Consider the following 72,089-nt stretch of genomic DNA (forward strand, 5'->3'; position numbering starts at 1 on the left):
AACTATAGTATATGCTATGCTCCGTGTTATATCTATAGTATATGCTACGCTCCGTGTTATAACTATAGTATATGCTGCGCTCCATTTTGTAACTATAATATAGGCATATACATGTTATAACTATAATATATGCTATGCTCCGTGTTATAACTATGATATATGTTACGCTCCGTGTTATAACTATGATATATGTTACGCTCCGTGTTATAACTATGCTATATGCATATACATGCTATAACTATAGTATATGCTGCGCTCTGTGTTATAACTATAATATATGCATATACATGCTATAACTATAGTATATGCTACGCTTCGTGTTATAACTATAATAGATGCTACGCTTCGTGTTATAACTATAATATATGCTACGCTCCGTGTTATAACTATAATATATGCATATACATGTTATAACTATAGTACATGCTACGCTCCGTGTTATAACTATTGTATATGCTACGCTCCATGTTCTAACTATAATATATGCTATGCTCCGTGTTATAACTATATTATATACATACACATGTTACAACTTTAATATAAGCTAGGCTCCGTGTTATAACTATAATATATGCTACACTCCATGTTATAACTATAATATATGCTACGCTCCATGTTATAATTATAGTATATGCTACGCTCTGTGTTATAACTATAATATATGCATATACATGTTATAACTATAATATATGCATATACATGTTATAACTATAAAATATGCATATATATGTTATAACTATAGTATATGCTGCGCTCCGTGTTATATCTATAGTATATGCTACGCTCCATGTTCTAACTATAATATATCCTACGCTCCGTGTTATAACTATATTATATACATATACATGTTACAACTTTAATATAAGCTAGGCTCCGTGTTATAACTATAATATATGCTACGCTGCGTGTTATAACTATAATATATGCTACGCTCCATGTTATAACTACAATATATGCTACACTCCATGTTATAACTATAGTATATGCTACGCTCTGTGTTATAACTATAATATATGCATATACATGTCATAACTATAGTATATGCTACGCTCCGTGTTATAATTATAATATATGCATATACACGTTATAAGTATTATATATGCATATACATGTTATAACTATAGTATATGCGATGCTCCGTGTTATATCTATAGTATATGCTACGCTCTATGTTATAACTATAATATATGCTGCGCTCCATTTTGTAACTATAATATATGCATATACATGTTGTAACTATAATATATGCTATGCTTCGTGTTATAACTATAATATATGTTACGCTCCGTGTTATAACTATGATATATGCATATACATGTTATAACTATAGTATATGCTGCGCTCTGTGTTATAACTATAATATATGCATATACATGCTATAACTATAGTATATGCTACGCTTCGTGTTATAACTATAATAGATGCTACGCTCCGTGTTATAACTATAATATATGCTACGCTCCGTGTTATAACTATAATATATGCATATACATGTTATAACTATAGTACATGCTACGCTCCGTGTTATAACTATTGTATATGGACTGCTCTGTGTTATAACTATAATATATGCATATACATGTTATAAATATAGTACATGCTACGCTCCATGTTATAACTATAATATAACTACAGTATATGCTACGCTCCGTGTTATAACTTTAATATATGCATATACATGTTATAACTATAGTATATGCTACGCTCCATGTTATAACTATAATATATGCTACGCTCCATGTTATAACTATAATATATGCTACGCTTCATGTTATAACTATAATATACGCATATACATGTTATAACTATAGTATATGTTACACTCCATGTTATAACTATAGTATATGCTGCGCTCCGTGTTATAACTATAATAGATGTATATACATGTTATAACTATAGTATATGCTACGCTCCGTGTTATGTCTATAGTATATGCTATGCTCCATGTTATAATTATAGTATATGCTACGCTCCGTGTTATAACTATAATATATGCATATACATGTTATAACAATAATATATGCATATACATGTTATAACTATAGTATATGTTACGCTCCGTGTTATAACTATAATATATGCTACGCTCCGTGTTATAATTATAATATATGCATATACATGTTATAACTATAGTATATGCTGCGCTCCATGTTCTAACTATAATATATGCTACGCTCCGTGTTATAACTATAATATATGCTACGCTGCGTGTTATAACTATAATATATGCTACACTCCATGTTATAACTATAATATATGCTACGCTGCGTGTTATAACTATAATATATGCATATACATGTCATAACTATAGTATATGCTACGCTGCGTGTTATAACTATAATATATGCTACGCTCCATGTTATAACTATAATATATGCTACGCTGCGTGTTATAACTATAATATATGCTACGCTGCGTGTTATAACTTTCAGCTATAAAATTTACCTGAACCAAACTGAAGTCGTCTTTCCTTTTCCCACCATATTTTATTAATAAATAGCCATATCCATTCAACAGGTTTCTTATAAAGTTTCAATCCACAACCGGTACACCAGGGCACTCTAGGTCGACAGGGGGTATGCCGAAGCCTCAGAATAGCTACTAGCTCTATCCAGGGTCCCCACAGCTGCCCATAACTCTTCAACATATCCGACCCTATAGCATGTAGCCTTTCGTATAACGCAATCTGCGAAATTCTACTCAGCAAGTCTTGAAAAGAAAGGTGGCGCTGCCTCCAACTGGCTGCAATATGAACTCTAGCCACCATAAAGATAAGCTGGATCAGTTTATGCACCTGATACTTGACCTGTGGCTGACGATCTCCTAGGAGAAACACTGATGGAGATTTCTGAACTGGGCCTATAAATAGTCTATGCAATAGCCTGTGCACCGGAGTCCCGAGTTGAGCCGCCTCAGGACAGGTCCACCAAATGTGTAGCCGAGTTCCCACCTCCATACATCTCCTAAAACACAGGGGTGAAGATGTTGGGTAAAATTTGTTTAGTCTGGCTGGCACCAAACGGGCTTGGTGCAATATTTTTAGGGATGTTTCCATGAAGGTAACCTGATAACTGCCTTTAGAGATTGTTTCACAACAATGGCCCCATCTTTCCACTGACATGTTAATTTCTAAATTCGTCTCCCATTTTGACATAAATAGAAATTTGCGTTCTCCTCTTGGGTTATTCAGAATATTATGCCTTTTGTCATGGGATCCCGCATACACAGTCTCTTAAACATAGTCATGTCTGGAAGAACAAACGGTAGCTGCAACAAATATGGAAAATGGAAGACTTTATTGACCTGATAATTCTCAGATAAGGAAGGATTAACCCTATGAAATCCAATTTTGGATTCAGGGTTTCCTAGGGGGTTTTCTCTTTCTGCCATTATACAATGGCGCCATCTGCTGGCTAGAGCCAGTACTGCGGTATGGGACATGCTGGAGTGGCCCCCCACAACAGAGCAGCCAGTAATATACAGTAAGAATACCCTGCCGGACATCTTCCGACATCGGAGCTGTACAGCCTTCAATCAGAATGTCTTTAGACGTCAGACAGTGGATTGGAAAGGGTTAAACTTGGCTTGGAATTGGGCCACTGTTAGCAGGTGGGAACCCTCTACTAAATGATGGAGGCTTGTTACTTCATTAATTGTCCACCAGTGCAAATAAACCAGGTCCAAGCTTGGCAGCAATCTCACATTTGGTATCAGAGGCAACAACATAGAGGGGTTAATTGACAGATTATATTTAAAGCGAATGTTCCTCCAAATATGCAGCGAATAGTAGGTAAGCGGGCTAGCGTTACACAGATTAGCGACCATTTGACCACATCAAGTCCGGAGGTGTGTGGAGTTGTTCTCGATGCCTCTAGATCCACCCACAGTGGAGCTCCATCTCCCCCCCAGGGTCTTAATTCGTTGGGCAGTTCTAGCAGCTGTGTAATACTTCATTAAATTAGGGACAGAAGAATGCCTTTGTCTTTATGGTAGTACATTACGCTATTTTTAATTCTTGGGCGTTTATTGGCCCCAAAAAACAGGAAAATAAGGGCTCCCACCCACTGGCGTTTTTTTCTCCACTGCGATGCGATTCTAAAGTTAAAGTCTCGCATCGCAGTGCGAGAAAAACGCAGGCAGATATCCCAAAATCGCTGGGATATCGCTGCGACATCGCCAGTCTTTTCAATGGGGCCAGCGGCAGCAGCGCTAGCCCCATTGAAAAGATATGGAGAATGCCGCAGACTTCTGCCACAGCTGCCAACCCCCGGGGATGAAGGAATTCTCTGTCACAGCTGTGACAACTGTCACAGCTGTGGCAGAAGTCAGCGGCATGCTATCCCATTGCTTTCAATGGGATCGGCACTGCTGCCGATCCCATTGAAAGCAGTGATTTCTGACAAGCCCTGCAGAATGATTATCGGAGAAGGGCTTGAAATATAAGCCCTTCCCGGATAATCATAAAAAAGTGGTTAAAAAAATAATAAAAAAGTTACTCACCTCTCCTGCTGTCAGCCACGTCCTCCGGCTAGCTCCCCGGCACTGCTGTCCAGCACTTTCAGCAGACGGGGATTTAAAAATGAATAGCTAAGATATTGCTATTCATGAATGAATAGCTAAGAGCTATCTGCCATTGGCTGAGCGCTCAGCCAATAGCTAAGCAGTAGCTGCTATTGGCTGAGCCCTCAGCCAATCCACACAGCCCTTTCAGGAGGCGGGGATTCTCCTTATCTTTGCCATGGGGCTAGCGCTGCTGCCGCTGGCCCCATTGAAAAGACTGTCGCAGCGATATCGCAGCGATTTTCTCGCACTGCTCTGCGAGAGTTTTCACTTACTCTCGCAGCGCAGTGGACAAAAAAACGCCAGTGGGTGGGAGCCCTAAATCTCTGAAAATTAGTCAATACAGCCCTGAGAACTGGAACAGGCAGTGTCCGAAGGAGGTACAATATTCGCAGAAGCAGATTCATTTTGACAGCATGAATCCTTCCCATCCAAGACATCACTGGGTCCTCCTACTTAAGTAACTCTGAGGAGATAATCCGTATCAAGGGGGAATAATTCCATTTATATAAAGTAGACAGGAAAGTTATCAGGTTAATACCCAAGGAAGGAATATAGTGAGCCCGATGTTCAAAGCCAAAGTTCAATTCCACTAATTTTATTAAGGTGGTCTATTAACATAGGCAATATCGCTTTTGTCAGAGTTTACTTTTAATCCCGTGAGAGCTGCCCACTTATCAAGCAGACCCATTAGATTTGGTAAAGATGTCTACAGCTGGGTGCGTGTGAGCAGAAGATCATCTGTGAATAGGCTTAGTTTGTATTCCCCTTCCCCCAGGCTAACTTCTTTTATATTAGGATTCTTTCAAATCGCTATAGCCAAGGCTTCCACTTGGCGAGTTCTGGCGAGAGGGGACACCTTTGACGTCTACCCCGCCCAATTGAAATGGGAGTTTCTTTATTGGTAGGAAGTTTTAAAAGAGTGGAAGGAGTGGAGTAGAGGGACCTGAGGGCTTGTGTGAACGCCCCCCCAAACCCCATTTGCTGCAATACACAGAATAAATAATCCCACAACAGGCAGTCAAAAGCCTTCTCAATATCGGAGGCTAAGATAGTCAGGGAAGTGTTACACTTTTGTGCCTGATCAATCATATTTAAAAACTTTTCTAATATTATCCGGGGCTTGTCTATGTGGGATGAACCTCACCTGGTCTTTATGGATCAATTCAGGAAGAAACTGATTTATGTGGGTTGCCAGAAAAGACATAAATATTTTATAGTCTATATTCAAAAGAGAAATGGCTCTATAATTCTAACGAGAAAAAGGGCCCTTATTGGCTTTAGGGATCACCGTTAGGTTAGAATTTAGAAATTCTTGTGGCGGGGTATTTTGCCTTTGTTCTTAGTTATAGTTCCTTTAAAATCTGAAAACAAGTCAAAGGGTGCTAATTAGAGATGAGCGAACGTACTCGTCCGAGCCTGATACTCGTTCCAGTATTAGCGTGTTCGAGATGCTCGTTACTCGTAACGAGTACCACGCGATGTTCGAGTTACTTTCACTTTCATCTCTGAGACATTTGCGCGCTTTTCTGGCCAATAGAAAGACAGGGAAGGCATTACAACTTCCCCCTGCAACGTTCAAGCCCTATACCACCCCCCTGCAGTGAGTGGCTGGGGAGATTAGGTGTCACCCGAGTATAAAAATCGGCCCCTCCCGCGGCTCGCCTCAGATGCGTTGTGACATAGAGGAGGGAAAGTGCTGCTGATGCCGGAGCTGCTATAGGGAGAGTGTTAGGAGTATTTTAGGCTTCAAGAACCCCAACGGTCCTTCTTAGGGCCACATCTGACCGTGTGCAGTAGTGTGGAGGCTGCTTTTTGCAGTGTTGCACATTTTTTTTTTTTTTTTGTATATCGGCCGTGCAGAGCATTGCGTCCTGCAGTAATTATACATACTCCAGGGCCAGTAGTGGTGGTGAGGCAGGGACAGAAGACATATATTTATTGAATATAGGCAGTGGGCCTTTCCAAAAACATTTGGGGAAAAAAATCTATTTGGGCTGCCTGTGACTGTCCTCAGTGTACTGGGTCTGTGCTGGGTGTAGTTGTCCTCCTAATTCATACGCAGCCAGCTAAGTGTTACAGCAGGCTTGCGCAAAATTATTTCCTGGCGTTCCGTAAGCGAAGTCAGCCTCCAACCACAGGCCAATAAGCGGCACATTTAATTACAGCATTCTGTTTCTGCACTACTGGTAATATACCATGTTGAGGGGTAGGGGTAGGCCTAGAGGACGTGGACGCGGGCGAGGACGCGGAGGCCCAAGTCAGGGTGTGGGCACAGGCCGAGCTCCTGATCCAGGTGTATCGCAGCCGACTGCTGCAGGATTAGGAGAGAGGCACGTTTCTGGCGTCCCCACATTCATCTCACAATTAATGGGTCCACGCGGTAGACCTTTATTAGAAAATGAGCAGTGTGAGCAGGTCCTGTCGTGGATGGCAGAAAGTGCATCCAGCAATCTATCGAACACCCAGAGTTCTGTGCCGTCCACTGCTGCAACTCTGAATCCTCTGGCTGCTGCTCCTCCTTCCTCCCAGCCTCCTCACTCCATTACAATGACACATTCTGAGGAGCAGGCAGACTCCCAGGAACTGTTCCCGGGCCCCTGCCCAGAATGGGCAGCAAGGGTTCCGAATCCTCTCCCACTGCAGGAGTTTGTTGTGACCGATGTCCAACCTTTGGAAAGTTCCCGGGGTCCGGGGGATGAGGCTGGGGACTTCCGGCAACTGTCTCAAGACCTTTCAGTGGTTGAGGAGGACGATCACAATGAGACACAGTTGTCTATCAGTGAGGTAGTAGTAAGGGCAGTAAGTCCGAGGGAGGAGCGCACAGAGGATTCCGAGGAAGAGCAGCAGGACGATGAGGTGACTGACCCCACCTGGTTTGCTACGCCTACTGAGGACAGGTCTTCAGAGGGGGAGGCAAGGGCAGCAGCAGGGCAGGTTGCAAGAGGCAGTGCGGTGTCCAGGGGTAGAGGCAGGGCCAGACCGAATAATCCACCAACTGTTTCCCAAAGCGCCCCTCGCGCCATGCCACCCTGCAGAGGCCGAGGTGCTCAAAGGTCTGGCAGTTTTTCACTGAGAGTGCAGACGACCGACGAACAGTGGTGTGCAACCTGTGTCGCGCCAAGATCAGCCGGGGAGCCACCACCACCAGCCTCACCACCACCAGCATGCGCAGACATATGATGGCCAAGCACCCCACAAGGTGGGACGAAGGCCGTTCACCGCCTCCGGTTTGCACCGCTGCCTCTCCCCCTGTGCCCCAACCTGCCACTGAGATCCAACCCCCCTCTCAGGACACAGGCACTACCGTCTCCTGGCCTGCACCCACACCCTCACCTCCGCTGTCCTCGGCCCCATCCACCAATGTCTGTCAGCGCACCGTCCAGCCGCCGCTAGCGCAAGTGTTGGAGCGCAAGCGCAAGTACGCCGCCACGCACCCGCACGCTCAAGCGTTAAACGTGCACATAGCCAAATTTATCAGCCTGGAGATGCTGCCATATAGGGTTGTGGAAACAGAGGCTTTCAAAAGTATGATGGCGGTGGCGGCCCCGCGCTACTCAGTTCCCAGTCGCCACTACTTTTCCCGATGTGCCGTCCCAGCCCTGCACGACCACGTCTCCCGCAACATTGTACGCGCCCTCACCAACGCGGTTACTGCCAAGGTCCACTTAACAACAGACACGTGGACAAGCACAGGCGGGCAGGGCCACTACATCTCCCTGACGGCACATTGGGTGAATTTAGTGGAGGCTGGGACAGAGTCAGAGCCTGGGACCGCTCACGTCCTACCCACCCCCAGAATTGCGGGCCCCAGCTCGGTGGTGGTATCTGCGGCGGTGTATGCTTCCTCCACTAAACCACCCTCCTCCTCCTTCGCAACCTCTGTCTCGCAATCAAGATGTGTCAGCAGCAGCACATCGGCAGCAGTCGGTGTCGCGCGGCGTGGCAGCACAGCGGTGGGCAAGCGTCAGCAGGCCGTGCTGAAACTACTCAGCTTAGGAGATAAGAGGCACACGGCCCACGAACTGCTGCAGGGTCTGACAGAGCAGACCGACCGCTGGCTTGCGCCGCTGAGCCTCCAACCGGGCATGGTCGTGTGTGACAACTGCCGTAAGCTGGTGGCGGCTCTGCAGCTCGGCAGCCTCACGCACGTGCCATGCCTGGCCCACGTCTTTAATTTGGTGGTTCAGCGCTTTCTGAAAAGCTACCCACGCTTGTCAGACCTGCTCGGAAAGGTGCGCCGGCTCTGCGCACATTTCCACAAGTCCCACACGGATGCTGCCACCCTGCGCACCCTGCAACATTGGTTTAATCTGCCAGTGCACCGACTGCTGTGCGACGTGCCCACACGGTGGAACTCTACGCTCCACATGTTGGCCAGGCTCTATGAGCAGCGTAGAGCTATAGTGGAATACCAACTCCAACATGGGCGGCGCAGTGGGAGTCAGCCTCCTCAATTCTTTACAGAAGAGTGGGCCTGGTTGGCAGACATCTGCAAGGTCCTTGGAAACTTTGAGGAGTCTACCCAGATGGTGAGCGGCGATGCTGCAATCATTAGCATCACCATTCCTCTGCTATGCCTCTTGAGAAGTTCCCTGCAAAGAATAAAGGCAGACGCTTTGCGCTCGGAAACAGAGGCGGGGGAAGACAGTATGTCGCTGGATAGTCAGAGCACCCTCCTGTCTATATCTCAGCGCGTTGAGGAGGAGGAGGAGCATGAGGAGGATGAGGAGGAGGGGGAAGAGACAGCTTGGCCCACTGCTGAGGGTACCCATGCTGCTTGCCTGTCATCCTTTCAGCGTGTATGGCCTGAGGAGGAGGAGGATCCTGAAAGTGATCTTCCTAGTGAGGACAGCCATGTGTTGCGTACAGGTACCCTGGCACACATGGCTGACTTCATGTTAGGATGCCTTTCTCGTGACCCTCGCGTTACACGCATTCTGGCCACTACGGATTACTGGGTGTACACACTGCTCGACCCACGGTATAAGGAGAACCTTTCCACTCTCATACCCGAAGAGGAAAGGGGTTCGAGAGTGATGCTATACCACAGGACCCTGGCGGACAAACTGATGGTAAAATTCCCATCCGACAGCGCTAGTCGCCGAAGGCGCAGTTCCGAGGGCCAGGTAGCAGGGGAGGCGCAGAGATCAGGCAGCATGTACAGCACAGGCAGGGGAACACTCGCTAAGGCCTTTGACAGCTTTCTGGCTCCCCAGCAAGACTGTGTCACGGCTCCTCAGTCAAGGCTGAGTCGGCGGGAGCACTGTAAAAGGATGGTGAGGGAGTACGTAGCCGATCGCACGACTGTCCTCCGTGACGCCTCTGCCCCCTACAACTACTGGGTGTCGAAGCTGGACACGTGGCCTGAACTCGCGCTGTATGCCCTGGAGGTGCTTGCTTGTCCTGCGGCTAGCGTCTTGTCAGAGAGGGTGTTTAGTGCGGCTGGGGGAATCATCACAGATAAGCGTACCCACCTGTCAACCGACAGTGCCGACAGGCTTACACTCATCAAGATGAACAAAGCCTGGATTTCCCCAGACTTCTCTTCTCCACCAGCGGACAGCAGCGATACGTAAGCAATACGTAGGCTGCACCCGCGGATGGAAGCATCGTTCTCTATCACCATAAAAAACGGGGACCTTTTTGCTTCATCAATCTGTGTATAATATTCATCCTCCTCCTCCTGCTCCTCCTCCTGAAACCTCACATAATTAATTTTTCTTAGGCCCATGAGGCTCAGTCATATAATTTTTGTAAACAATTTTTATATGTTTCAATGCTCATTAAAGCGTTGAAACTTGCACCTGAACCAATTTTTATTTTAACTGAGCTGCCTCCAGGCCTAGTTACAAATTAAGCCACATTAACCAAAGCGATTAATGGGTTTCACCTGCCCTCTTGGTTGGGCATGGGCAATTTTTCTGATGTACATTAGTACTGTTGGTACACCAATTTTTTGGGGCCGTCGCCTACAGTGTAATCCAATTAATTTTTTGCCCACCTACATAAAAGCTGACGTTACATCAGCTGTGTTGGGCACTGCAATGGGATATATTTATGTACCGCCGGTGGGTTCCAGGGAGCCACCCATACCGTGGGTCCACACGGAGTTGTAACTACATGTGTCCACTTCTAAAGAGCCCCAGTCTGACTGGGGCATGCAGTGTGGGCCGAAGCCCACCTGCATTTAATCGGACGTTACCTCAGCTGTGATGGGCACTGCAATGGGATACATTAATGTACTGCCGGTGGGTTCCAGGGAGCCACCCATGCTGTGGGTGCACACGGAATTCCCATTGCGGAGTTGTACCTGCCTGTGACTATTTATAAAAAAACGCGGTCTGACTGGGGCATGCAGACACCTTGGCAGAATGAATAGTGTGTGGCACATAGGTTCCCCATTGCTATGCCCACGTGTGCAGCTCCTGATGGCAGTGGCACAGGATTATATTTCTCATTGCTTCTGTACAGCATTTTGGCTATCGCCCCGCCCCTTTTAAAGAGGGTCGCTGCCTAGCCGTGCCAACCCTCTGCAGTGTGTGCCTGCGGTTCCTCCTCATGGCAGACGCACTTATAAATAGACATGACTGTGGCGTGGCATGAGGGCAGCTGAAGGCTGCGCAGGGACACTTTGGTGTGCGCTGTGGACACTGGGTCGTGCGGGGGGGGGGGGGGGGGGCAGCATGTAACCCAGGAGAAGTGGCAGCGGAGTCTCATGCAGTCAGTGATTGTGCTTTGTTGGAGGTAGTGTGGTGCTTAGCTAAGGTATGCCTTGCTAATGAGGGCTTTTCAGAAGTAAAAGTTGTTGGGGGGGGCACTCTTGCCGCTATTGGGGCGTAATAGTGGGACCTGTGAACTTGAGATGCAGCCCAACATGTAGCCCCTCGCCTGCCCTATCCGTTGCTGTGTCGTTCCCATCACTTTCTTGAATTGCCCAGATTTTCACAAACGAAAACCTTAGCGAGCATCGGCGATATACAAAAATGCTCGGGTCGCCCATTGACTTCAATGGGGTTCGTTACTCGAAACGAACCCTCGAGCATCGCGATAATTTCGTCCCGAGTAACGAGCACCCGAGCATTTTGGTGCTCGCTCATCTCTAGTGCTAATCTGTGTTGAGTAGTATATTATATCATGACATAGTGCATACATCCTGGTGGAGCAGAGTTTAGGGAAACATTCTCCAACATGTGTCCTTCTGCACCAGCGCCGTGTAGGGGTCTATGTAGCTAAAAGAGAGCTTGAGCTACCGCCATTCCTTATTTTAACAGAAGGTGGCAGCAGAACACCAGGGGAGAACAGGACATACTTTTAAAAGTAGAGCAACCAGCAGACTTCTAAATGTCCAGCACACAAATGATGTTGGAAACCAGGCCAGCACCATACTCCAGCTGAGCTTTTGGTTTACAGTGTCTAGATCTCTGGATGGAGATCTCATAAAAAATTAGAGGAAGGCTCTTCCAATGATGGTTTGTAATACAGTTCCCTTATAAGCTCTCGTGGATTGCTGCGGTGATTAGTTAACTGCAGTCTGGTTTTTAACACTCAGTGTTCCGCAGCCCCCCTTGCTCTGCAGACTGTGCACACCTATCCTGCTGCGGATCCCTTCAGCTCCCCGTCCCAGTGTAGGGGATGGCTCTGCTCCTCTGCTCTGAAGCGTCCCAGACTGAGCTTTAGGCCTCATGTCTACGGGGAAAATCAGGCCCGACGCGGATTCTCCATGCAGAATCCCGCAGCGGGTCCCTCCTGCCCTGCGAACATGAGGCTGAAAATAAGAATAAACTCACCTGTCCTGGTGCCTGCGGGTCTCCCCTCCGTCGCGGCCGGATCTTCTTTCTTCGGCCCGGCGGACGTGCTCGGCCCGCCGTCAGCATACCGCGTGCATGCGCCGGGCCGAAGAAAAAAGATCCGGCCGCGACGGAGGGAAGATCCGCAGCGTCCAGGACAGGTGAGTTTTAATTCAGGTACGGGTGTTCCGTGGATCCGGACGGCTTCCATAGGCTTCAATAGAATCCTGCGGGACACGAAAATGGAGCATGTCAGGTTTTTTTCCCCGCACGTTGATCCGCGCCTGAAGGGAAAAATGACATCCGCAGGTATTTAACTACCTGCGGGTGTCCAATGCATCCCTATGGGGCGCGGATCCCGTGGACATGAGACCTTATACTTTAGCAGGGGCTTCCTCAGCCTTAGGTTTACACTGACCGTTTTGTGATTCACTTGCAGAGAAGAGAGGAGCAGGGGAGAAGCTGCACGCTGCGCCGGAGCTGATCTGTCCATTTCTTCTCTGTGCTCAGACCGCTGCTGTGTAGTGGTCGCAGGGATTTCCCTCAGGCAGCACCTTTTTCTCCCCTCCAGCTATACAAGCCTCGCTGAGCAGGACTCTTGGTACTCTTCTAGTTTCCCCTCTTCTATTCTTTTATCGAGTTCACCATCACCACGTCCTCAGGAGAGAGTTCCACAGTCTCGCTGCTCTTACCGTAAAGAACCCCCTTCTATGTCGGTGTATGTCTTGACCTGTTTTGTTCCTTTTTTGCTGCATTTTGTTTATAATGTTATTGTAGGGACTCACACACCAATAAGGACCCGTGCTGCGGGTTACAAGCTAGTGGGTTAAATTGTTAGGGGGAACCCTATGGGGTCTTCACTATTGTGATCGCCTTACCAAATTTACACTTCACAACAGATCAAGGGCGCCATCAAGTGGGCAGTTTATGCTTTACATGCCAAAGCATTTCTGAATCAATGAACATTAGAGTGGGTAAGTATAGAACAATAAATAAAATAGACCGCTCTGATATAACTCCTTAGACACCCAAAACAGAAAATGGACAAAACTTTACAGTGGAGGTCGGGGAAATCCTGTTATACAGGGTGGGGGTCAAACAGACGGATTCTGCGCTGTATCTCAACTATGGTGTGCTATATTGAATAGGAAAGCACGGATTAGCTACAGGATGGCATGATACATGGACCCCTGGGGGCCCAGAACATGGATTTCCATTTGTATTGTTGCCTCTGTAAGAATAGAGAGTAAAACCCAACTGTAGCGTTGAAGAGCAGCATGTAAGAAGCAGATATCTGTTTCCAACGTTTCTCTAAGTCTTGTGGGACCGCAGCTATGACTGAAGTAAGACGTACTGGAAGTGGCCTCCTCCTGCTATGATAGGGGGGCGATCATCAGGAAGTCATCACCGTCGTCTGCAAGAGATTCAGGTACCAATTCCCATTGAGACCCCCCGGAATGAACAGCGGTCCGCCGATGCCTCCATGTATGTATGAGGCCACTTCCAGTCCGCTCTCCTTATTTCAGGCACAGCAGCGGCCCCACAAAACATAGATGGATGAGGATTTCTGATCCTCTTCAACTTTGCAGTTGGGTTTTACTCTCTCTCTCCCACAGAGGCCACAACACACAATTGGAATCGATGTTCTGGGGCCCCCAGAAGCCCGTGCAGCGTACCATCCTGTAGCACATCCAGGTCTTCCTAGTCAAGTCCACTATTGTCACTATAGGACACCAGTACTGAGGTGTAGTGCTGGATCTGGAGTGTTGCCTACACTCCGTATAGAGTGGCTGTCTGAGGAGTCAGCGATGAGGGACATTTGTAATGTTCTTCCCATTTGAATTCTCTCTTCCTCCGCTGTTGGAGCAAATCCTCAAAAACAATTTGATCCCCTTCTGTCCGCACCCGAGTACGCACCAGCCGCTTATTCAGGATTTTACTATCATCTGTGCAAAGATTTCTTCAGGCGGCTTTAGATCCTCACGATTTGATCTTTTTTTTTATGGAAATATCGTTTTACCAGAATTTTTAAAGCATGTAATCATTTTAAAAAATGGAGTTGCCAATACCACCACCCCCCCCCCCCCCCCCCCCGTTGCACCCCGGGTGCATTTTTATATTCTGAATACATTTTTAGCTTTCTAAAATGGTAAGAATATTAAAACATTTATAAACATTCTTTAATAATAACTTATTTAATTACAATTACTAATTAGATGCTTATTGAATAACACTTTCGCAGAGGATACATGTTGCCGTAGTTACGGCGTGTTCGTCGCAGTCGGGTTTACTACAGTTAACACAAGATTTTCTTGTTTTTCAGCGTTTTCTGATAGTTTGTGGATAGCAAACGTTGCAAGAACCAACCACAATGTTTGGACCAGTTCGATCTAATGGTGACTGAGATGTCGAAGGTAGCGAAACCGTGGAAACCGATCGACCAAGAACGCTCTCATTCTATCTGATAACTTGTTGACCTTCAATACGATCTTTGGATATTGGTCCTGTTAGCTCTTCACTCAACTGTCTCAAGGAAAGCAGTCTTTGGTTAGTTTTCTTTGGAATTATTTTATTTTTTTCGTAATAACGTACGCGGCTAAACTCGCAACGTCAACAATGTTGTAAAAAAAAAAAAAAACTGATCCGGCACCAACTGGTCCTGTCCTCTAGAGCGGCCTAGTCAGTGTATGGCTATCATCATAGAGATACTGTCCATCATACCCAACAGTCAAAACAGAGAAAAACTAGTTGGCACCGTGATGTGAATGGCCGATCACAAGTTATAGCAGTTTTGGCGGCGCGTGTGGGCTAACCGATCTTGTGTCATCGTACAAGACTAGTTGGCATTTGGGAACTCGCTTCTCTTCGCTCAGTGTGTGAAGTGATGATTTGAAACCTGTAAGTCTTCTTTGTGTCTAGAGTGGATTCATCTGTAGCATTATCTTACACCGCAGACAAATCCACATCTTACCAGTCGATTCTGATGTAGCTTTGCAGTGGAATTGTGCGGGGGGGGGGGGGGGGGGGGGGGGGGGGGGGGGCGTCTCCACCGGTAAGATGTGGATGCTTTTATACAAACTAACTTGGCTTTGAAGATGTGAAGTAGATTTTCACTGCACTAACCGGTTTATGTAGCAGGTCAGATGTTGTTCTTCACCCTGTAGAGTTGGCAGAAATCTGTGTTCCCTGGTAACAGGAAGCAGCAAGACAAGGTTATCACCATGTCACAGAGGGAGGAACATCCAGAAAATGACCTTTAGGCAAGAGGCACATTATCTACCCAAGACAGGAAGAAGCCTGGAGGATCTCCAAGTGTTCACAGCAGATCATGCAGGATGGCGGCTGCTATAATCTGCAGTCCAGGCTGTTGAGCTCACAGATTACCACCGATATCAGAGATGGCCACTTACTGGTAGAAGGCTTCAATATGGAGCTGGTTTTGGATTGAGCTGACCTCATTAGAATCAGTTTACACTAAGAGATTTATTGTTTGACTGAGGATTTGTCAGTTCTCTCCTTCTCTCCCATGCACCCTGCTTGTACAGGCGGATAGAGCCTTCAGTCTTTCATGTTCATGGTATAAGGCCTCCCGCACACAGACTTTTTTTTTTTTTAACAGCTGTTAGCGCTGCCTTTTCAACGCTCCCATTCATTCCAATGGGGCTGCTCACACGAGTGTCAAAGCGCAGCATCTTCAGCAGCGATGCCCGTCCTATCTTTGGCCGTTTCCAGACCCGCATCGCCCATTGAAATGAATGGGCAGTGTTAGCAGCACAACTTGGTAGCTGCACTACCGAAAAAAAAAAAAAGTTCTACTCACCAATGCTGGTGCTGCTTCTAGGGGCTCTTGGCACTTGTCAGAGGAACTTTTGCTCATGATGGTCTATGAAGACCTCCCCTCCAGCAAGAGATTGCTCTAATTGGCTAATCTAACACCAGTCACAGCCAGTGCTGGTTGCACCAATCACAGCCATTCAATGAATGGCTCACGGCTCAGCCAATCAGAGCAATCTTGCTGGAGGCGTGGTCTTGAACTCTGTTGCTAGCAAGAGATGCTCTGACAAGTGCCTGTGCCTATTAGGTGAGTATTTTATTTATATATTTCCCCACTTCCTTTACGGCTTTTTTTCAGCTGTGCTGAAACCACTGCCAAACTGCTGGCATAGCGCATGCCAGCACTGCTGAGATTGCAGTAAACGCAGCGTTGGGGGAGGGGGCTGTTGGAAGATGGCTTTTGAGCGATAAGTGTCTAAATGGGCCATAAAACTTTCATCTTCCGCTCTTTGTATTCTAAAAGGAATTAATCAGTGTAAAATCCCATTACAGCCTACTTACTGCACATTTACATAGCCCATTGAAGTCAATAGGGTTGTTTTGGTCTGTCATATGAACTAAAATAGGACATGCTGAGTTTTTTTTTTCCATGCCGTCTGAATGCAAAGCAATGGGATTTCAGCACTGCTTATAAAGCTTGTGTGAGTGAGGCTTAATACTTAAAACATAAGGGAAAGATAAGGGTGTTGGTGTGGAAGATTCCTGGAAACTGGATTACTGCAAGACTAAGGCCATTTTGACCTGGGATGACTGTCAGGCGCGTTGGTGCCTGTCCGTTGTACCAGTAAGAATCCCTCTTGTGGTTTCAGGCAGCAGCGAGGATGACTCCGTGAATGGAGGTGGAGGAGATCGCATCCAGCAAGAACCTGAACGATTATCGTTCCGTGTTAAAGGGCCCCAATTCCAATCTTCTCCAATCATCCTCCATATACCAGATCACTTTACGGAATGATAGCGGCCCGGAGAACTTTCCTACTAAAGCCTGTACCCCAACCAGAGGGAAGGTCCAGTCTATACTGTTGTATGAAGGATGTGGGGAGACCAAGCGGCTGCTCTGGGAGTTCAGCTGAAAAAGCTTGTGCTTCCATAGGCCAAAGAAACCGACAAATCTAGTTGGGTGGGCTTTCTGAACTAGTGGTGTCTGGAGACCTTTTGGGCGGTAGCCTTCACTAATGGTACCCCTTTATATATATATGGTGCTGGAAGGCCGAGGCTTTGTGGCCTCCATACTGTAGAAGGAGAGGGACATCTTTCCTATGGGATTTAGGAGATTCTAGGTAGCGGAGAACTACTAACATCCAGAAGGTGGAAACTAAACTCCTCACTGGCTGGATTTTGATAAAACAAGTTGGAACCAAACACATCCTGTGGTCTATGACAGCCTGAAACAACTTTTGGTAGAAAGAGGGCTCAACTTGAAGAAAAAAAAAAAAGTTCGATAGAATTCTACACCATATACTCGTACCGACGGCCTGCAGCTCACTTACTCTCTTGGTGGTGGCAATTGCCAAGAGGACAGCAGTCTTACACGAGGCTCGTAAGTGGGACATTTTACATAAAGCCCAAAGAGGAACGAGGTTCCTAATATTTGGTCTTAACCTACATATTACTTTCATAAAGTGTATTTTTGATTGTAATTCAGCTGATCAAACACTTTAGGGTCATCTCACTTCTCATTACCCATCCTAGATGATCTAGCAGTATCATTTTGCACCCAAATACATACAGCCTGACCAGTTCCTGCTAGAAAATGCCATGTTTTGTATTAGGGTCACCTACCAGCAGATCAAATTATTTGACCGTAATTCTAATTATCATCACCCTTCTAATAGCAGCAACATTGCCGGACGCCAACTCAGAGCCATCCGGTTTTATTCCAGTGACACAAAATATAAAAACAGGTTAATATTGTCGTATTTACACTTTGGTGACCAATACAAGAAACTAGGTAGAAGAAACTTTACATTGTGGACTTCCAGATACGGAAATTACTCGAACAGAAGTCCCCGAGTGACGATTCCCAGTGGTCTGATCACATTCGGTCATGAATAGGTGTGGGGCATTTTTCTCCACAGCCCCCCACACAGGCAGGTTTTGATCCATCGCTGCTCCCATTGCTTCACTGCTGTTGCCTTGTTCGGGGACTTCAGCATTGTTACACAGCCGCACCTGAGGATAAAATACATATATTTACACCGAGCCTCCAAGTTCAGATAAAACAGGCAGATCTTCGCTATTCACTGTCAGACTGGGAACGATCTAACCTTTTTGCCTGAATGGCGGTGCCCACCCTATGCCCGAAGACTCACAAATAGTTCCCACCAATGAGGGTGTAGAGAGGGGTTCGTATGTATCATCTGGAAGGACGCGGTTGCAGCAGTTGCCATTATCAGCCCGGGATCCTTCAGGGCGCAGCGTTACCCCCATGGGGCGTGCATTCCGCATGTCTTTACTTCAAAGCCACAATATTAAAATTACACAGCAGGAAAGTCTTAGCTGCAGAATGAAGGTTGCCGATTTCAGACGGGAGACACAAGTTTTGTTGCGTTTTTAATTGTGGAATTTGCAACAGCGCTGCGGACCACCTCCGTCCCGTGTGCAGATCGTGTAGAAAAGACCTGAAGGCCAGAAGCCGGCTCTGTGGGACAACAGTGTGACCTGCAGTGCAGCCAACTTGCGCCATACTTTGTGTTCAGCCATTATGGGCTTGTGGTAATAAAAGTCTTGAGCCAGGTTAACACTTAGCAGATTCTTTCACCATCCTCAGTATGTTCCTTGTGGTTACGGGTTACGTGCTGAATAGCTTCAGATTACAGCGAATGAACAATGATGGAGCTGATCCACATGCTAATCCGTGGCTGAAATCAGGATTATCATCAGTTATGTCTTCCTTACTTTGCAATCTGATGTTGAAAGCAGCTCTCAAAAGATGGCACCGTTGTGCTGCCTTCCCACAATGCCCTGCGCCTCCCCCCTCTGTGTGCGCTCCTGATGACAGCAGGACACATTGAATTTAAAAAAAAACAAAACGCAATGTCTCCAGGCCCCGCCCACCTCCATTAAACTGTCTCCCGCCCCGCCCAGGCTCCACCTCCTCCAAGTTCCCTCTACAGTACTGGACGTTCTCCTGCTGTAGAGTGAACTTAGAGGGGGCGGGGCCAGGAAACTGTTTATTTACACTCCTCGTTCAGGATTTTATGCAGCTAAAGTCCTAAACGACGTGTTCCGTGTAAATAGCAGCCGCTCCGTACTGAACCGCCGCCAGTTTGCCTGACATTCGTTCTGTCTAAAATATATCGTCCCATTGGCTTAAATTCATCTTTAGTTCAATGTGCAGATGTATCTAAGCCGATCATGGGTGATACATCTGCTGAGCTGCTCTATGTAAGCAGATCCTGTGTGGTATGTCATCTGAGCACAGGTATCAGACAGGACCGGCTTAAATACATCAGCTTGGCAGACAGTATTACACATGATAGCTGCCCCAGCAGTAAAAGCAACCGCCAATAGCTGCCCCAGCAGTAATAGCAACCGCCAATAGCTGCCCCAGCAGTAATAGCAACCGCCAATAGCTGCCCCAGCAGTAATAGCAACCGCCAATAGCTGCCCCAGCAGTAATAGCAACCGCCAATAGCTGCCCCAGCAGTAATAGCAACCGCCAATAGCTGCCCCAGCAGTAATAGCAACCGCCAATAGCTGCCCCAGCAGTAATAGCAACCCCCAATAGCTGCCCCAGCAGTAAATAGCAATCCCCCCCTAATAGCCACCCCAGCAGTAAATAGCGAGCCCCCCCCCCCCCCAATAGCCACCCCAGCAGTAAATAGCGCCCGTACTCAACCACCTCAGCAGTAAATAGCGACCCCCCCCCGAATAGCCGCCCCAGCAGTAATAGCAACCCCCAATAGCTGCCCCAGCAGTAAATAGCAATCCCCCCCTAGTAGCCACCCCAGCAGTAAATAGTGAGCCCCCCCCCCCCAATAGCCACCCCAGCAATAAATAGCGCCCGTACTCAACCACCTCAGTAGTAAATAGCGACCCCCCTCCCCCCAATAGCCACCCCAGCAGTAAATAGCAACCCCCCCCCCCCAGCAGTAATAGCGACCCCCAGTAGTTGCCCAAGCAGTAATAGTGACACCACCCACCTCAGCGGGACTAGTAATAGTGCCCGATACTGGCAACACGCGTGTACACATGATAGCTGCCCCAGCAGTAAAAGCAACCCCCCCCAATAGCTGCCCCAGCAGTAATAGCAACTGCCAATAGCTGCCCCAGCAGTAATAGCAACCGCCAATAGCTGCCCCAGCAGTAATAGCAACCGCCAATAGCTGCCCCAGCAGTAAATAGCAATCCCCCCCTAATAGCCACCCCAGCAGTAAATAGTGAGCCCCCCCCTAATAGCCACCCCAGCAGTAAATAGTGAGCCCCCTCCCCCCCAATAGCCGCCCCAGCAGTAAATAGCAACCCCCCCTCCCCCCCCCCCCCCCAGCAGTAATAGCGACCCCCAGTAGTTGCCCAAGCAGTAATAGTGACACCACCCACCTCAGCGGGACTAGTAATGGTGCCCGATACTGGCAACACGCACGCACACTTTAAAGGGATTGTGCCTGTGTGCACTCCCAACAACCGGGCAGGCTCCTTAGGAGATGGCACACGGTGTCCTGGGATGGGGATCTCCTTCCATATCAGGATATCACAGAGATCCTGGACAGTTTTTGGCACTACTTTATAGCATTCTATGCACAGATACAAAATCTACTAGAGGTTCTCAATTAGATTCAGAGCTGGGGAACACAGACTAGTCAATGCCATCAAAGAACTTCCTACATACGCTGACCGCATGAGGCCGGGCATTGTCCTGCACCAGCATAAGGACCAACAATGGCTCTGCGGTTCTCACCCTGGTACCCGATAGCAGTGAGGGTACCATTGGCTACAACCCTCCACGAATATGCCTCTCCAGGCCATCACTGACCGACATCAACCCAGTCAGGCTGGACGCGGATATAGGCAGCAGAACGCCTGTGAACCTGCTCTCAACTGGCTGCTAGTGGCAGACCTGTCAATTTTAATTTCTCTGGTGACCTCCAATCAAGCTATATGGTGCCGGGCTGTGAGCGCTGGTCCCACTACAGGACTTCAGGTCCATTTGGTTCAAAACATGCAGACCAGTAGTCTATTGGAGGTTATTTTGTAGTACTCAAGCAGCGCTCCTCCCGTTCCTCTACACCCGAAGAAGCAGATACCAGGGTTGATACATAACAGTCGACAGGGCTGTAGAAGGGTAACGGGCATATCCCAGTGTCTGCTCCATGCTCATGAGATGCAGCACACCACCTTGCTCCAGCACAAGGGTACAATGTATCCCATCAGATGATTGACTTCACAAGGGCCCCCAACCTACAGGAAATATCCAGATTACAACCCAATTGTTCTGTGTGTTAACGCTTCCCAGACATCTAACAGATATATATATCCGTTAGATGTCTAAGGGAGCCCATCAGACTCACCGAGTGCAGGACTTGCAGGCCTCCGTGGGACAGGTTCCTAGATGTAGTCTTCTTAGATGATCAATCTTAGGTTGGGTGGGTGATCTGAGTGTAAAAAAAGAAGTGTAAGAGTCAGAACCCAAAGTGCGCACACTAAAGACTGCGATTAAACTGCAGTCACACAATGTTATTCATATGTGGCAAAAAGTAGTATTCCATCGTGCACAAAAATGTTTTAAACAGGTGTGACATCATGGGGTTAGCCAACTGTGGGCGAAGACTGAAACGACTGCAAATCATCATTTCATGTCCCGACTTACCTTGTATAAGCCTCATATTGTACAGAAGCGTGGCTGGGCGCACCCGGTGGTTTCCCAAACTGCAGCCGTAGGGGTAGCTTGCTCTGCAGTCGGCTGATTAACCCATTTGCAAGGGGCAACCAGTCCATGTTAGGGATGAGAAACTGGCTTGGTAATAGGCAGCACTCATCTATCAAAGCCTCATCCGGTTCACATGGATGGTTTTCATCACGGCCTACAAGAGAAGAGTGTTCGCTATGGAGTAAGTGGTTCAACTCATTTACAAACACCACATAACTATGCAGAAATTCCTGGCACTAACTTGACATAGCTTGGTGGGGAAGTGACGTTTGGGATTAGCTAAAGCAAAGGACTGCGCTGTACCAAAGCTCACATACTAGCAGCATGGGATGAGCGGGGCACGAGTCTGGGAAAGCGGACATTGTGAAACGCTCAATGACGAGACTTAACACTGAGATTCTTGGAATTAGCGAATTGCACTAGACGGGTAATCGATATGTTCAAGATGACCGGACTCAGACTCCGGTATTTTGGCCATGTAATGCAAGCAGAGTCGCTAGATCTATAATGCTTGGGGTCAGCTTCCAGGGCCAGCCTGATATCAGCCGATTTCCAGGGTCCCGAGTGTCAGACCCCCGGCAATCAACTACTGATGAATTATCCACAGCATAGGCCATCAGTCAAGTCACAGAGAACTCTTTAAAGGGGTTGTCCCGCGCCGAAACAATTTTTTTTTTTTTTTTTTCAACCCCCCCCCGTTCGGCGCGAGACAACCCCGATGCAGGGGTTAAAAAAGAACACCGCACAGCGCTTACCTGAATCCCCGCGCTCCAGTGACTTCTTACTTACCTGCTGAAGATGGCCGCCGGGATCTTCTCCCTCCGTGGACCGCAGCTCTTCTGTGCGGTCCATTGCCGATTCCAGCCTCCTGATTGGCTGGAATCGGCACGTGACGGGGCGGAGCTACACGGAGCCCCATTGAGAAGAGAAGAAGACCCAGACTGCGCAAGCGCGTCTAATTTGGCCATTAGACGCCGAAAATTAGACGGGCTCCATGGAAACGAGGACGCCAGCAACGGAACAGGTAAGTGAAAAATTTCTTATAACTTCTGTATGGCTCATAATTAATGCACGATGTACATTACAAAGTGCATTAATATGGCCATACAGAAGTGTATAACCCCACTTGCTTTCGCGGGACAACCCCTTTAAATAGAGAACTGTTAAAGGGGCATTTCCATATCTGCTTTTCACAGCCGAGATGGGAAACCACTGCAAAGTCTACGGTGAGAGCCAAGCGCTTCGTGTCGCACCGTTTCCGTAGCCCTCGTTGAAGTGAAAGGAGCTACAGAAACCGTGCAGTACAACGCTGTTTATGTAACGCGAGGAGTTACGGAAGAGGCATAGAGCGCTGCGCTGCTTCCAATCACACCAACGAGCTACAGAAACAGCACTGTGCTGCCCGCTCGGCTCTGACTAGTGGTTGGAAGAGAGCGGCGGCGTTCCCCCATCTTAGCTATAAACAGCAGAGATGGGAATACCCCTTCAGAGACAAGTGACAGCCTGATGGTGGAACATTTCCCCCAGTTACAGATCAGCCTTTTTAGGCTGCAATTATAAAGTTGGAAAAACAAATTAAATGGATGAATATTCTTCACGTGCGAAACCCCAGGAGGTATTCTTACAGCACATCCAGAGGCGAGTGAGCAGGCGGAAGAGGAGGGACATGCTGTCCTGCGTATCTGACGTAGCCGTATACACTGGAAGGCAGCTCGGTTTCAGAAGACCCCAAATTCGGATCATCACCATCAATTCACGCAGAGTACCCAGCGATGCCCCGTCACGCAGAAAGCTGTGTCCGGGGCGGAAGGAGGAGCCCTGTTGGGTACATTCCAAATCACATATCACACACTAGTGTCAGACAGCCATACGACAAATGTAGTGGTGTAAGAGAACACTTCCTGATCAGGCGTATAGGAAATAGTAGAGAATTACACTAACAGGTCGCCTCTGCCACATTACCAGAAGAGTCATAAATGGGGTATCTTATGGACATTAACTCTTCATACAACTTCTGTCATCAGTCTTGTAATAAACTAACATTATTTTCTTGTGTTACTACTGAAAATCAAGTTTTGTAGCGGCTGCCACGAGGGGGGGTCTCCCTTCCAGCACCTTTGCAATCTACTGCCTGTTGTTAGGCATTTGGCTTCTCCAGTAACAGGACAAGCTTCAAGTTCTACAACTTAATATGGTTTGCGTTTCAATTCCTCACAATTGTCAGATATTTGCGCTTCTGACGTGTTTCGCTCACAGTCCTTTGGAGAGGCAGTATTTCCATAAAGGGTGCCGTACGGAGGCACACTGTCTATGGCTCCAAAGGACGCCGGGGGCCATCTGTGCACCCCATAATGGCCTATGGGACGAGAACAGGACATGTAGTGTGCAGGGCTGGTGGAACTTCCCAGGCACACCACACCTAGAGCCATGTGAAGTAGTCAGACTGAGGTGGTGTATTACCAAGAATCGGTTGTTAGGGATTGCATAAAAAGTGTATTGTCAAAAAGTTGGAGTGGATCTATAGTGACATTCCAACGCTCAAGCAATTGAAGCATGGAGCACGTTGCTTCCTAACAATAAGTTACCTGATTGGGAAGGCTTGCCAAGAGATACAACACAAAGTCACCAATCCACTGGATAAGCTGCTGCAGAGACTGAAGGGTTGGCATGTCAAGTACGAACTCCTCCGTCTTCAGGTTAATCATAACCTTGTCTATATCTAGAGACCAAACCATTTACTCCTTAGTTTTACACCTCAGAATGGACAAACGGCACATTAGCTCCAAGACCCTTACCGTTGTCAGGGAACTTATTGCAGATCTCAGTAAGCCGGTCCCCGGGACTCTTGTCAGGGGTGTTGAGAACATGAGGCCGAAGCAAAGACTTCAGGGTGCAGCTGATGGAGATGAGGAACAGTTTGGCATGGTAGTCACAGACACGGGTGATTGTGCTAGGAGACAGTTTACAGAGGGATGCCTTCATGGACAGGATCCTGGTGGAAAGAACCTGAAAGGGTTAACAAGAGTTTTAATTGCTTTTCGAATATATATCCTTCCGTGGTGAAAGGAGAAAAAAAAAAAAAAAAAAAAACACAGCAAAAGTAGTCTCCTTAAACAGTACAGATACAGTGAGAGACAACAGATTGCATTTGTGAAGTCTGATGCCTGGACTGCTACGGATTCCCAGAAGGAAGAGTGTGCAGAACATCTTTTACCCTTTGACAACCTAAGACATAGCTATATGTTCTAGGGAGCAGGAGTTGCCCAACAACAGCCGTGATCGGAGTTGGCTCCTACTATGGCCATTTACCCACTTAGATGCTACGGTCAGCGTTGATTGCAGCATCTAAGTGGTTAGCCGGACTACATGTCTTTGCACAATGAGTGATGTGACGGAGAGCGCTCACCTGTTGCAGGGCAGCATTCTGTTTGGTGTACTCCTCATGTAGCTTCTCAACCAGATTGTGTACCATGTTCGGCTGCACATGAAGCAGAATATCCCACCAGTCGTAGCCCGTCACCATGCAGTACTCCAGAAGGAACAGGAGATGGCGAAGGGATGTAGTCATATCTAGCGCGTGTCCCATGGAAGGGGAGACCCTCAGCATGCTGAGCTGTAAAACAGATCAAGTCAGTGAGAAAACCTAGAGGATCTGATGTAATGAATGTAATGTGTGACCTGCACCTCCCAGAGGCCACAACCATATCGGAGAACACATATCCCAAGCCAGGCGTTCGTCACATTGCACAATTCGTTTAGCATTGAGGCCAAAAATCAGGAGAAGGTCAAAGGTTCCTCAGACACCTTTGTGAAAATGCTGCGTTTCAAACGTGGCTTTAATGTAAGGACCAACGAAATCACAGTGGTATAGAAATCTATATAATTTTTCAGAGACCCTTCACAGATAGATATTTAACCCTTTCCAGTCCAATATCGGGCCTGCCCCGACATCATAATTTCCCTCCACAGCTCCGATGTCGGGGCAGGCCCGACACTGCAGTGCAGGAGTGGATCTGCACCCGATCGTCAGACACATCGGGTGCAGATACACTCCTGCACTGATCCTCTTCGAGGACCCCCGAGGAGAAGGCAGAAAGGGTTTTTAACCCTTTCTGCCTTCTCCTTTACACATTACATAGCGCTCAATTAGCGCTATGCAATGCATGGATTCCGGCCGGCGATCATGTGACCGCCGGTGTTGCCTGACCCCCGGCGGTCACATGAACGCCGAGCCGGGAGCCTGCACCGTGGGAGGTCTGCTTACCTGACCGGCGTCTTCCGCATTCTCCTTCTGTCTCCGGCCCGGCGATCATGTGACCACCAGGTGCCACCTGACCCCAGCGGTCACATGAGCGCCGAGCCGGGAGGCAGAAGGAGAATGCGGAAGACGCCGGACAGGTAAGCAGGTCCCTCCCTGCACCCTCCTGAACTCTGTCAGTTCGGGAGGGTGCAGTGAAATGTATTTTTTCTCACCCATTCTCCCTAGCTCCAATTTATTTGGAGCTGGGGAGAATGGGTGAGAAAAAAATAAATGGATTGGAAAGGGTTAAAATTTAATGACTTTTATTAATAAATACTAAAAACATGGGCTCACAAATAACACTTCTAGACAATACGCAAAAGAATAAGTAACACACATATGAAAGGGATCACCCCTAATTAGGGATCGTGTGGGGTAATGTGTCTCCCAGGTGTAGTAGGAGAAGTAAGTACCGCTCATAGATATAGAGACCCGGTAAGGGTTCCAGTAGTTGACAAAGATTTTTTGCCCCCCCTTTTCTGTGTCCGAAACTGGAGGATAGATGTTTGAAAAGTGGTGCGGTACACGAATCGATACCCACTTAAACCACGATATTGTTTAGCATGTTGATGATGCTTAAAACCGTTTTCAATGAGGGCTCAGTTCCAGCACATTATTGTTGACATATAAACATGTGCTAGAAGCATGGACTCATTGTACATCAGCAATGCTGGACAAGAGCGGCTCCGAAAGCTCGCTTAAACCACGATATTGTTTTGCATATTGATGATGCTTGAGGTTTCCAATGGATGCTCAGTTCCAGCACACTTCTGTTGGCACATATGAAGGTGCTAGGAACATGGGCTCATTGCACATCAATGATGCTGAACAAGAAGGGCTCAAAAGGCTCAAGGTTCAAAGGGCTCGACGCGTTTCCCTGTCCTGGTAAAGGGCAGTTCCTCAGGAGCGCGGGTGATAATCACCCATTAGTTCATATATCTAAATAGTCGTAGAGCAAGATTGTTACTCCATCAGGACGTTAACAACGATTTGGTCCTGTTTGAGTAGTGCCACTTATTCGATATTTCCGTAAAATTACGGTCCCCACTTCGAGATTGCCATTACCGACGCGGTATCTTAAATTAGTGCCGCTGACGGATTTAGTTTTAAATGGTCTTTTTAGTTAGATTCTGGCATATAAAGTGATATATACCAATATCACTTCAGGTCTGTCAAGTGGCACCTCAAAGTAGCGGATGACAGCCTCAGATCTAGCTTTAAGTGGGTATCGATTCGTGTACCGCACCAGTCCTCAAACATCTATCCTCCAGTTTGGGACACAGAAAAGGGGGGCAAAAAATCTTTGTCAACTACTGGAACCCTTACCCGGTCTCCATATCTATGAGCGGTACTTACTTCTACTACTACACCTGGGAGACACATTACCCCACACGATCCCTAATTAGGGTTGATCCCTTTCATATGTGTGTTACTTATTCTTTTGCGTATTGTCTAGAAGTGTTATTTGTGAGCCCATGTTTTTAGTATTTATTAACCCTTTCCAATCCACTGTCTGACCTCTGAAGACATTATGATTTAAGGCTGTACAGCTCTGATGTTGGAAGACGTCCATCGGGGTTCTCTTACTGTATATTGCCAGCCTCTCTGCTGTCGGAGCCTATCCAACGTGTCACCTCATGCAGTACTGGCATTAGCCAGCATATAGCGCCATAGTATAGAGGCAAAAAAAGTGTAAGCCCCTTAGGAAAACCAGGATACAAATTGGATTGGATAGGGTTAATAAAAGTCATTAAATTTTAAATATCTATATCTGTGAAGGGTTTAATGTAAGGACCCCAGCAATACAACGGGTGAGGAGATGCGCTAAAAAGTACTACAATAAAGCAGACAGCATTTGAAAATCGCGGTGTCACAACGCCACATTCAAACGCTCGTCTGAGGAGCCCCATTGAAATGAATGGAGGCGTTAAAAACTAAAAACTCTTTAAAAAAAAAAAAAAAAAAAAAAACAAACAAACAAACAAACAAACAAACAACAGTGAGAGAGACTGGCCTAAAACAAAGAACGACTATAATGGAAAAAGATACGGATTACTTACCGGTAGTCCCATTTCCAGGAGTCATCACGACGGCCCCGTTTACATATGGAGGTTGCCCTCTGACCCAGGTAGGGACAGGAAGAGTTTAAAAGCACCTCCCCTTCCACCATGCTTTAGTGACTTACAAATTATTACGGTGGACAATGTTTGCTAAACCAAAATTTACCTTTCTTCGGTCATATTTACATTGAAAGAACATAAACTACTCTAAAAGGGAGGGAACTACGGGCCGTCGTGATGACTCCTGGAAATGGGACTACCGGTAAGTAATCTGTATCTTTCCAGGGCGTCATCCCGACGGCCCCATTACATATGGAGTATACCAAATTATACGTGGCTCTAGGGCGGGACTACTGCCTGAAGGACTTTTCGTCCATAGCCCAGGTCTTTGTCCGACTGGACGTTAACCCTGTAGTGTCTGATAAATGTATGTATGCTAGACCAGGTGGCTGCTTTGCAAATTCGCTCGGCAGACGCCTGGCCTTTTTCTGCCCAAGAGGAGGAGAGAGAGCGTGTGGAGTGGGCTCTAATTTTCCCCGGAGGATCGAGACCCCTGGCTTTATATGCCTCTTGGATGGCAGTCTTAATCCACCTCGCAATGGTGCCCTTAGATGTCGTCTTTCCTTTTGCCGGCCCCTGAAATTGGATAAAGAGGTTATTTTTACGGAAAGAGCGGGTAGCCTCTAGATACGCTAGAACGGCTCTCCTAACAGCTAGGCTATGAAATTCTCGTTCTTTTTCATTGCGGGGATTTTGACAGAAGGAGGGCAGAGTGATCGTCTGCTCCCTATGAAAATTTGACATTACCTTCGGTAGAAAGGCTGGGTCCAATTTAAAGGTAATTCTGTTATCTTGTATTACCATGTATGGTTCAATACAGTATAAGGCTTGTAATTCCCCTATTCTCCGAGCCGAAGTTATAGCGACTAAAAGGGCGACTTACTAGGACTAAGTTTAGGTCCCAGGTAGGGAAAGTTTCTCTAATAAAGGGTCGAAGTCTTTCTGCCCCTTTGAGAAACCTACGCACCCAGCGGTGTTCTGCCAAAGGGAAGTCTAGGTAGGATCCTAGTGCTGCTGTATGAACCTTAAGGGTTCTTGGGCGAAGGCCTTTCTCTAGGCCTGCCTGTAGAAATCCCAGGATTGCGGGTATGTCAATCCCTGGGATTTTCCCTGTATCTATTTTGCAGAAGTCTGTGAACTTCCTCCATATCCTATCGTAGATGGCTGTCGTGATAGGTTTACGGCTCTTTGTAAGGGTGGTAATTACTTTATGGGAGAGTCCCTTCCCACGCAGTATCATGCTTTCAGCATCCATGCTGCTAGATTCAAATTTTCGACCCCCGGGTATGTTAGCGGGCCCTGGAGCAGGAGATCATCCACTACTGGTAGTAGAGGTGGACCCCGAATAGTCAAGCCTTTTAGTAGGGGATACCAGGGCCTCTTGTCCCACATGGGGGCAACTAGGATGACTGACACCCTGCTGGTCTGGATTTTCCTGAGGGTGTGGGGGATCAGTGGGAAAGGGGGAAAGGCATAGGCTAGGTCCATGTCCCAGCTTTGGGACAGGGCATCTACTCCGCACGGATTGTCTCTGGGATTCAGCGAGTAAAAGTCCCGGCACTTTGAATTTTTCCTTGTGGCGAACAGGTCTATCTGCGGTTCTCCCCACTGGCACATTAGTTGGTCGAAGACTCACTGGTTCAGCCCCCATTCTCCTGGAAGGATGCTCTGTCTGCTCAGGAAGTAGGCAACGACGTTTGTGGACCCTTTTAGGTGGATCGCTGAGAGAGACAGCACGTTGGATTCCGCCCATCTGAGTATCTTTATCGCCAGTTGTTGCAGGTGTGGGTGTCGCGTTCCCCCCTGGTGACGAACAAACGACAGAGCTGTCATATTATCAGTCAGAATTTTAATATGCCTTCCTCTTACAAGGGGTTCTGCTGCCTGAAGGGCCTCCCAGATTGCCCTTAATTCTCTGAAATTCGATGAGCGCTTAGCTACTTGGGAGTCCCAGATTCCCTGTATATTTAGGTCGGCTACTTGCGCTCCCCATCCTGTTTTGCTGGCAATCTGTTGTGATGGGTACAGTAGGTTCTTGCGACCAGGAGGTACCTTTGCTTAGGTTCCTCTGCGAGGTCCACCAGCGTAGGGACTCGGACGGACAAGCTCATCTTCTTATCCAGGGATGTCTGCCGTTTGTCCCACTTGCCAAGGATGAATCCTTGTAGTTGTCGAGTATGGGCTTGTGCCCATGGTACTATCTGAATGCAGGCTGTTAGAATGCCCAGCACCTTCATTGTTTCTCTGATAGAAACCGTCGTAGCCTGACAGAGGGAGGTAACTCTTTGGATCAGGTCTTCCTTCCTAGATGATGGAAGCCGAGATTCCTGGATGTGGGAGTCTAGCAATACACCCAGGTATACCTTCTGTGTACCTGGGTTCAGGTCGGACTTTTGTTTGTTGACTATCCACCCTAAACTGTTTAGGGTAGACAAGACCATGGATAGGTCTATACGTATAGTCTTTTCTGTCCTTGACACTAACAAGTCATCCAGATATGGGAATATACAGATTTGGTTCCATCTGAAATAGGCTACCATCTCTATTATCTTGGTGAACACCCGAGGGGTGGTGGAGATTCCGAATGGAAGGGCTGTAAACTGATAATGTTGGATCCTATCCCCCTCCTGCAGAGCGAATCTCAAGTACTTGTGATGGACTGCAGCTATTGGGACGTGGTAGTATGCATCTTTGAGATCTATAGTGCACATTACACTATCCCGGTCTATTAGTAGGACGATAGACCTCACTGTTGCCATCTAAAAATTTTTGTATGAAATAAATTTATTTAGGGCTTTAAGGTTAAAGATAGTCCTAATGGAACCATTTGTTTTTTTGATTAGAAATAGGGGGAATAGAATCCCTCACCCCTTTCATGATCAAGGACTTGTGCAATGACCCCTAGGTCCTTGAGTTCCTGTACACCCTCTATGAGGTTCCCTTGTTCCTGTAGGGACCCAGGGGAGGTTATGAAGAATCTCCCAGGGGGTAGAGTGGAACTCAATTCGGTACCCTGCTTCGATTATTCGGAGTACCCAGGGGTTAGATGTTATCCCCTGCCACTGACTTAGATAGCCTGCTAATCTACCCCCTGTTTGTTCAGGAGAGGGTTGAGCTTCCTTACCCCGACCCCCCTTGGGGTACGACCATCTTCCAGCCTTCCCTTTAACTTCGGGAGGTGGCTGACGTGTCTTCCTCAGAAAAGATGGTTTCCTGTAAGGCTGTCGGGCAGGGTCTTGCTCTTGTCGCCGACTTTCTCCAGGATTTTGTCCAGGACAGGCCCAAACATGTATTCCCCTTGGAAGGGGATGGCGCAGAGCTTGTTTTTAGATGTTATATCTGCGGCCCATGTCTTCAGCGATAATGCCCTTCTTGATGAATTGCTAAGGACTCCGGTTTTTGCACCGTATCTCACCGTCTCCGCTGATGCGTCGGCCAGGAAAGCAGTAGCCATTTTTAGGAGCGGAAGACAACTGGCTAACTCCTCTCTGGGGGCCAGATCTTTGATGGCGGCTTCCAGCCTGTTTAGCCATAGGACCATGGATCTGGCCACAGAAGTTGAGGCTATGTTGGCCTCAATGGTAAAGGATATTGCCTCCCAGGCTTTCTTCATTAATCCATCGATCTTTTTATCCATCGGATCAGACAGCTGAGAAGTGTCTTCAAAAGGGCAAGAGGGTTTTCTTGGCCACCTTTGCGATTTGTATATCCACCTTAGGGGTCTCCCTGTACAGGCGGACGTCCTCAGTAGCGAACGCGAGACGGTTTCGGATTTCCCTTGAAACCGCTATTCTTTTCTCCGGCTCCTGCCATTCATCTGCAATCACTTGTTGCAGGGTCTGATTGACCGGGAACATGGTCTTTCTCCTTGACCGGAGGCCGCCGAACATTTCATCTAGGATTGTCCTAGGCGGGTGCTCCTCTTCTATTTGCATTGTCTCCCTCACTGCCTTGATGAGGTGCGCAATGTCGTTTGATGAGAAATAATATTTTTTCTCATCCTCTGTAAGTACTGGCGGGTCTTCTAGTTCTCCTTCAGACAGGAGCTCCAGTGATTCACCGGAGATTGAGCTCGCCGATTCGGTCTGTCTTGGTCTTTTAGGGACCCGTGACGGACCTGGCTGGGCCTGGGGAAGGGACGCCATGGAGGCCTGTAATTCTTCCCTGATCATACAGCGGATGTCAGATTTAAACGCTGCTTTTTCTTCTGCAAGTATCTTCCCCGTGCATTCCTCGCATAAGGGCTTTTTATAACTTTCCTCGAGCCTTTTGCTGCAGAGGACACATTTTTTTGACTTTTTTCTGGGGTCCGTTTTCTTTGGACCTTCCTTATCCATCTACCCATGCAAAAATGGGGGAGAGGGGAGAGAAGAAAAAAGGGGAACATATATGCATCCGACTTGGTACAAGTAGCAATTTTGCGCATTCCTTTTGGCATATAGCCTACTTACAGTTTGTAGGGTATCGGTCTCTCCCTCTCGTGCTGAGCTGTCGCGGGTAGACATACTCACTTGCACTGTCTGGCAGTCAGCAGGATCCTCCATGGAGTTTAGCCTGCTTATATGGGGAGGATTTTCAAATTTGGCGCCCATTTCCGGGTTCTCGCCGGTAGCCATGCCCCTACGTTGAGCGCGTGACGTCACCACGCCGGATGACGTCACCGCTATGCGTGCCGAGGACCAAGGAGGCCGCCGCTGCCGTTCCCCTGCCAGGAGGAACTATCCCATCGCGGCAGCGGCGTCCCGAACATGCAGACCGCGCGAGGGAGACCAGCGCTACTGAGGCGACTTATGGCTCCGTCGCCGGTCGGGGATGCAGGGACTGCCGAGGTACGCAGCCCCGACCTCTACACTCCAGGGGACTCGCACAGCGTGCGGTAAGGATTTTCTTCTCCTAGGTTCCTGGAGCTTGCTTCATCTGGCCACCGTAGGGACAGGAAGACACTAAAGCATGGTGGAAAGGGAGGTGCTTTTAAACTCTTCCTGTCCCTACCTGGGTCAGAGGGCAACCTCCATATGTAAATTGGGCCGTCGGGACGGGATGGCGCCCTGGAAATCCAGATTTTACACCCTCTCCCAATTCCAGCTTTAAACTATTGACTCAAGAGGGTGGAGTTGGACTTGTAAGTCGTCTCCAGATACGATGGTTTTACTGCATCACATGTAACGCAGCAACAACCTCAATGCTTTACTGCAGAGGTCGGCTGAATGTTACCCGCGCTGCAGGGGCACCATGCGCTGCTGCGAGGGATTCAACTTGAAGCTCTTGAACTTCATTCCTTTAGTAGAAAGCCAACAACTCTTAGCCCCCGGGGGTCACTGAGGTTATGCAGGGGGATGACACGATAGTAACAGGGTAGGAGCTTCTTCCTGCCATCAGTGGCCGCGTTCCTCGCACAGACTCAAGACATACAAGCGCTCACACAGCTCCTTGACGTCACACAATGCTGCGCCTGGAACTGGATTAAGTTATCAGCTGAAAGCCAAAATTGCAGACTTTATCCCGATACCAAGCTATGGCAAGGGTGTTTAGAGCATTCATGCACGGCATACGGCTTTTCTCGTCAGTGAAAGGGTTAATATAAGAAACAAAACCTACAAGTGACAAACTGAGAAACCAAATACCAAGCCAATGCTCCGAGCAATACGTGGTGGACGTGTTTGAGAGGTGACCTAATGGCAATACTGAACTTTTCATTCTCTGAACCCTTCAGACAGCATGCCCGCTCGACCACTTCCGTAACGCCCACGCTCGACCACTTCCGTAACGCCCACGCTCGACCACTTCCGTAACGCCATGGAAGTATTGAAAATGGAGACATACCTGTCGGTTTATACGTCCCAGAGGTCCAACAGCTCTCAGACAGACGTGAGGACTTCTCACATAGTAGAACCTGGAACAGTTTTGCACGCAGATTGTACCTTTAAATCAGTGCCAGGAGTCTGCAGCTAAGCCGCATATTTTTGAGGTACATTCTGCAACAAAATACGTGGCTCAGCCGATTTCTGCTGCGGCTTTAGAGCAAAACCCATGCCAGAGTCCGCTGTGTCCACATACCCTCAGGCTGGGTTCACACGGGACGGATTCCGCAGCTGCATTTTCGCTGCAGCCATCTCTCCCCATAGAGAAGAGAGAGGCTGCTGTGGAAAAATTTTTTTGAAAGATCTCATCCACTTTGCTGGCTTATCCCGGGATTAGGAGCCGCGAGCGGACAATCCGCACAGAAATTCCGCAGTAAGTCCGTCCTGTGTGAACCCAGCCTTATAGGTCAAGCAATGCTCTTTTGGGAAATTCAGTATGCAGACAGGACACAGTACAACACCTCTGCGGCGCCACCTACTGGAAGGCGTCCAACCATCTAACAGGCCTTGTAATAGGACCAGGAATACAAGCCAACAGCAGAGTCTTCTTCAGAAGTGCCCCATCTCCAGTCTGGAGACCCCTCAGACATTTACGAGTATTATTACACATTTAGGTTGTGTATATTCTTTCTACTAACCTTTCCCTGCGTGTCCAAACCAACTAAAGCAAGAGAGGTCCAAGACATCTGTAGAGCTTTAAAGTGTACGCACGGGGTTGGCGATCGCTGGCGCTTTAGGCTGGGTTCTTCAGACGAGCGCATGGAGGAGCCAAATAAGACAGCCATTGTCTGTAGGGAAAGTCTGTGCACAATATGCACATTGCCATCATGGAATGCCAGAGCGAGACCTGCAAGCGGGAGGAAAGCCCAATTACACTCCACCCCCAGAAGAAGTTGTGATTTTCATGCAGACCCCGTCCTGCGGTTCCATCTCAGACAGATATATGATGAGAGTTGCGGCGATTAGATGGACGGTCACCGGAGGCCCTAAAAGTGGTTCCCCTCTTGGCCTATAAGAGGCTCCAGGAGGCTCCTTGTGTGTAGTGACCTCTTTTTCTGCATCGTAGGGGCATCTAGTGGTCAACAAGCTCTACCTAAGCGGAAAAGAGGTCACCCCGTTACCAGAGTCTGAGAGGGGCGCATTATTAGGATTTGAGAAGCTGGATGGTCGTATTAATGTATTGCCCATCACCTGGGCTGTTTTGACCAGACTGTTAGGGGGTGTTGGGACCAGTGGATGAAGGGGGGGGGGGGGGGGGGGGTGACAAGGTGACCGGGCTCAGGACCCCCCCCACAGACCACCAGTAGAGAGGAGCGTCTGACCAGACTGTTAGGGGGTTTTGGGACTAGTGGATGGGGGCACACAAGGTGACCGGGCTGAGGATGCCCCCACCCAAAAAAAAAACAAAAAAAAAAACACACAACCACTCACACTTTGACAATGACACAATATCCCAAAAAAACAAACAAAACAAACACAAAACTGTTTTTTCTTCTGCTTTGCTTACATTCATTCAAAAACTGTGGGATCAAAATACGCAGTTCTCTCTTTTAGAGGAATTTATTAGGGGGTCTAGTTTTCAAAATGGGGTCCTTTGTGAGGGTTTTTTTTTTTTTTTTTTTTATAGTTTAGGCCGTTCGAGGGCTCTACAAGTGGGCAGTGGGGTCTAAACACCTTCAAGTAAAATTTCTGTTCTGAAAGCCACCGGCTGCTCCTTTTGGTTTGGGCCCCGTTGTGCATACAGACAGAAGATTAGGGCCACAATGGGTAGGTTTCTGAACGCGGAATAAACAGGGGGATCCATTTTGGGGTGCAAATCCTCATTTTCATGTGCATTATAGAAAAAAAATCCTGTCTTTAAAATGGTCTTTTAAAAAAAGGTGTCTAGTATGTTCGCACGTATTTGTTGAGGATGTGAAATAAAAAAAAAATAAAAAAAAAAAAAATTAAAAACCTTTCCAATTTTGGTGTCTTTAATAAATAGACAAATTCTAAAAATTGGTCTATTTTTACTACTAAGATGAAGTACAATATGAAAAAAAGACAGAATCACTTGGATATACAAAATCTTTACGGAGTTATTCTATGTTAAAGTTTCCAAAATTTGGCTCCGGCACTAAGGCACAAACAGGCTTGGTCGCTAAGGGGTTAATGAGCACCAGTGATGTTGGTTTAGGGGTGTAAATGAAGTTCCACCAATTTAAAGATCAGCAAAAAAAGGTCACCTGAAACACGAGGATTCGGCTCATCATACCTAAACCAGGATAGAACTTGGTATCATTTGCAACTTTGATGTCCGTGTTCGTAAGGGAAATGGGCAGCTTGGGCAGCGCCACGGCGGACACACGCTCCAGCTCATTGGTAGCGGATAAGATTCGCCACTTCAGGATCATCGGCTGCTTATCACTTACTGCAAGACAAAAGCAGATTGCGTACGTTAGTGAAGAGAGTGAGTGGAGCTCGCAGTGCGGACAGTTATGTGGAGGCATCTCCTTTTCTGAACTTCTAGTGGCCTGGGTAAATTTAATTATTTTTTTTTTGCGTAAAAAAGCAAAACAAAAAAACACAACTCCTCCTAGAAAATCCCTTAAGGGGATTCCCACAATCCCCATCTACTAAAAATAAGACAACTTTTTAAATACAAGTAATTTTCAAAAAAAAGTGAACCGCGCTCCAGATTTCAACCCACCCAAAACTCTGATGGCCCCGTATGCTTGTACCTGGCTGCCCAGGGAGCTGTCCTCTAGTAGAGGGCCAGGGCGCACAAGCGGTTGATAACGAATATGCCCCTATTAGCGGGTATCCTTTCTGATTGCACCGGTGCTCTCTGCACAAACTGCTGGCAGTGGAGAAGCAGCGCCTCTCCTCGGGGCCGGGCACAACCAGCATACAACCGTCACCATGCAAGCAGAGCCTCTCAGATGCTGGCCGAGCATAGACAGACAGCCCTGATCGCCATGACATGGCCAATCACCTCCTCCACTCAAATGCCGCGTCAACCCTGAAGGAGCGCCTGGACCTTCTCTCCGTTCCCTGAGGTTACTCCCCCCATCCTTCTTGGTCATTGCCATCATGTACCTGGACTGCGGCTCCCCTCCCAGGACTCGGTCCTGTCATCTACCTACATCTTCAAGTGTTGTTAAACATGAAAGTCTAGAAGAGCAGCAAGGTGCTCCTAGGAAATGGAGCAAGGTGAAGGCCTGCCCATACTGAGGGGCCAGAAATAGAAGGAAAGTATGTAGCCAGTATCTGAAAGTATGTCTAGGCCCAATATCAATGGGCGGATATGAATTGCGACACCCACACGGACGATCGGCAGTTCAAGCAGCCCATAGGGAAGCATGGGGCATCCGCACTTCAATTAACATCTGCGGATTTGATTTGCAGATGTCACGCGCAGAAAAAGAAATCGCAGCATGCTCCATTTTATCGCAGATCATGTGCGGAGGGGCTCAATATAGGAGCAAACGATTCACAATTCAGTTGTGGATGTGTAGGCAGATACCTCTCTGGTTGCTTGTAGACAAAAGGAGGTAGGGAAAGGCATTTTGGGCTTGCGCGTGCGTGCGTGTGCGTGGGGCTACTGGGTGAAAAATTTGAACCCTTTGAAAGGGGTTCCCCAGGCAGCACTGACTGTCAGTAATGGGACGCATCGGGGTGGGAGTGGAAGCCACTGCTCCGATCTGTGTAATGGCCAGCGCTTGTAATTGCAGGCACGGCTCTCACTAAAATCAACGGGACCCTAGCCTGCAATTATAAGCACAGCTCCAACTGATATCAGTGAGACCTGCGCCTACGATTATAAGCCCCGGCCAGTACTGACAGCCGGCGCTGCCTGGATAACCCCTTTAAATTGTATAGCCCGTTATGACAGAAGAACGCAAGGTACATGGATAGGATGCTCTGGTGTCCACATACAGCTCATGGAAGAACTTACCTCCAGGGGACAACTGCTGGAATATATTATTGAGGGGCAGCCCCTCCTTCCTCAGGGACCAGCACTCCGCTACACTGGAACACTGATTAGAGGCGCAGAGGAGAACCTGACAAGAACAGAAGACAGAATTCCCTTTAATCATGGTCCCCTTCCCCAAACATCTTCTCAAGACTAAATAAATGTAATAAGTGCCACTCTGACACATTCTCCCCATGCCTGCACCCCTCACCCAATTGCCTGTCACACGTTAGAGGTCTCCTCTGTGTATTTTGACACATTCCTGCATTGCAGCCCCCTGTCTTTTGCTCATCATGCACCATCTGGAGTGATATTTTACACTTTGTTCCACATCCCACTAGCAGAGGCCGTACAATTTTAAATTTTTTGCTTGCGGATAATGAAACCATTGTTACCTTCTACATTCCCCTAAATAAGCTACAACCTCCAGCCCCCCCCCCCCCCCCCCCCAGTAACCCTTTAACAGGGGTTTTGCGATTAAAACAGAAGCCTATCCCTGCCTAAAAACAAAGGAATACTCCCCTCTCCTGGGGCCCCAAAGACGGGGCATCGGCGGTGACTTCTTGGTAGATGGGCCGGGCGGAAGCATGTTACCGCAGCCACCATCGGCACTAATATCCTGACCGCCGTGATGCCAGAAGTTTTAGTGACAAAACCCCTTTAAGCCTTCCTTCTACCTTAAAAGCCCCTTATCAGTTTAGTTGCCCCCCTTTGTGCCATTTTTACCTCCAGGGCATGCTCCCAGAGGAGGCCAAACTACAGGGGACTTCTCTACAAGTGCCCCTCCTGTCAGCGATACTCCCCTAGGAAGGATGTTGTACGCGAATTACTACCACACTACCTCATCCGCCAAGCGCTTCAGGTTTCTGTGCCAAGCGTGTGCCACCCATGCCCACCAGCCCTAGACCTTGGGTTACACCACTTCTAACCGGGAGTCATAGGAAATACATTTTAGGTTTTTGGTGGTAGAAATCAGAGTTTTACAGACCACCTTGGACGTTGCATTTACCTGCTCGGACATATCTCGAGCAAGGAACTTGAGATGCGTTACCGCGGGAAACTTGTCCTTGCGTGCCGGATCTGTGGTGCAGCGCATGAAGAGCGACGGCAGGATCTCTGTGTCGATCTTGCACTTTTCACTGACAACAGACACGCAGACCTTATAGAACTGGACTGGAGAGGTGCTGCTCCCGTCACACGTGGCCACCACAATGTTCCCACCTCCTGTGAAGGCAATGTCAGCCAGCGCCACCCGGCAGCGCAGGCGGCACAGACTTTCTGTCGCAGTCAACACTTGTCCGTTGGGCTTTAACAAAGATACAGTCACCAGTCCGCTGACGGTAACGGCAATCCAGCCTTCCATTGGTTTGCCCCCAAACAAGGTGAGGGATGGCGAAAACTTTACACGAGAGAACTTCTCCCCAAAACTGGAAACTCCAGACTAGGAAGAGAAAGTGAAAACTGCAAGCATGAGATAAAGTGGTCAAGAAAGACACCGAATACAGAAGAAACGGCCATTATGAACACCTGTATCACTGACCTTCTCCACGTGGAGCGCCAACTTCACTCCATTATGAAGCCACGAGAGCGCGACGATGGGGTCACCATCCACTTCACTTCCCACCAGGCTCTGCCAGCTATTTGCCAAGTGATCTGTCATTCCCCAACATTTTATCCGGCCATCTGCATCAGCTGAAAGGAGGCGCGATCCTATAAAACAGGAGCAAGGAGCCAAAACTGATGGAAGCGTAATCTTAAAGAGCACCTGGAGATTGCCATGGATTAGGCTTAATGTCTTGGAGTGCCTTCACATGTCAACGATGTGTGATCACACCCTAAAGGGGGTTTTCCCCAAAAATTAAAAAATTGCCCACAGCCACTCTATACTTCCTGGCTATTGCTGACCAGGACATCTTTTCGCTCTGACCTCACAGCAATCTTGTAGGTTCGTCGGCGGTACACAGCGGGGCTCCTGCTACAACTATCCGAATCACAGACAACTCCTTTCACTGCAGAGTAACCCCTTAGATGCCGCTGTCAATAGTCACTTCAGCAATTAAGGCATTTGACAGTCTGGGTGCCAAGGGGTTACCTTGGTGGCTGAGTGCCAACGTGGGTGAAAGCCTAAGATGTCAAAAATTATATACATTCCAAATATTGTGCCAAAAATTAAAAATCTAGTCCTGCGTGATGGACCTTACCACACAAGCTCTTCAAGGGGAGCACAAACTGATCACAACGGCTGCTGTTGATTAGTGGCTATGGTCACAGTTATAACGAGGGAAGTGATCGTTTGGCCTCCTGACTGTATACTCCTGGTCTGTAGATTACTTAGGTAAATATAGAAAGTAGTGCTAATTACAGTGTCCTCCCAGCAGGCAGAGATAGTACTGGCTCTAGCTGCTCATGTGATGCTGTGTTGATGCATCATGGGAAAGCTTAGACAGCATGGAGAAAGAGAAAGCAGGGACACATCTAATCATCGAGATGGTGCCTAAGAAGTATCAGACAGGAGGCTGCACTGCATGGAAGTGACTGCAATATACAGGAGACCTCCAGAGTAAGGTAGGCAATCAGATGAAGGAGTTTTACCCGAAGTGGTCCTTTAACCAATGAATGATATGAAGGGGAAAAAAAGCCATTATCCAGCTTGGACAGTGGAAAAATAAGAAGTTATGGTTCTAGAAAAGTCAGCAGCTCGGTGCTGAGGGGCCGCAGAAGGCACTCTCTACGGAGGATAAACGATCGATTCAACTCCTAGAATGTCTTTCTCTAATCACATTCCCTCTCCAGAAGGCTACTGAGCTAACCAAAATCTTGTGGTCACTTACCAGACTGGTCCCACTCCAAGCTGGTGATGACCTCCTGGTGGCCAGAAGTGATGGAGTAGACATCCCAAGGGTGTTCGGTGTCCAGGATGTGGATCATGTGGGTGAGATCTTCAACGGAAACAATGAGAAAAAAAAAACGTCTTAATGAAGCAGAAGACACTGTAGCTGCAGAGCTGAGATCGGTTGTCATCTGTGAGGGATCATCACTGATACATATTGTTGGCGATGCCAACACAGCGCTGCGGCACTAAAGCCCATTCATCTGTAAGGTGCGACACTAGAAGACCTAAAACAAAGCACCAGGATACACCGGACTGTCAACACCCGCCGTATCGCCTACAGCGCCCCGCTGAACATCTGTAAGGCCTCCCTCACACAGCCGTTTTTGTACAGCGCTGCGCTAAACACTGTGGAACGCTCCCATTCATTTCAATGGGGCGGCTCACACGGGCGTCTTCAACACCGCGCTTTGACAGCGTTGCATGTTCCATCTTTGGATGCTTTCAGCCCTGCGTCACCCATAGAAATGAATGGGCAGCGGTTTCAGCACTGGTAAAACCGCAGCACAGCTTGGTGCCGCGTTTTTGGCAGAGTTAACCGCACACAGATTTTCGTGGGCAGCGCTTGAAATATAAGCCATACCCTGAAAATCAGCCCTAGCAACACTAGATGGAAAAGAAAAAGCAATACTCACCTAGCAGGTGCTGTGAGCGTCCCGACTCCAAGTGGCTGAGCCATTCAATAAATCGCTGTGATTGGTGCATCGAGCACCAATCACAGCCATCTATTGCTGGAGGCGGGGTTCTCAGACCTCACTTGTCATCCGGAGCAGTGCCATCGGCCGGGACGCTGACGGTACCTGCTAGGTGAGCATTGCTGTTTTTTCCCCCAGCTTCCATAACGCATACAGCGCTGCAGAAACGCCCGTGTGAGGGACGCCGAGGAGGTCTCATGTCATTTTGGTTGTTTGTCAATTCATGCATGAAGATATCAGCTTTACTTCCTCACCTGTTGGATACAGCCCCTAGCAACAAATATATTACAACCCGATAGAAACGGAGGATCGCTGTAAACCCGTCATGCAGTTCCATCTCAGGCAGATAATGATGAGAGTTGTGGTGATTAGATGGACAGTCATCGGAGGCCCTAGAAGTGGTTCCCCCCTTGGCCTACAAGAGGCTCTCGGAGGCTCCTTGTGTGCAGTGACCTCTGTTGAGAGATCGGTGACCACTAGCCGCAATCAGACATCTTATCCCATTAATAGACTGATAGGGGGCGCATCACTGGAATGAGAGAAGCTGAAGGGCCAGTCTGAAGATATCTAGGCGGTGGGCGGCCCAGACAGACCACCAGGAGAGATGATCACTGGATCCACCAGCAGATCCAAGAGCTTCGTCGTCCGCCATCCAGACACAGGTGGCGCCTTCATTATAGAACTCCGTCTCTGCCCGGACCGTTCCCAGGTACCAAGCTGAAGGAAATTTGGCGTCATGGCGGCCGACACCATCACCTTGTTTGTAGTGATGTCATAAATGAGAAACCTGGATGCTCTGGAGCGGAAATGTTGCTAGCAATGATACAAGTCCAGCTTCTGTTTGGGAGTAGACAACAATCTTACTTGAGCATGGAGACCTTGGGGTGAGCGCCTCAATCCTGTCTTTGCGGTGGAGTGGCACACTGCCCCCCCTGCTGGTGTGATGGTCTGGGGGGTCTATTGTATATGACAGTCGGTCCCCCGCCTAGTGGTGGTCCGAGGGACAATGACAGCACAGCGATATAGTCAGGACATCCTGCAGCCACGTGTGTTTCCAGCAGGATAATGCTCGGCCACACACACAAGGGGGTCCCAGGAGCCCCCACAACATTGTCACACTTCTATGGCTGCCCAGTCACTAGCTTTATTCCCAATAGTACATGTAAGGAACCATCTGGGACACCAACCTCTACAGCCTACGGGTTTACAAAATCTAACAGCAAATGTGCAGCAATATGGACCTGTATGCCTCCATTCCTGTATCACATCTAGTATCCAAGCTAGAGGTGGTACAACAGAGTACAAGAGCCTCCATGCCTGCCTGCATCACATCTTGTATCCAAGCTAGAGGCGGTACAACAGGGTACTAGAGCCTCCATGCCTGCCTGCATCACATCTTGTATCCAAGCTAGAGGCGGTACAACAGGGTACTAGAGCCTCCCTACAAGGGGTCCTTTTACTTGTATCATCGTTTCAATCGCACAGAGAAAGTTTCCTCCGACAATCCTCCCTCAGTATTGTTGTATTTGATCTCCACCGGAAATAATGGGTGGGGTCTTGGGTACTGCCCACAGCTGCCGATTGGCTAGCTGCACACCGGCAGAAGTCTGCTTGCAACACCGCCCACCCGAGAACGACAGCGGCCAACCGGAGGTCCGTGCAGTTTACAGTGCCGATGCCATGAGAACAACGGAGGCCGGGGCTGAAAGGGACAGCGGCCGACCAGAGTAACGGCGCTGTCGTCGTGTTAAGAGCGGGGCCAGATGACAGACTGCAACAGAGGACGCCAGGGGCACACAGTGCTGGATCGGTATTGGTGGTGTATCTTGTCTCCACCGAAACTAGGGGTGGAGACATGGGTTGGCCGTCCACAGTGAAAGGGAACACCCTCCCGTTACACCCCCCCGGGTTAGGGATGTCTTATTCTTATGCTTAGGAGGCCTCCAGGGAGAGTGATAGTGGGGGGAATGGAGCGGAGCTCATCATTCAGTGCTTACGTACATGCAGCAGTGCAGGGTTATGCACCGGCCGCTCCGTGGCCACCAGATGAGAAGCGAGGAGGAGGCAGAGCGGCCACCGGACGAGCGGTGACGGAAACCAGAGCCTGACAGTGCCACAGATGCTTCACCAACAGCCGAGCTGGGAGCTTACATGAGCAGTGAGTGAAAGGCCGGTGACCGGAGAGAGCACCAGGAGACCGGAGCTGACATGTCAGTCAGCGTAGCGCTGCTGGGGGCTACAGGAAACACCCAATCAGAAGCTGGGGACGTTCACTCTGCCTCCAATGAAATTGTGGGCGTGCTGTTTGTGTCCACCTGCTCATCTGGTGGAGACAAGATACACCAATACCAAAGAGACCTCCTTGTTGCAGTAGCAACCCCATACTGGCCAAGTCAGAGCGGCGGTTGGTTGCAACCGGCAACAAGCACAGGTGTTTTTCAGAGTGCGTTCACACTGGGCAGATTGTGAGTGGTGATTTCAGACGCTACAGCGCCCCACAGAGGCTGCACCAGTCAGCACAGTGCGCTGGTCAGGAGGTGAGAGAGTGGCACAGGCTACAGGCCACTGGGGGCGCTGTGCTGTCAGGACGCACCCACTCATGAGCCATTTGACTGTTTTACCAGCGGATACTTTGCAGAATTTTCCGCCCCCTGTGAACGTGTAGCTTCCTGCGGCTACTTACCGCGGCTGCGCCGCCGCTAGCACCTACCTCTCTCCTCCTCATTGCGCTGGTCCGTCGTGAAGGCAATGAGGTTGCGGCAGGACCAAGCGCACACCAGCGGGATGCACGGGCAGTGGCTGGTCCGGGGCCGCCGGTCCCACTCACAGATGTACGCCACGTCCATGGGGACCAGCCGGGCAGCAGAGCGGACAACAGGGGGCGCTCAGCGATCCGCCGCAAGTCACAGCGCTTCGCCGGGCGCATACATTTATATTCCACAACACTTCTGCTCGATTCACAACCTGACTGGTTGTTGAGCGGCGGCGCTTCCTTATGACATCAGAAACGTTTGCATAATTCTAGCTCCCATGATGCACTGCGGTAGGCGCCGCGCTCCTTGTTCTTGGAATTAAAAGTGAATTTCATGAAAAAATAAATGTCAGAGGTGACTGAGAATCCCATAAAGACACAGACTACGGAGCCAGACCGACACTGTGACCGACCTCACTATGAGCTTACAGCTCTCCACCTTGTGGACCTTATATACCACCAGCGCCCTCTACAGGATCGTGCTCGCTTCGGCAGCACATATACTAAAATTGGAACGATACAGAGAAGATTAGCATGGCCCCTGCGCAAGGATGACACGCAAATTCGTGAAGCGTTCCATATTTTACAACTTGTCCTCTTGTTGTTTCCTTTTTGGATCTTCAGCGATGTTGTCTGTAAACGTCCTGCGTGACAGAATACTTAACAGAGGTGCAGTAGAATTCGTCCTCCTTTGGTACACTCACACATACATTGTCTACCGGTCTGCCATGGACGGCGATGTTGCTGCTCCCACATATTGCGCCAAGTATGTGCACAATGAAGATCAGAGCATATTCTATCTTGTCACATATTACGCACGCTTACACGCAAAGATGATCGGCACCCAGCAAGAGCGAGATGTCACTGCATGCTTGCTATGCCCCACACACCTGCCTCCTATAGGCGGCACGCTGCCAATTACACTCTCGTGAAGCCGCCCTTAGACATGCGGAATGCCAGGACAGCGAATCCCACAACGTTGCTGACCGAGGGGGCAGCTCCGCTGCGGCTCAGGCCCTACTCACTCGCCTTGGCGGCTCCAGCGCAGATCGAGCGTGAGATGCCAGATGAAAAAGTTGCACAAGCACATAATATAAATGCATGATGGGTGCAGGAACCGGGCGGACCCCATTACAGTCAGCGGGGTCCGGTCGGCAAAGTTATGACGGATCCGTTCATCCCGGGGATTCCGTTTTCTGCTCCCATAACGGAGTCCTGAGCGCAGATGTGAATTTACCCTTCGCTGACAAAGAACTGTTATAATCCAAGATGCAGATCCTTTAAAATTGTTACAATGTGGCCGAAACGCGTCTGTGATGGAACGCGGCACATGGGGGTCCACCACTGCATTCAGATCTGTGGGATGGAGAAAGATTGCCATTGACTTTCATCTACCCCATGCAACTGGATAAAGCGGATGTTGTACATGTGCATTTAGGTAAGGTGACCAAATGTCCTGATTTAGGTGGGACAGTCCCGCTTTCCGCCATGACCCCAGTGGGAAAGCCATCTCTCCCGCTTTCGGAACATCTGTCCCTCTTTTGTCCCACTTTCGGGACGTCTGGCCACCATTATAGTGATTACCGGTCAGGGTGCCATGGCTTCCCGGCTGGTAATCGCTCTGCTGCACCGCGGCCGGATGCTCCTACTAACGGCAGTGTGTACATCCGGGATCTTCCTCCAATGCTCCCCTAACCTTTTCTTCCTAGTTCAGCAAGAGAGGAGAAGTGAGGGGGCGCTGCTGTGGGTACACATACTTCTGCCCGCTGCAGCGCTGGGAAGAGAGCAGCGGTGCTCAGAAGAGCAGGAGAAGATAAGTTTATGGGGAAGGGGGCTCTGTTACTACTGGGGCTACTGTGGGGGGACACTGTTAATACTGGGGTCGATATAGGAGACATTATTAGTAATAGTGTCACCTATATCAGCCCCATTAGTAATAGTATTAGTACTGAGGCTACTGTGTGGGTCAATATTACTACTGAGGCCACTGTAGAGGACGCTATTACTACTGAGGCCATTGTGGGGGTCACTATTACTAATGTGACCACTGTGGGGGTTAGCATTATTACTGAAGCCACTGTTGGGGACACTTACTACCGAGGCCACTGTGGGGGACACTATTAATACCGAGGCCACTGTGGGGGACACTATTAATACCGAGGCCACTGTTGAGGACAGTATTACTACCGAGCCAAAGAATATCCAAAATATTTTTATTTACTCACAATCGATGAAATAGCGACTACAAGCTGTAGTCTTTGTCCTTTGGATGTTGTGGGGATTTTTTGCACCATATCCTGCAGCTCTGCAATTCTCTTTTCTACCTGCCTGTGTCTTATATGTACTTGGATCCAGTCCAGAATAGAGTGAGCAACATATATCACAGATTTGTGAATAAGTAGGACTGCTGCTGGAACAACATCCATTTAGTGTTACTACCAAGGAGACTGTGGAGGACACTATTACTACGGAGGCCACTAGAGGGGTCAGCATTACGGTATTAGTGTATCTTGATGCCACCGGAAGCTAGGGTTTTGACAGGAGGAACACCCCACTCACACCCCCAGCTCCCGATAGGCGCAAGGAAAGAAGGTCCTCCTACAGTCAGGATACATTTCTGGTGGCCGTGGAGGGTTATCCTGACGGTTACAGTTCTTCTTAGGGCTTACATTATTACCTGTAAATGCTTCCATGTTACCGCCGTAACATGGCAGCATTTACATTTAATGATGTAAGCCTTAAGAAGAACTGTAACCGTCAGGCTGACCCTCCACGGCCACCAGAAATGTATCCACACACTGCAGTGTCTCAGCTCTGTGCCGGCTGGCATTTCAATGTCATGCGTAGCACCCGCCCGCCGCCTCAGCTCTCCGTACCAAGCTGCCGCCTCAGTCCTCCATCCAACATGCCGGCTGTTAGCTCCGTGGCTGCATTTCTGTGTGCTGCGTCACGCCGCCTACCCACGCTGACAGCTGGCAATCAACTGCGCTTTGGCCTCCCTGCTTCCTGACTCCAAGCAGCACTTTCTATACTCACCGGGGTTCTGCCTCCTGCCCCAGCAAAGACAAATGGTACTTGCAGCTGTGGGTGCGCGGCTGCAGCTCCGGTGGGGCCGCTGCATCCCTTCTCACACCAAATCTTTAGTGCCCTTCCAAGACATGCTGACAAATAACCTGTGCAGCCAATCAGCTACAGGGGGCTCAACCCCCTGTCAATCTTGGCTCCACAAGGAATTCCTGGTGGCATCAAGATACAGCATTACTACTGAGGCCACTGTGACAGTCACTGTTACTACTAAGGCCATTGTGGGGGACACTATTACTACTGAGTCCACTGTGGGGGTCAGCATTACTACTGAGGCCACTGTAGGGAACAGTATTAGTTATAAGGCCACTGTGGGAGTCAGCATAACTACTGAAGCCACTGTGGGAGACACTACTGAAGCCACTGTGGAGGTCAGCACTACTACTGAGGCCACTGTGGAGGTCAGCACTACTACTGAGGCTACTGTTAATAATAAGGCCACTGTAGAGAACAATAGTACTACTGAGGCCACTGTGGGAGTCACTATTCTTACTGAGGCCACTGTGGGGGTCACTATTACTACTGAGGCCACTGTGGGGGACACTATTACTACCGATTGTGGGGGACAATATTACCACTGAGGCTACTGTTAATAACAAGGCCACTGTAGAGAACAATAGTACTACTGAGGCCACTGTAGGAGTCACTATTTCTACTGAGGCCACTGTAGGGGACACTAGTACTACTGAGGCCACTGTGGAAGCCACTATAACTACTGAGGCCACTGTGAGGGACAATATTACCACTGAGACCACTGTAGTGGTCACTATTACTCCGAGGCAACTGTGGAGGAAACTGTTACTACTGAGGCCACTGTGGGGAGTCACTATTAATGCTGAGGCCACTGTGGGGGTCACTATTACTACTGAGGCCACTGTTGGAGACAATATTACTACTGAGGCCACTGTGGGAGACACTGTCGCCACTGTGGGGGTCAGCATTACTTCTGAGGCCATTGTGGGGGACACTATTAGTACAAAGGCCACTGTGGGGGTCACTGTTACTACTGAGGCCACTATAGGAGACACTAGTATAACGGAGGCCACTATTACTACTGAGGCTTCAGTGGAGGACAATATTACTACCGAGGCCACTGTGGGGGACAGTATTACTACTGGGGCCACTGTGTAGAACAGGCCAAGGCCACTGTGGGGGCCAGCATTACTATTGAGGCTACTGTTAATAATAAGGCCACTGTGGAGAACACTGACTCCAAGCAGCACTTTCTATACTCACCGGGGTTCTGCCTCCTGCCCCAGCAAAGACAAATGGTACTTGCAGCTGTGGGTGCGCGGCTGCAGCTCCGGTGGGGCCGCTGCATCCCTTCTCACACCAAATCTTTAGTGCCCTTCCAAGACATGCTGACAAATAACCTGTGCAGCCAATCAGCTACAGGGGGCTCAACCCCCTGTCAATCTTGGCTCCACAAGGAATTCCTGGTGGCATCAAGATACAGCATTACTACTGAGGCCACTTTGGGGGAGAACATTAATACTGAGGCCACTGTGACAGTCACTGTTACTACTAAGGCCATTGTGGGGGACACTATTACTACTGAGTCCACTGTGGGGGTCAGCATTACTACTGAGGCCACTGTAGGGAACAGTATTAGTTATAAGGCCACTGTGGGAGTCAGCATAACTACTGAAGCCACTGTGGGAGACACTACTGAAGCCACTGTGGAGGTCAGCACTACTACTGAGGCCACTGTGGAGGTCAGCACTACTACTGAGGCTACTGTTAATAATAAGGCCACTGTAGAGAACAATAGTACTACTGAGGCCACTGTGGGAGTCACTATTCTTACTGAGGCCACTGTGGGGGTCACTATTACTACTGAGGCCACTGTGGGGGACACTATTACTACCGAGGCCCTGTGGAGGACACTATTACTATTAGGGCCACTGTGGGGGACAATATTACCACTGAGGCTACTGTTAATAACAAGGCCACTGTAGAGAACAATAGTACTACTGAGGCCACTGTAGGAGTCACTATTTCTACTGAGGCCACTGTAGGGGACACTAGTACTACTGAGGCCACTGTGGAAGCCACTATAACTACTGAGGCCACTGTGAGGGACAATATTACCACTGAGACCACTGTAGTGGTCACTATTACTCCGAGGCAACTGTGGAGGAAACTGTTACTACTGAGGCCACTGTGGGGAGTCACTATTAATGCTGAGGCCACTGTGGGGGTCACTATTACTACTAAGGCCACTGTTGGAGACAATATTACTACTGAGGCCACTGTGGGAGACACTGTCGCCACTGTGGGGGTCAGCATTACTTCTGAGGCCATTGTGGGGGACACTATTAGTACAAAGGCCACTGTGGGGGTCACTGTTACTACTGAGGCCACTATAGGAGACACTAGTATTACGGAGGCCACTATTACTACTGAGGCTTCAGTGGAGGACAATATTACTACCGAGGCCACTGTGGGGGACAGTATTACTACTGGGGCCACTGTGTAGAACAGGCCAAGGCCACTGTGGGGGCCAGCATTACTATTGAGGCTACTGTTAATAATAAGGCCACTGTGGAGAACACTAGTACTACTAAGGCCACTGTGGGAGTCACTATTACTACTGAGGCCACCGTAAGGGACACTAGTACTACTGAGGCCACTGTGGGGGGCACTATGTAGAACAGTAATACTACTGAGGCCACTGTGGGCATCTCTATTACTACTGAGGCCACAATGGGGGACACTAGTACTACTGAGGCCACTGTGGAGGACAATGTAACTACTTTGGCCATTTTGGGAGTCACTATTAATACTGAGGCCACTGTGGGAAGCAATATTACTACTGAGGCCACTGTGGGGGAAACTAGCACTACTGAGGCCAATGTGGGGGACACTAGTACTACTGGGGTTAATGTGGGCCACACTATTACAACTGAAGCCACTGTGGGGGTCACTATTACTACTGAGGCCACTGTAGGGGACACTAGTACTACTGAGTCCACTGTGGGGGGGGGGGGTAACTATTACTGCTGAGGCCACTGTAGGGGACACTATTACTACTAAGGCCACTGTGGGCATCTCTATTACTACTGTGGCCACTGTGGGGGACACTAGTACTACTGTGGCCACTGTGGGGGACACTATTAGTACAGAGGCCACTGTGGGGCATCAGCATTACAACTGAGGCCAATGTGGGAGGGTCACTATTACTACTGAAGCCACTGTAGCAGTCACTATTACTATTGAGGTCACTGTGGATGACACTTAGTACAAAAGCCACTGTGGAGGTCACTATTACTAATGAGGCAACTGTGGAAATCTCTATTACTACTAAGGCCACTGTGTGGGACACTAGTACTACTGAGGCCACTGTGGAGGACAGTGTAACTACTGTGGCCATTTCGGGAGTCACTATTACTACTAAGGCCACTGCGGGGGACACTAGTACTACTGGGGCCACACTATTACAACTGAAGCCACTGTGGGGGTTAGCATTACCCCTGAGGCCACTGTAGGGGAGACTAGTGCTACTGCGGCCACTGTAGGGGTCACTAGTACTACTGAGGCCACTGTAGGGGTCACTAGTACTACTAAAGCCACTGTAGGGGACACTAGTACTACTGAGGCCAGTTTGGAAGTCACTATTACTACTGAGGCCACTGTGGGGGTCACTATTACTTCTGAGGCAACTATGGAGGAAACTGTCACTACTGAGGCCACTGTGGGGGACTCTACTAGTACTGTGGCCACTGTGGGGGTCAGCAATACTACCAGAGCCACTGTGGGAGATGATATTACTACTGAGGGCCACTGTGCGGGTCAGCATTTCTACTGAAGCCACTGTGGTAATCACTATTATTATTGAGTCCACTATGGCTGGCACTATTACTACTGAGACTCTTGTGGGGGACACTAGTACTACTGAGGCTCTTGTCGGGGACACTAGTACTACGGAGGCCCCTGTGGGGGACACTAGTACTACTGAGGCCACTGTGGGGGACACTAGTACTACTGAGGCCAATGTGGGGGGGTCACTATTACTAGTGAAGCCACTGTGGCAGTCACTATTACTATTGAGGTCACTGTGGATGACACAGTACAAAAGCCACTGTGGAGGTAACTATTACTAATGAGGCAACTGTGGGAATCACTATTACTACTAAGGCCACTGTGGGGGACACTAGTACTACTGAGGCCTCTGTGGAGGACAGTGTAACTACTGTGGCCATTTTGGGAGTCACTATTACTACTGTAGCCACTGCGGGGGGATACTAGTACTACTGGGGCCACACTATTACAACTGAAGCCACTGGGGGGTTAGCATTACCACTGAGGCCACTGTAGGGGAGACTAGTGGTACTGAGGCCACTGTAGGGGTCACTAGTACTACTGAGGCCACTGTAGGGGTCACTAGTACTACTGAGGCCACTGTAGGGGACACTAGTACTACTGAGGCCAGTGTGGAAGTCACTATTACTACTGAAGCCACTGTGGGGGTCACTATTACTTCTGAGGCAACTATGGAGGAAACTGCCACTACTGAGGCCACTGTGGGGGACACTACTAGTACTGTGGCCACTGTTGGGATCAGCAATACTACCAGAGCCACTGTGGGAGATGATATTAGTACTGAGGGCCACTGTGCGGGTCAGCATTACTACTGAAGCCACTGTAGCAATCACTATTATTATTATTGAGTCCACTATGGCTGACACTATTACTACTGAGCCCCATGTGATCATCTCTATTACTACTGAGGCCCCTGTGGGGGACACTAGTACTACTGAGGCCATTGTGGGGGACACTATTAGTACAAAGGCCACTGTGGGGGTCACTGTTACTACTGAGGCCACTATAGGAGACACTAGTATTACGGAGGCCACTATTACTACTGAGGCTTCAGTGGAGGACAATATTACTACCGAGGCCACTGTGGGGGACAGTATTACTACTGGGGCCACTGTGTAGAACAGGCCAAGGCCACTGTGGGGGCCAGCATTACTATTGAGGCTACTGTTAATAATAAGGCCACTGTGGAGAACACTAGTACTACTAAGGCCACTGTGGGAGTCACTATTACTACTGAGGCCACCGTAAGGGACACTAGTACTACTGAGGCCACTGTGGGGGGCACTATGTAGAACAGTAATACTACTGAGGCCACTGTGGGCATCTCTATTACTACTGAGGCCACAATGGGGGACACTAGTACTACTGAGGCCACTGTGGAGGACAATGTAACTACTTTGGCCATTTTGGGAGTCACTATTAATACTGAGGCCACTGTGGGAAGCAATATTACTACTGAGGCCACTGTGGGGGAAACTAGCACTACTGAGGCCAATGTGGGGGACACTAGTACTACTGGGGTTAATGTGGGCCACACTATTACAACTGAAGCCACTGTGGGGGTCACTATTACTACTGAGGCCACTGTAGGGGACACTAGTACTACTGAGTCCACTGTGGGGGGGGGGGGGGGTAACTATTACTGCTGAGGCCACTGTAGGGGACACTATTACTACTAAGGCCACTGTGGGCATCTCTATTACTACTGTGGCCACTGTGGGGGACACTAGTACTACTGTGGCCACTGTGGGGGACACTATTAGTACAGAGGCCACTGTGGGGCATCAGCATTACAACTGAGGCCAATGTGGGAGGGTCACTATTACTACTGAAGCCACTGTAGCAGTCACTATTACTATTGAGGTCACTGTGGATGACACTTAGTACAAAAGCCACTGTGGAGGTCACTATTACTAATGAGGCAACTGTGGAAATCTCTATTACTACTAAGGCCACTGTGTGGGACACTAGTACTACTGAGGCCACTGTGGAGGACAGTGTAACTACTGTGGCCATTTCGGGAGTCACTATTACTACTAAGGCCACTGCGGGGGACACTAGTACTACTGGGGCCACACTATTACAACTGAAGCCACTGTGGGGGTTAGCATTACCCCTGAGGCCACTGTAGGGGAGACTAGTGCTACTGCGGCCACTGTAGGGGTCACTAGTACTACTGAGGCCACTGTAGGGGTCACTAGTACTACTAAAGCCACTGTAGGGGACACTAGTACTACTGAGGCCAGTTTGGAAGTCACTATTACTACTGAGGCCACTGTGGGGGTCACTATTACTTCTGAGGCAACTATGGAGGAAACTGTCACTACTGAGGCCACTGTGGGGGACTCTACTAGTACTGTGGCCACTGTGGGGGTCAGCAATACTACCAGAGCCACTGTGGGAGATGATATTACTACTGAGGGCCACTGTGCGGGTCAGCATTTCTACTGAAGCCACTGTGGTAATCACTATTATTATTGAGTCCACTATGGCTGGCACTATTACTACTGAGACTCTTGTGGGGGACACTAGTACTACTGAGGCTCTTGTCGGGGACACTAGTACTACGGAGGCCCCTGTGGGGGACACTACTACTACTGAGGCCACTGTGGGGGACACTAGTACTACTGAGGCCAATGTGGGGGGGTCACTATTACTAGTGAAGCCACTGTGGCAGTCACTATTACTATTGAGGTCACTGTGGATGACACAGTACAAAAGCCACTGTGGAGGTAACTATTACTAATGAGGCAACTGTGGGAATCACTATTACTACTAAGGCCACTGTGGGGGACACTAGTACTACTGAGGCCTCTGTGGAGGACAGTGTAACTACTGTGGCCATTTTGGGAGTCACTATTACTACTGTAGCCACTGCGGGGGGATACTAGTACTACTGGGGCCACACTATTACAACTGAAGCCACTGGGGGGTTAGCATTACCACTGAGGCCACTGTAGGGGAGACTAGTGGTACTGAGGCCACTGTAGGGGTCACTAGTACTACTGAGGCCACTGTAGGGGTCACTAGTACTACTGAGGCCACTGTAGGGGACACTAGTACTACTGAGGCCAGTGTGGAAGTCACTATTACTACTGAAGCCACTGTGGGGGTCACTATTACTTCTGAGGCAACTATGGAGGAAACTGCCACTACTGAGGCCACTGTGGGGGACACTACTAGTACTGTGGCCACTGTTGGGATCAGCAATACTACCAGAGCCACTGTGGGAGATGATATTAGTACTGAGGGCCACTGTGCGGGTCAGCATTACTACTGAAGCCACTGTAGCAATCACTATTATTATTATTGAGTCCACTATGGCTGACACTATTACTACTGAGCCCCATGTGATCATCTCTATTACTACTGAGGCCCCTGTGGGGGACACTAGTACTACTGAGGCCTCTGTGGGGGACACTAGTACTACTGAGGCCCCTGTGGGGGACACTAGTACTACTGAGGCCCCTGTGGGGGACACTAGTACTACTGAGGCCCCTGTGGGGGACACTAGTACTACTGAAGCCCCTGTAGGGGACATGAGTACTACTGAGGCCCCTGTGGGGGACACTAGTACTACTGAGGCCCCTGTGGGGGACACTAGTACTACTGAGGCCTCTGTGGGGGACACTAGTACTACTGAGGCCACTGTGGGGGACACTAGTACTACTGAGGCCACTGTGGGGACAATGTAACTACTGTGGCATTTTGGGAGTCACTATTAAGGCCGCCTGCAGACGGGCGGGTCAGATCCAGCGGTGAGGATTCTCGCCGCGGGACCTGACCCGAGCGTCTGCAGGGACCAGTGCGTACTCACCCTCGGCTCCAGCTGTTTAATGTGCCGGCTCGCCGGGCAGCTGGCGCATGCGCAGACCGGAGCCGGCACAGAAATAGAACATGCTGCGGTTTGTTTGCCGTGCGGCCGTCTGCATAGGATTGTGTTTGTTAACGCAATCCTTTGCAGGCTTTCAGCGCCCTAAATCCCGCGGGAAATCCTGCCGCGGAATTTCCGCTCCTGTGCAGGCGCCTTAATACTGAGGCCACCGTGGGAAGCAATATTACTAATGGGGCCAATGGAGCTACATAGATCACAGATTTGAAGTAGAATTGCTGCTGGAACAACATCCATTTAGTGTTACCACCAAGGAGACTGGGGGACACTTACTACGGAGGCCACTTGAATATGGTGTGCTGTGCTATCAGCTTGCTCACTTCGTGTAGGTTTCATGATCCACCGCTTGCTCAAGTGGTTTCACCTGCCCATGGGCTTATTTATATCTATTGTGGTTGAGCCTCACATTTGTGTTGGTAAGAATAAATATACAAGAAACCATATAAAGTTCCCATTATTATCCAATAACATTACAATTGACCCATCTTTACAGAGCAGTTAGCCTGCATTTTCAATTATATCTATATCTTACTAGCTAGAAAGAAAAGACTTTTTCTTTTGAAAATTATGCTCATATTCGATTTCTGTATCTGTAATGCAGGTCTGACTTGTAGTAGAACCACCGAGGGGGTATAGTCCCAATTTATGAATCCAAAAGGACTCTCTAATAAATATATCATTAAAGGGGTTGTCCCGCGGCAGCAAGTGGGGGTATACACTTCTGTATGGCCATATTAATGCACTTTGTAATGTACATTGTGCATTAATTATGAGCCATACAGAAGTTATCAAAAGTTTTTCACTTACCTGCTCCGTTGCTGGCGTCCTCGTCTCCATGGTGCCGTCTAATTTTCGCCGTCTAATGGCCAAATTAAACGCGCTTGCGCAGTCCGGGTCTTCTGCTTTTCTGAATGGGGCTCCGTGTAGCTCCGCCCCATCACGTGCCGATTCCAGCCAATCAGGAGGCTGGAATCGGCAATGGACCGCACAGAAGCCCTGCGGTCCACCGAGGGAGAAGATGCCGGCGGCCATCTTCACCGGGTAAGTAAGAAGTCACCGGAGCATGGGGATTCAGGTAAGCGCTGTCCGGTGTTCTTTTTTAACCCCTGCATCGGGGTTGTCTCGCGCCGAACGGGGGGGGGGGGGGTTGAAAAAAAAAAAACCCGTTTCGGCGCGGGACAACCCCTTTAAGGCCGCCTGCAGACGGCTGGGTCGGATCCGGCAGCGAGAATTCTCGCCGCCGGACCCGACCCAAGCGCCTGCAGAGAGCAGCGCGTACTCAACTTGCACGATGTACAACCTGCCATATAAACAACTCCTGTTGACTTGCAATTTAGATATGATTTGATTGGATATACTGTACTAATATTGTCACTTCCAAACTCCTTTATACTTCTTAGCGCAAATTTGCACATAGGGCACCGTTATTGCATGCATCTGTAAAAGCCATTGTTTTTTAGCCAATTGGTGTTTGTCTGTTTGTTACTATTTCTGTTTGGGTGTGGGGGACACTATTACTACTGAGGCCACTGTGGGCGACACTATTACTACTGGGGCCACTGTGGGGGACACTATTACTACTAAGGCCACTGTCGGGGACACTATTGCTACTAGGGCCACTGTGGTAAACACTATTACTACGGTGGCCACTATTACTACTGGGGCCACTGTGGGGGACATTATTACTACTGAGGCCACTGTGGGGGACACTATTACTACTGGGGCCACTGTGGGGGACACTATTACTACTGGGGCCACTGTGGGGGATACTATTACTACTGGGGCCACTGTGGGGGACACTGTTGCTATTGAAGCCTCTGAGCTGGACACTATTACTACTAAGGCCGCTGTAGGGGACACTATTACTACTGAGGTCACTGTGGGGGACACTAGTACTACTGAGGCCACTCTGGGGGAAACTATTAGTACTAAGGCCACTGTGGAGGACACTAATACTACTGAGGCCACTGTGGGAGTCACTGTTACTACTGAGGCCACTGTGGGGGGGAAGTATTACTACTGATGTCACTGTGGGGGACAGTATTACTACTGAGGTCACTGTGGTGGTCACTGTTACTTTTGAGGCCACTGTGAAGGAAACTATTACTACGTTGACCACTGTGGGAGTCACTACTTCTACTGATGATACTGTGGGAGGCACTATTACTACTGGGGATGATGTGGGGGACAGCACTACTACCGAGGCCACTGTGGTGTCAGTTTTAATACTGAGGCCAAGGTGGGGGACACTATTACTACTAAGGGCTACTGTAGGCTACACTATTACTACTAAGGCCACTGTGGGGGACACTATTACTACTGAGGTCACTGTGGGGGACGCTATTACTACTTGGGCCACTTTGGGGAAAACTATTAGTACTAAGGCCACTGTGGAGGACACTAATACTACTGAGGCCACTGTGGGAGTCACTGTTACTACTGAGGCCACTGTGGGGGGAAGTATTACTACTGATGTCACTGTGGGGGACAGTATTACTACTGAGGTCACTGTGGTGGTCACTGTTACTTTTGAGGCCACTGTGAAGGAAACTATTACTACGTTGACCACTGTGGGAGTCACTACTTCTACTGATGATACTGTGGGAGGCACTATTACTACTGGGGATGATGTGAGGGACAGCACTACTACCGAGGCCACTGTGGTGTCAGTTTTAATACTGAGGCCAAGGTGGGGGACACTATTACTACTAAGGGCTACTGTAGGCTACACTATTACTACTAAGGCCACTGTGGGGGACACTATTACTACTGAGGTCACTGTGGGGGACGCTATTACTACTTGGGCCACTTTGGGGAAAACTATTAGTACTAAGGCCACTGTGGAGGACACTAATACTACTGAGGCCACTGTGGGAGTCACTGTTACTACTGAGGCCACTGTGGGGTGGAAGTATTACTACTGGGGACGATGTGGGGGACAGCACTACTACCGAGGCCACTGTGGTGTCAGTTTTAATACTGAGGCCAAGGTGGGGGACACTATTACTACTAAGGGCTACTGTAGGCTACACTATTACTACAGAGGCCTTTGTGGGAACACTATTACTATTAAGGCCACTATGGGGAACACTATTACTACTGAGGCCACTGTCGGGGTTGGCATTACAACTGAGGCCACTGTGGGGGTCTCTATTACTACTGGGGCAACTGTGGAGGACTGTATTACTACTGAGGCCACTATGTGATCTCTATTACTACTGGGGCCACTGTTTGGGACACTATTACTATTGAGGCCACCGTGGGGGACACTTTTACTACTGAGGCCACTGTGGGGGACACTATTACTACTGAGGCCACTGTGGGAATAACTAGTACTACTGAGGCCACTGTGGGAGTCACTATTTCCACTGAGGCCTCTGTAGAGGACACTTTTACTACTGAGGCCACTGTGCACCACACTATTCGAATGAGGCCACTGTCAGGAACAGTAATTCTTTTGAGGATACTGTGGCGGTCACTGTTACTTCTGAGACCACTGTGGAGGACACTATTACTACTGGGGCCAGTGTGGGAGTCACTGCTACTACTGAGGCCACTGTGGGGGACACCATTACTACTGAGGCCACTGTGGGGGACACCATTACTACTGAGGCTTCTGTGGGGGACAGTATTACTACTAAGGTAACTGTGGTGGTGACTGTTACTTCTGAAGCCACTGCGGGGGACACTATTACTTCTGAGACCACTGTGGGGTCTCTATTAATACTGGGGCCACTATGGAGAACATTATTACTACTGAGTAAAATAAATGAAAAAGGAGGCTGGTGGAATATTTCTGGAGTACAAAGTGTTTCCAATGATTGAGTATTTTGAATGGTGGAGGTGCTGCCAACCAGATGACGCTCCACCAGGGTGGGCGTGAGTGTAGCAAAAAGGATATAAAAAAATACTGGTATGGAGGCGCAACCCTCTAAGCTACTAGAAGATGAAGATAAAGGTCCAATAGGTGATGGTGAAAGCACTTCTTTTTTATTATTTCACAAAATAAAAATACAGCAATTGAAAACGCGTTTCGGGGACGAGCCCCTTAATCAGTTCGGATGGATAGGACAACAGGATGCCTGGGGGGTGACACAATTCCAAAGGTGTTTTGGAGGTCCTGTATGTGCAGGGGGACAGGGGAGAAAAATGCTAAAGCCACTGGGATTGTCCTGGGGGAGGTATAGGGTATGCCCACAGCTGCTGATTGGCTGGGCTCCTGTCTCGGCTAGCCGCTTTCTTCGCTGTCGTCCTTCTGATGTGTAAGCTCCCTGATGCACTCCTTTCTCCGCTGCAAGCGGTGTGCTTGCTAGCGGCGCTGTCGGCCTTCTAGGGGAGGAATGACAATGTGTGTGTGTGTATGTGTGTATATATATATCTATAGATATAAAGACGAAAGCCCTCACTGACTCGTCAAAAGTTCTCCAACTTCCCGATGTCCTAGAAACATGAAATTTGGCACAAGCATAGATTATCTCTAAAATAGGAAAAGTAATTCGGTCCGAACTCGATTATTCAATTCTAGCACAAGAGAATTGGCGTCAAAATTTTATGTACTTAATCTAAATCTCTCACTTTCCAATGTCATAGAAACATGAAATTTGGCACGAGCATTGATTGTGTCCTAAGTATGAAAAGCTAATGGGTCCCAACTCGATTATTCAATTCTAAGCGCAAAAGAATTAGTGTCCCAATTTCATGTATGTAATCTAATTCTCTCACTTCCTGATGTCATTTTATATGAAGGAAACGTCGCATGGTTGCCTCCACGTGGTGTTTTCTGGGTAACGCAGAGAACTATGCAAAATGGGGAACATATGTTTTTCCTCAGTATCTGATATACAAAAATGCTCAGGTCGCCCATTGACTTCAATGGGGTTCGTTACTCGAAACGAACCCTCGAGCATCGCGAAAAATTTGTCTCGAGTAACGAGCACCCGAGCATTTTGGTGCTCGCTCATCTCTAGTATATATATATATATATTCCTTATAGGGGAAGGATGTTACGACAATGAGTGTATGTTTGTGTATACTGCTTCTAGAGAAGGGATGCTACTTACAATGAGTGTGTATATGTACTCCTAGGTGGGATGTTATTGACTGTGTGTGACTATATATATATATACATATTCCTTCTATAGGATGGATGCTACTGATGAGTGGATATATCTATATGTACTATATATATATATATATACTCCTTCTAGGGGAGGCATGTTACTGACAATGTGTGTGCATATCTCCTCCTGAAGGATAGAGGGGGACTGACAGTGACTGTATACAAATATATATATATCCTCCTGAAGGATGGAGGGAGGGGGGGATGTTACTGCAGTGACCGTATACATATATCTTCCCTCTGGGGGGTGGGGTGTTACTGACAGTGACTGTATATATATATATATATATATATATATATATATATACTCCCTCTGTGTGTGTGTGGGTGGGGGGGGGGAGGATGTTACTGACAGTGACATATATATATATATATATATATATATATATATATATATACACTCCCTCTGTATGTGGGGGGGGGGGGAGGATGTTACTGACAGTGACATATATATATATATACACTCCCTCTGTGTGTGGGGGGGAGGATGTTACTGACAGTGACATATATATATATATATATACACTCCCTCTGTGTGTGGGGGGGGGGATGTTACTGACAGTGACATATATATATATATATATACTCCCTCTGTATGTGTGTGTGTGTGGGGGGATGTTACTGACAGTGACATATATATATATATACACTCCCTCTGTGTGTGTGGGGGGGGATGTTACTGACAGTGACATATATATATATATATACTCCCTCTGTATGTGGGGGGGAGATGTTCCTGTGGGTTCTGACCACTTGGTACATTATCTTTCATAGTCCGAGTGACTGAAGACCACCCATCCGCGGGGTCCCCCTCCTCCTCAGTCCGCATTGGTCTGCAGCCCCCCGAGGGCCGCTCTTACGGACCCCCTGGGGGGCTTCCATCCAGAGCGCCATAATCTGAGGCCTGTCCACAGAACGCGGTGAAGATGGCGGCACAACAAGCGCCATGACTGGAGGCCGGCAGGATGAAGTGCGAGGCGCTGCGGACGGAGGGGATGGTGAAGACCCCACTAGAATAAGCCCCTCCATATGGAGACCCCAAACCAACAATCTCATATTGATGGAGTATATATTAGAAGATGAAGCCCGGGCGGCAGAGCGGACAACAGGGGGCGCTCAGCGGTCCACCGCAAGTCACAGCGCTTCACCAGGCTGGGCGGCGCTTACTTATGACGTCAGAACATTTGCATAATTCTAGCTCCCATGATGCACTGCGGGAGGCGCCGCGCTCCTTGTTCTTGGAATTAAAAGTGAATTTTCTGACAAAAAGATATCAGATGTGACTGAGAATCCCATAAAGAGGCACAGACTACGGAGCCAGACCGACACTGTGACCGACCTCACTATGAGCTTACAGTTCTCCACCCTATGGACCTTATATACCACCAGCGCCCTCTACAGGATCGTGCTCGCTTCGGCAGCACATATACTAAAATTGGAACGATACAGAGAAGATTAGCATGGCCCCTGCGCAAGGATGACACGCAAATTCGTGAAGCGTTCCATATTTTACAACTTGTTCTCTTGTTGTTTCCTTTTTGGATCTTCAGTGATGTCCGGAAACGTCCCGCGTGACAGAATACTTAACAGCCGGGCGGCAGAATACGTCCTCCGCTGGAACACTCACAAGAACGTGCGGTTACAGCGTATTACACGAGTTTTGTACCGGTCTGCCACGGGCGGCCATGTTGCCACTCACACATATTGCGCCAAATACGTGCTCAACAAAGATCGCAGCATGTTCTATCTTGGTGGGCATTACGCACGCTTACACACAGCGAGAACGAGATGTCCCTGCATGCTTGCTGTGCGAGGGGCAACCATCTCCTGCAGGCGGCACGCTGCCAATTACACCCACGTGAAGCCGCCCTTAGACGTGCGGAATGCCAGGACAGCGAATCCCACAACACTGCTGCGGAATATTCCGTCCGTGTGAAGCCCCCGCGGCGGTTCAGTTTATGTCACTCTCATCTAGCCGGTAATGGAAAGCTGAGACCCCTAACTGGCTGTAAGCTGGCATGTTTGGCGCTGCGGCTCAGGCCCTACTCACCCGCGTTGGCGGTTTCGGCGCAGATCCAGCGTGAGATGCCGGATGAAAAAGTTGCACAAGCACATAATATAAATGCATGATGGGTGCAGGAAGCGGGCGGACCCCATTACAGTCAGCGGGGTCCGGTCGGCACAGATTGGTTCTGTTATGACGGATCCGTTCATCCCGGGGATTCCGTTTTCTGCTCCCATAACGGAGTCCTGAGCGCAGATGTGAATTTACCCTTCGCTGACAAAGAACTGTTATAATCCAAGATGCAGATCCTTTAAAATTGTTACAATGTGGCCGAAACGCGTCTGTGATGGAACGCGGCACATGGGGGTCCACCACTGCATTCAGTTCTGCGGGATGGAGAAAGATTGCCATTGACTTTCATCTACCCCATGCAACTGGATCCAGCGGATGTCGTACATGTGCATTTAGGTAAGGTGACCAGACGTCCCGCTTTAGGGCTTTTACTCACTAGCGTTTTTTTAACGCTTCGATATCGCTGTTTTTTTTTACTACAAAAGTCAATGGGACTTTCTACTGTTAAAATCGCATCACACAAAAATTGCAGAAGCGCAAACCTGCGATTTTTGTGCAATGCGATTTTAACATTAGAAATTCCCATTGAAATATGCAGTAAAAAAAAAACGCAGCGATATCGCAGCGTTAAAAAATGCTAGTGGGTAAAAGCCCTTAGACTGGTAGGTTCTGCTTTCCGTCGCGACCCTAGCGGGACAGCCATTTGTCTTGCTTTCGGGATGTCTGGTCACCATTATAGTCATTACTGGTCAGGGCTTACCAGCTTACCGGCTGGTTATCACTTTTGCTGCACCGTGGCCGGATGCTCCCACTGATAGCAACGTGTGCATCCGGGATCTTCCTCCTCCACCAACCTCTTCGCCCTAGTTTAGGCACACATACTTCCGCCAGCTGCAGCACTGAGAAAAGGAGCAGTGGCGCTCAGAAGACCAGGAAAAGGTAAGTATATGGGGGGCTCTATTACTACTGGGGCTACCATGGGGTTCACTGTTACTATTGGGGCTGATATAGGAGAGACTATTAGTAATGGTGTCCCCTATATGAGCTCCAGTTGTAATAGTATTAGTACTGAGGCCACTGTGTGGGTCACTATTACTACTGAAGTCACAGTGATGGTCACTATTATTACCAATGTCACTGTGGAGGTCACAATTATTACCAATGTCACTGTGGGGGACACAATTATTTACAAGGGCCACTGTGGGGGTCGCTATTACAACTGAGGGCCACTGTGGAGGTCATTATTATTAATGAGGCCACTGCAGGGGTCAGAATTACTACTAAGGCCACTGTGTTGGTCAGCATTAGTACTGAGGCCACTATGGGGGTCACTATTACTACTGAGGCCTCTGTGTGGGACACTATTACTACTAGGGCCACTGTAGGGGACACTATTGCTACTGAGGCCACTGTGGGGGACACTATTACTACTAAGACAACTGTGGAGAACACTATTACTACTGAGGTTCATTGTTGGGATCAGCATTACTACTGAGGGCCACTGTGGGAGTCACTACTATTACTGAGGCCACTGTGGGGGACACTATTATCACTAAGTGCAACTGTGGAAGACACTATTACTACTAAGGGCCAATGTGGAGATCACTATTACTATTGAGGCCACTACGGCGGTTACTATTACTACTGAGGCCACTGTGTCAGTCAGCATTACTAGGGAGGCAAATGTTGGAGTCAGCATTACTACTGAGGCCATTGTTGGGGACAATCTTACTACTAAGAGCCAGTGTGGGGGACACTTTTAATACTGAGGGCCAATGTGAGGAACACTATTACTACGAAGTGCCACTATGGGGTCGGCATTACTACTAAGGCCCCTGTGGCAGTAAATTACACTACTGAGGCCACTGTGGCAGTCACTATTACTACTGAAGCCACTGTTGGGGTCAGCATTATACTGAGGCCACGGTAGGGGGTCAGCATTACTACTGAGGACATTTGGGAGGATAGTATTACTACTGAGGGCCACTGTGGGGGACACTATTAGTACTAAGGGCCACTGTGGGGAACACTATTAAAGCTAAGGGTCATTGTGGGAGATACTATTACTACCGAGGCAACTGTGCGGGTCAATATTAATGCTAGGGCCACTATTACAAGTGGGGCTACTGTGCGGAACAATATTACTACTGGGGCCACTGTGGGGGACGGTATTATTACTGGGGCCACTGTGGGGAACACTATGACAAACACTATTACAACTGAAGGCTACTGGGGGTCACTATAACTACTAAGCCCACTGTGGGAGACACTATTAAAGCTAAGGGTCATTGTGGGAGATACTATTACTACCGAGGCAACTGTGCGGGTCAATATTAATGCTAGGGCCACTATTACTAGTGGGGCTACTGTGCGGAACAATATTACTACTGGGGCCACTGTGGGGGACGGTATTATTACTGGGGCCACTGTGGGGAACACTATGACAAACACTATTACAACTGAAGGCTACTGGTGGTCACTATAACTACTAAGCCCACTGTGGGATACACTATTAAAGCTAAGGGTCATTGTGGGAGATACTATTACTACCGAGGCAACTGTGCGGGTCAATATTAATGCTAGGTCCACTATTACTAGTGGGGCTACTGTGCGGAACAATATTACTACTGGGGCCACTGTGGGGGATGGTATTATTACAGGGGCTACTGTGGGGAACACTATGACAAACACTATTACAACTGAAGGCTACTGGGGGTCACTATAACTACTAAGCCCACTGCAGGAGACTCTATTAGTACTGAGGCCACTGTGGAGGACAATAAGAACTACTGAGGTCACTGTGGGGGGCACTATTACTACTGAGGCCACTGTGGGAGTCAATATTACTACTAAGGCCACTGTGGGCGACACTATAACTACTGGAGCCGCTGTGGAGGACACCATTACTACTGAGGCCACTGTGAGGAACACTATTAATAATGAGTCCACTGTGGTGAACGCTGTTGCTACTAAGGCCACTGTGGGGGTCACTATTACTACTGGGACAACTATGAGGGACACTATCACTACTGGGGCTACTGTGGTGGACATGATTACTACTGTGGCCACTGTGGGGGTCATTATTACTACTGAGGCCACTGTGGGGCACACTATTACTTCTAGGGCCACTGCACGGGACACTGTTGCTACTGAGGCCACTGTGGGGAACACTATTACTACTAACGCAACTGTGGAAAACACTATCACTACCGACAGTAATCGTTGTAGTCAGCATTACTACTGAGGGCGACTGTGGGAGACACTATTACTACCAAGGACCACTGTGGTGATCACTATTACTACTAAGGGCCACTGTGGGAATCACTATTACTACTGAGGCCCCTGTGGCGGTCATTATTACTAATGAGGCCACTGTGGGGACCACTACAACTTCTGACGGCCACTGTGTTGGTCAGCAATGCTATGGAGGCCAGTGTCGGGGTCAGCATTACTACGAAGGCCATTGTGGGGGTAAGCAATACTTCTGAGGCCACTGTTGGGGACAATCTTACTACTAAGGGCCACTGTGGGTAACACTATTACTACAAAGGGCCACTGTGGGGTCAGCATTACTACTAAGGCCCCTGTGGCAGTGAATGATACTACAGAGGCCACTGTGGCAATCACTATTACTACTGAAGACCACTGCTGGGGTCAGCCTTATACTGAGACCACAGTGTGGGGTCAGCATTACTACTGAGGATATTTGGGGGAATAGTTCTACTACTGAGGGACAATGTATGGAAAACTATTACTATTGGGGGCCACTGTTGGGGTCAGCATTACTATTGAAACCACCATTGGGGGTCACTATTACTACTGAGTCAATTGTGGGGGACACTATTACTACTAAGGGCCACTGTGGGGAACACTATTAAAGCTAAGGGTCATTGTGGGAGATACTATTACTACTGAGGCCACTATGGGGGTCAATATTAATACTAGAGCCACTATTACTACTGTGGCCACTGTGGGGAACAATATTACAACTGAGGCAACTGTGGGGAATGGTATTAGTACTGAAGCCATTGTGGGGGTCACTATTACTACTGGGGCTGATATAGGGGACAATATTACTAGTGAGGCCACTGTGGGAACACTATTACAACTGAGGGCTACTGTTGGGGTCAACATTACTATTAAGGCCACTGTGGGGGTCACTATAACTACTAAGCCCACTGTAGGGAACACAATTACTACTTAAGCCACTGTGAGGGACACTAATAGTAATGAGTCCACTGTGGGAAACGCTACTGAGGCCACTTCTAAGGTCACTTTTACTACTGAGACCACTGTGAGGGACACTATCACTACTGGGACAACAGTGGGGGTCACTTTTACTACTGAGGCCACTGTGGGGAACACTATTACTACTGAGGGCCACTGTGTCGGTCAGGAATATACTATGGAGGCCAACATCGGGGTCAGCATTACCACTGAGGGCCGCTATGGGCGTCACATTACTACTGAGGCCACTGTGGGGGTAAACAATACTACTGAGGCCACTGTGGGGGACAATCTTACTACTAAGGGCCACTGTGGTAACACTTTTACTACTAAGGGCGACTGTGGGGAACATTATTACTATGAAGGGCCACTGTGGGGTCAGCATTACTACTAAGGCCCCTGTGCAGTAACTGATACTACTGAGGCCACTGTAGCGGTCACTATTACTACTGAAACTACTGTTGAGGTCAGCATTATACTGAGTCCACAGTAGGGGGTCAGCATTTCTACTGAGGACATTTGGGTGTTCAGTACTACTCCTGAGGGCCACTGTGTAAAAAACTATTACTACTGGGGGCCACTGCTGGGGTCAGCATAACTATTGAAGCCACCGTGGGAGATACTATTACGACTGAGGCCACTGTGGGGGTCATTATTAATACTAGGGCCACTTTTACTACTAGCGCCACTGTGGGGATCACTATTACTACTGGGGCCGATATAGTGGACAATATTACTACTGAGGCCACTGTGGGGAAAACTATTAATACTGAGGCCACTGTGGGGGTTACAATTACTACTGGGAGTACTGTGGGGGACATTATTAATACTGAGGCCACTGTGGGGGACATGATTACTACTGAGGCCACTGTGGGGGTCACTATTACTACTGGAGCTACTGTGGGGGACAAAATCACTACTGGGGCCACTGTTGGGGACACTATTACTAGTGAGGCCAGTGTGGGGCAAACTATTACTAGTGAGGGCCATTTTGGAAAACACTTATTACTGGGGAAAACTGTTGGGGTCAGCAATACTGTTGAGGCCACTGTGGTCAACACTATAACTACTAAGCCCACTGTGGGGAGCACCAGTACTACTGTGGCCACTGTGGATGACACTAAAAACTACTGAGGCCACTGTTGGGTTCACTATTGCTACTTAGGCCACTGTGGGAGTCACTCATACTACTGAGGTGACTGTGGGTGACACTATTACTACTGGGGCCACTCTGGGGAACACTATTACTACTGAAGCCACTGTGGGGGACACTATTAGTAATGAGTCAATTGTGGGTAACATTATAACTAAGGCCACCGTGGGGGTCACTATTACTACCGGGACCCCTGTGAGGGACATATTCCTACTGGGGCCACTGTGGGGGTCGCTATTACTACTGGAGCCACTGTGGTTGACACATTTACTACTGGGGCCACTGTTGGGGACACTATTACTAGTGCGGCAAGTGTGTGGAACACTTGTACTACTGAGGGCCATTGTGGGAAACTCTATTATTATTGAGGGCCACTGTTGGGGTCAGCATTACTGTTGAGGCGACTGTAGAGGTCATTTTTTTAATGCTGAGGCCACTGTGGGGAACAATATTACTACTGAGGCCAAAGTAGGGGTCACTATTATTATTGAGGGCCATTGTAAGGGTCACTATTATTACTGAGGCCACTGTAGGCATCAGCATTACTACTAAGGCAACTGTGGGGGTCGCTATTACTGCTAGAGCCACTGTAGGGGACACTAACACTACTGAGGCCAATGTAGGGAACACTATTACTGCTGAGGGCCACTGTTGAGGTCATCATTACTACTGAGGAGCACTGTGGGGGTCATTATTACTACCGAGGTCATTGTGGGTGACACTTTTACTACTGAGGGCCCTGTGGGTAAAACTATTACTGCTGAGGGCCACTGTTGGGATCAGAATTACTACCCAAGCAACTCAGCATTACTACTGAGGACATTTTGGGTGACAGTATTACTACTGATGGCCACTGTGTGGAACACTATTACTACTGAAGCCACTGTGGGGGTCACTATTACTGCTGTGGCCAATATGAAAGACACTCTTACTATGAAAGTCACTGTGGGGAACACTATTACTACTGAGCCCAATGTGGGGGACACTATTAATACTGAGGCCACTGTGGGGAACACTATTACTACTGAGGCAACTTTGGGGGGTCACTATTACTACTGGGAATTCTGTGGGGTACACTGTTACTACTAAGGCCACTGTGGGGTCGTTATTACTACTGGAGCCACTGTGTGCGACACAAATTCTACTAGGGCCACTGTGGGGGACACTATTACTACTAAGGCTACTGTTGGGGGTCACTATTACTACTGACGCCATTATAGAGGACACTGTTACTACTGAGGCCACTTTGGGGGAAACTATGCTACTGAGGCCACTGAGGGGACACTATTACTACTGAGGCCACTGTGGGGGACATGATTACTACTGAGGCCACTGTGGGGGTCACTATTACTACTGGAGCTACTGTGGGGGACAAAATCACTACTGGGGCCACTGTTGGGGACACTATTACTAGTGAGGCCAGTGTGGGGCAAGCTATTACTAGTGAGGGCCATTTTGGAAAACACTTATTACTGGGGAAAACTGTTGGGGTCAGCATTACTGTTGAGGCCACTGTGGGCAACACTATAACTACTAAGCCCACTGTGGGGGGCACCAGTACTACTGTGGCCACTGTGGATGACACTAAAAACTACTGAGGCCACTGTTGGGTTCACTATTGCTACTTAGGCCACTGTGGGAGTCACTCATACTACTGAGGTGACTGTGGGTGACACTATTACTACTGGGGCCACTCTGGGGGACACTATTACTACTGAGGCCAATGTGGGGGACACTATTAATACTGAGGCCACTGTGGGAAACACTATTACTACTGAGGCAACTTTGGGGGGGTCACTATTACTACTGGGAATACTGCGGGGTACACTGTTACTACTAAGGCCACTGTGGGGTCGTTATTAATACTGGAGCCACTATGCGCGACACAAATTCTACTAGGGCCACTGTGGGGGACACTATTACTACTAAGGCCACTGTTGGGGGTCACTATTACTACTGACGCCATTATAGAGGACACTGTTACTACTGAGGCCACTTTGGGGGAAACAATGCTACTGAGGCCACTGAGGGGACACTATTACTACTGAGGCCACTGTGGGGGACACTTACTACTGAGACCAGTACGCGGAACACTATTATTACTGAGTGCCACTGTGGAGAACACTATTACCGTACTACTGAGGGCTACTGTTGGTGTCAGCATTACTATTGAGGCCACTGTGGGGGACACTATTACTACTAAGGGCCATTGTGGGGAACACTATTATTTATGAGGCCACTGTGGGGGTACGCATTACTACCGAGGCCATTGTGGCTGACACTTTTACTACTGAGGGCCACTGTGGGTAAGACCATTATTACTGAGGCCCCTGTGTCATTCAGTATTACTACTGAGGCCACTGGGGCGGTCACTATTACTACTCAAGCAACTCTTGGGGTCAGCATTACTACTTAGGACATATTGGGTGACAGTATTACTACTGACTGCCACTTTGTGGAACACTATTACTACTGAGGCCACTGTGGGGGACACTTACTACTGAGGCCACTGTTGGGGGTCACTATTACTACTCATGCCAATATAGAACATATGTTTTCTACAAAAGTCACTGCGGGGGACACTATTACTACTGAGGCCAATGTGGGGGACACTATTGATACTGAGGCCACAGTGGGGAACACTATTAATACTGAGGCCACTGTGGAGAACATTATTACTACTGGGACCACTGTGGGGGACACTATTACTACTGAGGCCACTGTGCGTGTCACTATTACTACTGAAGCCACTGTGGGGGTCACTATTACTACAGGGGCTGATATAGTAGACACTATTACTTCTAAAATCACTGTGGGGGACAATATTAATACTAAGGCCACTGTGGGTAACACTATTACTATGAGGGCCACTGTGGGGGACACTATTATTACTTAGGGCTACTGTGGGGAAAACTATGACCACTAAGGGTCACTGTGGGGAACACTATCACTGCTGAAGCCACTGTGGGGGACAATATTACTACTGAGGCCAATGTGGGGGACATTATTACTACAGGGACCACTTTGGGGGACACTATTACAACTGTGGCCACTGTGGGGAGTCAATATTACAACTGGGGCGATATAGGAGACAATATTACTACAAAGTCATTGTGGGGGACACTATTATTATTGGAGCAACTGTTGGGGACACTATTATTACAAAGGGCCACTGTGGGGAAAACTATGACCACTAAGGGCCACTGTGGAGGACACTATTACTACTGAGGCCAATGTGGGGGACACTATTAATACTGAGGCCACTGTGGGGAATATTATTACTACTGGGACCACTATGAGAAACACTATTACAACTTAGGCCAGTATTACTACTAAGGCCACTTTGGGGGTCAATATGACATCTGGTGTTGATTTAGGAGACAATATTACCACTAAAGTCACTGTGGGGGACACTATTACTGCTGAGGCAATTGTGGGGGACACTATTACTGCTGAGGCCACTGTGGGGGACACTATTACTGAGGCCAGTGTGGGGGACACTATGACTACTGAGGGCAACTGTGAAGAACACTATTACAACTGGGGCCACTGTGGGGGACACTGTCACTACTGATGCCACTGTGAGGGGGTCACTATTACTACTGGGGGAAATATAGAACACACTTTTCTACAAAAGTTACTCCGGATGACACTATTACTACTGAGGCCAATGTGAGGGACACTATTAATACTGAGGCCACTGTGGGGAACATTAATACTACTGAGGCCACTGTGGGGGACACTATTACTACTCAGGCAACTGTGGGTGTCACTATTACTACTAAAGCCACTGTGGGGGTCACTATTACTACAGGGGCCGATATAGTAGACACTATTACTTCTAAAATCACTGTGGGGGACAATATTAATACTGAGGCCACTGTGGGTAACACTATTACTACGAGGGCCACTGTGGGGGACACTATTATTACTAAGGGCTACTGTGGGGAAAACTATGACCACTAAGGGTCACTGTGGGGAACACTATCACTACTGAAGCCACTGTGGGGGACAATATTACTACTGAGGCCAATGTGGGGGACATTATTACTACAGGGACAACTATGGGGGACACTATTACAACTGGGGCCA

General features: G+C 48.5%; 1 protein-coding gene and 2 non-coding genes across 3 annotated transcripts; 2 read left to right on the forward strand and 1 right to left on the reverse strand.

The window, feature by feature from the left end:
* Positions 1-18,039: 18,039 nt before the first annotated feature.
* MED16 (mediator complex subunit 16) lies at positions 18,040-44,855 on the reverse strand. The gene is made up of 14 exons (XM_066604654.1): positions 44,582-44,855; positions 41,118-41,225; positions 39,827-39,996; positions 39,296-39,727; positions 38,269-38,374; positions 36,586-36,741; positions 34,970-35,178; positions 25,457-25,663; positions 24,846-25,056; positions 24,636-24,769; positions 23,676-23,868; positions 21,991-22,204; positions 21,692-21,775; positions 18,040-18,353 (listed from the first exon to the last, which is right to left on the reverse strand). Exons 1-14 carry the CDS (start codon positions 44,715-44,717, stop codon positions 18,227-18,229), a joined length of 2,487 nt encoding a protein of 828 aa, XP_066460751.1. The 5' UTR covers positions 44,718-44,855; the 3' UTR covers positions 18,040-18,226.
* Positions 44,856-45,102: 247 nt separating this feature from the next.
* On the forward strand, positions 45,103-45,209 carry LOC136630945 (U6 spliceosomal RNA). The gene has a single exon (XR_010792950.1). It is a non-coding gene; the product is annotated as a U6 spliceosomal RNA (small nuclear RNA).
* A 16,736-nt stretch (positions 45,210-61,945) lies between these two features.
* On the forward strand, positions 61,946-62,052 carry LOC136630946 (U6 spliceosomal RNA). The gene has a single exon (XR_010792951.1). It is a non-coding gene; the product is annotated as a U6 spliceosomal RNA (small nuclear RNA).
* Positions 62,053-72,089: the final 10,037 nt, after the last annotated feature.

This window comes from Eleutherodactylus coqui, chromosome 5 (assembly GCF_035609145.1).
Source record: "Eleutherodactylus coqui strain aEleCoq1 chromosome 5, aEleCoq1.hap1, whole genome shotgun sequence".
In the NCBI taxonomy this organism is placed as follows: Eukaryota; Metazoa; Chordata; class Amphibia; order Anura; family Eleutherodactylidae; genus Eleutherodactylus; species Eleutherodactylus coqui.

What these genes read in the sequence shown, in the direction of transcription:
- MED16 (XM_066604654.1), bottom strand. Translation starts at nt 44,717, where the DNA reads ATGGACGTGGCGTACATCTGTGAGTGGGACCGGCGGCCCCGGACCAGC. An exon ending in CTTGGAGTGGGACCAGTCTG is followed by an intron (nt 39,997 to 41,117) that starts GTAAGTGACCAC and finishes CCTGTTTTATAG; the next exon opens with GATCGCGCCTCCTTTCAGCT. An exon ending in GTTTGGACACGCAGGGAAAG is followed by an intron (nt 25,664 to 34,969) that starts GTTAGTAGAAAG and finishes TCTGTTTTACAG; the next exon opens with CTCAGCATGCTGAGGGTCTC.